Here is a 72,089-nt window from a genome sequence, read left to right on the forward strand (position 1 = left end):
TTGAGGTTGAAGGCCTTCCTGGTTGAGGGTCATTTTCAATTGACTGACAACCACTTTTAAATTATGAAACTCATTCATAACATTGCGTATGACCCAGATTATCATCTCTGTAAACTTGTTTCAGAAGTTGAAACATTTCTGTAAAAGTTTTCCCCAGTTTCATGCAAAATTTTATGTTTCGTTGATGTTCCTGAAAATCACACATTACAAAAACTGCTACTAACATTTAAACACATTACACCCAAATAAAAATAACACGAAAACTAAACAAGATATCAACAATCCAAGAACATGTGGTTATGAAGGAGGTTATGTGGAATACAATGCTGCTACATCACTAAATATTTCAGTTGGTGCATAATTAAAAATGTTCATATGTGACCTCTATATATAGACCTCTATATATATATAGTTCCATACTGCACATCAAGGAATTTGTATAAATTAAAACAAGTTTGGTAATTAAACATCAACAAAAACAAATAAATATTAACTAACTCATAATAAAAAATAATTTTAGACACAAAATTACAAATTCTAAGTAATATAAGACACTTTATTACAATAATACATTCACAAATAGTAAAATTATATATAGATATGAATAATACAATATAACTACTATCTCACTCCTATAAAACAAAACATATATACTTCTTGTTTCACTTTAACTTGGTTTTTTCAGTCTTATTATTAAATAATAACTGTATAATACATCATGATAGGATTTCTTTATCGTTTTTCTTGTTCTTTATTTCTTTTGTTCTTTAAGCAGCTAAAGCAGTTTTACCAGTTCCTAACCAATCTCTAGGATTTTTTAAAACTTCCATAAGTATACCTTCTTTGCTAGTTGGATCTGGTATATGCATGTACTCCCATCTCTTAAACAGAAAAAACAAAATAAACAAAAACTATTGGGTATCAGCATGATAAAATATTAAATTGGTATTAAACAGAATATTTTCTGAAGCTGTGTTCAAATTTTACATAAATAACAGATTGATGCCAAGTAAGTTTATTAATAAATATTATTTGTCCAAATAATGTACTTTAATAATATTAAAGTATATCAATATAAACTTCTAGAATGAGTTTTGTATCCATTCTAGATGTCTGGAAAATGGCATCATTACACGCCTATTCTAAAAAGACGTATTATTATTATTATAAGTAATGAATTTGGAAGATTTTTCGAGTCTGTTTATCAAGCTAAGATATTGGATACTAACCCTAAAGGTGACGGAATGGAATGGGATATTGAAATTCTGAAAGTCAATGTGACAATGTGATTACAGCAATTGGCAAGTTGAGACCAGTTGCAGGTGCTGGATATGATAATATTCCACCTTATATAATTAAAAGTTTATGTGAGTTTACAGCACTTGTTCTTACATATATTTATAATATGAGTACAGAGAATGGTATCTTTCTGGAAAGCTGGAAATTAGCAATAAATTCTCCTGTCCCGAAGAAAGGTGATTTGCGCATTGTTAATAATCATTTGCCAGTATTTGTACTGTGCATTACAGTCAAATTCTTGTAACTTGAATACCTATAACTCGAAAATTTCGACAACTTGAAATTTATTCTAATTCCCAGCTGTATTGTATCATACAAAATACTCCCAATTCGAACAAAACCCCTATAAGTCGAAGTAAAAAATTTGATTAATTTATTACAAAAAATAAAAAAAAACCCAAGTTTAACATTAGGCCTATAATACTGATTTTATTTTCAGTTCAGAAATATGAAACAAGCATGATTCTCTTCCATTACTATGTGATAACAAAAAAGGAAGAATCAACATACAGTAAAGAGGGAAGCGAAATCCTCCCTATTGTAAGAAGTATCGGTCAATGTGTCTTTATAACTGTTTTGGCTCATATGCACAGTTTTCATATGTTGAGTTTGTTTATGTATGTTTGTTTATGAGTTTGTTTGCTACTGTAAACAAGGGTGTTCTTATTCTGTTTCAGACAGGTTTAAAAACAGTCGCAATCAAAATTTACCTATCAATGGATCAAATTTACATGAAAAAGCCGAGTACTTGGTGAGAAAATTCAATTGTATGTATTTCAAAGCTAGTGTGTGTTGGTTTACTAAGTTTAGATAGGCATGGAATAATTTTTTTAAATGTTTGTGATGAAAGTGACAGTCTAAATGAAGAAGTTTGTAATATGTAGATAAACAGTGTGGTAAAATAAATTATGAGTATATACAACAAATTGGACATTTTTAACACTGACAAAACTGGACTGTTTTACAAATGTTTACCTGACAAAACTCTAACTTTTAAAGGTGATAAATGGCATGGTGGGAAACGAAGTAAAGACTGCGTCATGTTCTTTTAGGCGTGAACATGTCAGGGACAGAAAAGTTGAAACCTCTCTTAATTGGTAAATTGAAAAATCTGTTTTTTCGCTAGTTAAATCTTTGCCTATTCAGTACAAAGTCAATAGAAAAGCGTGGGTTACTAGTGAAATCTTCAAAAAACAGTTATTCAAATCGGATCTTATAATCAATTAAAAAATAGAGACTGTTCTATTTATCAACAACTGCCTGGCACAACCAAAATCATTTCCTCAGGAACTGTTATCGATAAAATGCATTTTCTTTCTACCAGATGTTACCTCTAAACTCCAACCAGTGGATCAGGGCATTATACAAAATTTTAAGCAAATGTTCAGAAAAAGGATTACAATGAAAATGTTACCAGAAATTAATCTTCTTCGATGAGCTGGATTTAAAAACTCACAACCCATTACTTTGTCAAAATGTCAACAAACTAGCAGTGAAAACCTTTGTTCTAGCAACAATGATGGTATTGATGATGATGATTATGATGATAATGAATGGCAGTAAGTTGCCGATGTTTTGCAAGTACCCAGCGATGTAACTTTTCAGGATTATATTTCTAAAGACGAAGATTTGGTAATAGCCAAATCTTCCCTTTGCTGACAAAGATATTGTAATCAATATGATTAACGCAAAGGCAAATAATAATGACACCATAGAGACTGATTCGGATAACGACAATGATGAACTACTATGTGTATCATCCCCAAACTTTAATGGGAGTTATGCATAATGTTGATTCTGTTTGACAATTCGTTGAGTCAAAAGATGATGTACCAGAATTGGTTTTTTCCTCAGTGGCAGATATAGAAAAATGGTTGACTATACTGCATCAGAATAAACATCAGGTAATTATCAACAATTTTTTTAATCAGTTTTAATTAAATTCATTTTTTTTGTTTTTTACAATAGAGCCAATTATTCTTCACTTTTTATTTTATTTTTTATAATTTTAGTACTGTTTTTATTTTATCTGAAGAACTTTTAAAAACACAATTCTTGAATTTAAAACGGAGTCATGGATTAATGTAAAGTATTTTCGTGTATATTTATTAGCCTACATTTTGTTTAGTGTCTTCCATGGTAATGAATACTCTTCAGGTAAGTTAAGCCTAACTTACTAATTACATACATATATATACTAACCAATAGTAATACTGTATAGTGTATTTATAATGCTGAATCATATCACGTAACAATAGCTCTGTGATATAATAAGATTGTATAAGGAAAAAATGCAATATTATCTTAAACAGAGCTGTAAATTTTACACTGAGTTTACAGTGGGTAGTAATTTCATAACATGTATGTTTCTCTAACTTGAATTTTCCATGTCAGGTTTTTTTTATTCCCTTGAATATTTGAGTTATAGGAATTCCACAGTACTTTTAAAGATTTGAGATTATCCACAGGCACTTGTAAGATAAACTCAGTGGTACCACTGATAACAGACTACATGGATTTATGAAAAAGGTCTACCATGACTAATTTGATTCAGCAGTTATAATATGTTGCCCATGAATTTAACAACAGAAAACAGATAGATACAGTTTATTTTGATTTTCTTAAGGCCTTTGATTCAGTTCTACATAGGATATTACTCAAAAAACTTGCTGGTTTCAGAACTAGTTGGTAAAAATGCTAGAATGGATATAATCTTACTTGAAAAGAAGAAAGTTTAGAATCAAGGTAATTGAGAGTTATCTGATAAATACAGTACTACCTCTGAGTACTGTCAGTATCCAATTTGGGACTGTTGTACCGTGATAGTTAAGAATAATATACTTTTGTTTGCTGATGACATTAAGACTTACAGTATCAACAATAATACTGCAGTCAAGAAAATATTATAAGGAAGATATAGATTGATTACAAAAATGGTCGACTGATAACAAAATGCCCCTAAACCTTGACAAAGCAGTCACAATGACATATCTAGGAAGAAGCTGACTATTAAACGTTGGTACTGGATTGCTAGTGAAAGTAGTTAGACACGTGACCAGTAAATGCGAGCTGGGTGTGCTTTTTGATGCCAAATTGTTGTTAGCTGGCCGTGTTGAAAATACTGTCTGTAAGGCCAGAAGAAATCTAGGACTATTTCTTTAGGTGGCAATACAATTTTGCACGGTAGATACTCTATTAAGATTATATAAAACCATTGTCAGACCCGTAGTTGGAGTACTGCTCCAGACTGTAGAATTACAATCATGACTGCACTATAAATATGGTAGAAGCAGTCCACAGATGATTGCTATTGGCACTGCTCGGTCAAGGTTTGTATGAAGGGGGGTCAATCGTATGAAGAAGATTACCGAACGTTGGATATTTTTACTTTACAAAAGAGAAGGGGTGAGTATAACATAACGCTTATACATAAAATTTTCAACAGTTATGTCGGTATTGATATTTCAAACTGGAATACGAGTCTCTAACATAAATGAAAGAAGAAGACTTCTTTGTTTATGAAAATACTGGAAGGCTGAGTCCACTTGAGAGATGTGTGTAAGATTTTAATATTATATATAGACAGAGTATATGGACAAATTTAATTAAAGACTGAATGAGTTCAAGAGGAGGCTACTTCATCAAATTTTATAAAGAGATTGAGTAGAAACTGGAAGAATAATTTATTTTTCATTATTTTAAATAAATGAATGTTAAAATTGTTGTGAAACATTGCATATTATTTTATTACAACTGTTGTTTTTAATTTTTGTAGGCAATGTTTTGGCCTTTTATCTGATAAATAAATTATTATTATTACTATTAATGTAAGAACTAACAAGAATAATATTTTTATACTCATACCAGCTTTTGACAACCATTACAAAAGCTATAAACAAGATAACAAATTTAAGGGCTTTTCCAAAACTGACTTTTGTGTTGAAAATAATTTGCTTCACTTAGCAATCTATAATAACACGCCCAACCACTGCCAAAGTGGTGGCAAACCAATTCTGTGAAAAATGGAATCTATCATTGTCTCCTTTTCAAATGGGTGGCATGATTTATTTCTAATAAATGAAAAGGTACAGCTCTTACCAAAATCTATGAATGAATGTGACATTTTATTATAATAAATTAATAAATATTTTGAAATAAAGAGAACCAGTTAATGAAAACTTGTTAACATATAGATTATGATATTCAACTTCATATAATATAAAATAGTAGAGAAATCATTTAAAAAAAAAAAAAGAAGTGACTGACTGATCGTACTTGATAGTAACTGATACTATACACTACTGGTATACTTATTGTTAGTATAATCGATATTTTAGAAGATTTGTGAAAATCTGATAGTGATAGTAGAAACAAATTTTAATGGAATGCATTAATCAACAAATGTAATCATCTCATATGTCTTTTAGTTCAATAAATATTTCTCAAAAAGCCAATAGTAAAAGCATTATGTTAGGAAAGGTTGATATGTTCAATTTAAAGAGATGTTTGTTTAATTAACATATTAGTTGTAAAATTAGCAAGTGAATATTCGGCTCTTTTGATTCCAATACCGATAAAACAGTCCTCAGATTTTTTGCTGCACATTATATTTACATTCTTATGAATACAATTGTGAATATATTGAAAAATATACACCTGGTTTTAAGGCCGCAACAGACCTTGGTAGTGTTTTTAGAACTTTTAATCTTATTAATCTTATTTTTAATCTCTTTTTAATCTTATTATGTATGATATATTTTATTTTGTATGCACGTTGTTATCTGAAGGAGAAAATTTCTGCAGTTGACTATTCAACCTATTACAGCCTATTACAACATTACACAGGTAATGCTATGGACTTTTTAACTCATCATTAACGTTATGGTTTATGACTATTCTCAAGGAATCAAATAGATCGTTAACAGTTTATATTTGAATCTGGGTTTAGCGACACCATTTATGATCAACCCATTTATGTATTAATAAATATATTTTGTAGTTAAACGTGCTTGTGCCACATCTGATGATTAATGTTTTACAAATTTGTGGTGCCTCAATTTTGACCTCAGGTACTTAAAAAAATATCTTTTTTAAAAAAGTACCCTTTTTTTGTTTTGTCAGTATTACAGGTTTTTTAAAATTGTAATTATCAAATATATGCTGATTATAGCAAGCTCTATAATACCAAAGTACTGAAACACAAATTGCATTTGTAACAGAATATTAACAAAATGGTATAAGTGGTCTCATCTTTTCACCTTTTTATAAAGTGATCTCACCTTATAAATTATTCAGTTAAAGATTAGACATAACAATAATAACAAGATAATGCAAAACAACTTACAGCATTCAATGGAAGTGACATTAATATACTTTCATATCTAGCTCCAGGAGTGTACAAACCAAACTTTGTTCCTCGATCATATATCAAATTAAATTCAACATAACGTCCTCGTCTCAATAATTGCCACTGCCGTTCATGGTATCCATAAGCATCATCTTTATGTTTCTTAACTGCAATACAGTAAAAAAGAATTTTTTAACATTTTCTTTGGAATATATAATTACTTATTAAATGTTAACAGTAAATGCTAATTTCTAGATTTAATTTTAATAGCGAGTTCATTTAATTAAAAACTTATAAAATTTTAATTTAATAATTCGTAAGCAAATAATAAACTTCACCAAAGATAAATAATCTACCTTAAAAAAAAAATGTAATTCAAAATTTACAAAGAAAGGAAACAATTCATACCAAACCTGAAAATAAGATCAGTACATTTCTCAAATTAAAAGTGCTCACAAACTTAATAGCTGGCAATTGAACTTAAGACCAGTTAAATGAACACAGTTAGTATACTGAACACCAAATAGCCAAAACATCAATATTTGTATGGAACTCTTTTAGATCCTTGAGAGTGAAAATTTGTAGTCATAAGAAGTACTTGAAAAATGAGCTAAGAAAAATGAAAGGCTACATTTCATGTTTATCTAAACAAATAAATGAGCAAACAACCAATTAAAAAAAAAAATATTAAAAGCAAAAAAAATCCTAATATTTCAATATCATCAATGATCTAACAGGCATATTCGTTAACATTAAAATAAAAAAGGATTTTGTATCTGTATTTCTTTTAACACTCTACTTAGCTGTAAGTAAATTTCTTTTATATTGGAAATATCAGTAATTGTCTTCTGTTCACTATAATTCATTAAATTATATGCATGATTAATTTCTTTAACCAATTTGCTTACTTTGTAATGTGAACATGTCCTGACAATTCTATGCAAAAAATATGGAGTATACCAGTCTTTGTTTAAATTCATATTTCCTGTTTTTTATGGCCACTGATTACAACTACAATAAATTTTCTTTGGACTACTGATTTTGTGGTAGCAATGCATGACTTATAAAGCTGTGACGTTATATTTCTTTACTGATAATAAAGCTAAATGAATCAAGTGAAATTAACAATTTCTTTTTAATTTTAAATTTTCTTTTTTGCTTATTAAAATGAATAAAAAACCTCTTTACTTTGTGTATTTAATTAAAAATTTTTATTAAAAAAAGAATTTGGGATTAAAACTCATAATTTAACCCCTTAACAGTTCTTTATTTTAGCAGAAAATCATATTATTGTCCTTTTTTTCACTAAAACTCTGTTATTTTGTCCATTTTTTAACATATTACAAATAGCTGGAAATAAAAATATGAATGAAAATTATATGAAAATAATAGTAAAATTATTAAAACTATAAAAGAAAACAAAGGAAAAATCAAAACAATGACAACAACAGCTGTTTAGAAGGATACAAAACAAGACATGTAGAATAGAAAACTGATATGCTTCTAGCGCTTCACCATTAAATTAAGAGTAAAAATGGAACTAGACTCACACACATTGCAGTAACTAGTCAAAAAACAGAATAATACAGGATAAATTATAATGACGAATTATTTCATCAGAGGCACTTTTCAGCAAAAATGTCGATGACGAGTTATTTCTTAGGGCAATTTTAAACAAGGCAGTTAATAACGAGTCTCATCAAAAACGGCTAAGGGGTTAAAATAAAATTGTATTTAATCTTGATCATTAAATAAAATTTTAAAATAAGAAAACATTCTGCAATGGTAAGCTTACTGCAATGGAATTTTTAAAATTAATTGTAGGCATAGAGTACATTACTCTTGAAAAAAAGGGATAGCATGCACTGGAAAAAGTTCATGAAGAGTTAAAATTATAATGATTTTTAGACATTACTTATTTCTATACACTATACTTATTTCTAAAAGATAAAATAATCTTGGTTTAAAGGATAAATATTTCCTTTAAAACTAGTGGTAATGTTTTAAAATTGAAAAAAAAAAATACTATGTAATATAAAAAAAATTGCAAAACAAAATAATTATGATTTATGATAATATTTCATAGTATATTTACAATACTGATTAAAAACTACTAATATTTATTACCTAAAGGTAAATAAGAAGGTATAACTGCATCAGCACATGAAGTGACAAAATTAAAACATTTTTCTTGAGATGGTGTATCAAGATCATCAAAAAATATTCCTCCAACTCCTCTTGATTCACCTGCAAAAATCAAAGTATTAATACTGTGCAAAATCTAGATTAATAATTAAATTTATTAGTGCAGTTCCAAAAATTATTTAAAAACAAAATAAATACTAAACCTTATGAAGAGTGGTTATTTTGACTGAAATAAAGATACAAATTTAATTAAGCCAATGTTACTGAAGTAAAGCAGCTAAAATATAGTGTAGGTCAAAAATATCTCATACTATTATGAATAAAGATTGAATATCTTAAATTACTTGAAAAATAATGGGAAATGTCAAGAAAGAGCTCACTCTCAAAAACAAGTACATCATCAATTTAATACAATATACATCAGAACAAATTTAGAAAAATGCAATAAATACTTCATTTAAAAGATTATTTTTTTAATGACATTTTACCAATACAAATTGGTTCACTGAAGTGAAGATTCAAAATCTTCAACCAATCATTGCTACCCTCTTCATAGATGACACAACTGTATCTACATATAAAGTAATTATTTAAGAAAACTTGAAAATTCTACATTAGCAGTTCAAAAAATTATTCACTGGATGAATTGTTAACTTTAAATATGGATAAAATTGATGACTGTGCTTCTATGATAGGTGTAAAATTCTTCATCAAATGGATAGAATTACCATTAATGATAATATTGGATAGGATTACAATTAATGATAACAATAATATTTCATTTGACTATAGTGGAAAATATCTGAGCATTTTTTTTATGAAAAATTTTTTCAGCACAATCAATCTTAATTAAAACAGGAAAAAATGTGCAAGCTCAATGAAAAGCAGTTCTAAGCCAGCATACTGTATGGAGTCTAAATCTTGATTGAATGGTGCTTGTAAAACTTTCACTACGAGGTGTTTTCTGAGCAATGCTAGATATATTAATAGTAATGTTTAAACAAAGGTGTCTCTGCAGGCCCAAAAACAATAAAGTTGTAAAATACTTCTGGAGGGTTCTGTAATTAACAATTCTATTTTTGTTATGATCCAATTATTCATGCTGTAATTGGATACAAACAACTTAACACTCAAATACAGTCTGAACAACACAATGCACTTTTTTCAGTAAGCAATATGTCTATCAGCAAAAATAAAAAAAAACTGTAAGACATTTGTGATTCCAGTAGTTATTGCATGAAGAAAACAATGCTTTGAAGCACAATTCCAAGAATATGTACATATATATATATCCCACTTTTTTACCTATTAAAAAACTAAATTCAACCACACATGTGATTGATTATATTTATATTTTTTTGAAAGTGTAGATTTTGGATGATCAAAGGATGGAAAACTGTCTTTCTTGCCTGTTATTGCTCATAAGAGTAAACTAAATGAATAATAGAAAATTTCACTTTAACTACAGTTCAATAGTTTTCAATTTAAATCTTTTCCCGGTTTTGAGAATGTTTTTCTTATTTTGTTTTACTCCAGTGGAATCCCACCAAGAATTCAAAAACACACCTCCTATCAGGATAATCCACAGATAAATCCTTTTTTTCTGTTAAGTAATTTAGTCGATATTCAAGCTCAATGCACTAACAGACGGATGTAATAGATATAAAAATAAGTTTAAACCTAAATAAAACTTAATAAAGAAAATTTTTATTTTGATGATTTAATTTATCCTAAATTATCATTCCGTTTATAGAAACTATAAGAAATTCAAACAGGCATTATACCATGGTCTTCCTTAGCCATAATATCACAGTTATTCTCAGCCATCAGTTAACTGATAATAATTATTTCTTTAGCTTTCTGTGAAATAGTAAACCTTTTAATTGACATCATCTAAGTTGTAGATGTATTTTGAAAAGTTTGGTAAAAGTGTATTATTAATAACATAACATGTGGAAGAAAATGAGAAGTTAACTATTTTGGGTAAGATCTCCCCTTCCTCAGATAATTGATCTCTTAAACTCCTCCAGAAGGACAGCCAAATAATGAATGTATGATGAGCTGTATGCCATTCTGAAGTATCCTTCACATTTACTTGCATATAACAGACTAATACCCATCAATATTAGTCACCTTTATAAATATTTTTTCTAATCAATGAAAAATATCAAGCCCAATTGAGATTCTAAATGAGAAAATTCTGGATAAAATACAATAATGCTAATACTTTGTCAAAGAAGTGGTCACAGTACTGCAAATTTTTATCATCTACATTATAGTTTCTTGTTTATGCATAAAAAAATAATAAAATATTTTAAAAGTTAACTATAATTATCACATTATTTTTATAAACATTACCTCTGTGCTTTATAACAAAATAATCATCACACCATGCTTTAAATTTTTGGTAATAACTCTTATCATGTTTATCACAAGCAGTTTTTAATGTTTGATGAAAATGTTTCGCATCATCCTCATTTAAATAATATGGAGTTAAATCTGTACCTCCTCCAAACCACCACTGTAAAACATTTGTAATAATCATAAATATATTTTTCTTATTCAACTTCTCAAAAGCATTATTACCTAAAATTTTTTAAAACTAATTATCTGATCACTAAAATGGTTTCATTTTAAATAATTTTTTTTTTGAATTCTAAATGCTGCTATAATATAAATATATACATGGAAGAGCTGCAATAATCTGAATGTTAACTATCAACATAATAACTCTGAACTTGATAATACTTAACTAAAATATAATAAAAATATTTTCTGGCCTAGATAATTAGATTACTTCACTCCATACTAACTTTATCTTGTGATTCAAAAAAAATTTCATCTTTTCTGTTAGCAGACAGTTTCTAAAACTATATAAAAAATTATAAAAATACAAGTAAGAACATGCAATCTACAGCATGAGATATGTATCACATATTTTATTATATACATTTTTACTCCCACTCTTCAGATATAGTTTACTAAAATTAAAAATGCAATCATTTACATCAACTGGAAAAAATTGAGGCACATTAAAAAAATTATTGATTCCTACTAGGTTGAATTATGTGGTGATAATATTATTATATTTTTTGATAAATAATATATACTACAAAATTCATGCCATTTCAGTATATTTATATTTATGCAATCAATTAAAAATAGAAATGTTAAATATTAAAAATGTTGTAAATTAAGAATACTGAAAATGCAATATCTATATTTTAACTAAATGAATCATGTAAATAATAAATAAATATCTTAAGTACTTTAGGCAATGGAAATTTTATGTTGTTTTGAGAAAAAACTGAACACTGCCATACTCAACTAAACTGGAAATATAATTATAAATCATTATAAATATAATTATTTGCCACAATTTCACAAATTTAAAAAAATTGCAAATATATTTGTTAAAAAAATTAATTTCAGGTACTTTTACATCTAGATGTGAGTGTTAATAACTTATCAACAATTTTTTATCTCCTAGGTGGTTTATTATTAATTATTAAGAATAATTTATCAATATTTATATACGTCAGTAAAATAAAATAGATAGCACAGTAATAAAATAAAAAGTAAATCAGTAAATCATGTGATTTGACAACACTATTCAAACTGGTTTGGCAAGTGTGGAGGAGACACAGTTACTCTGATCCTTCAACTTACTGTAAAGCATTAAGTTGCAAGTTAGTTGTAGACTGGATAGCAATGGGCTTTTTAAGGAATTTTTTTAAAACACTTATAATTTTATGACCACATTATAACTTTTAAAAACTGTTTAGTACTTATTACCTGTTCCATTAATCCAAGTAATCATACATTGGATACACAATTTTTAAAGTGCTGACTATACATTAAAGAAGAAGGTGGTGTTGTAAAAATATAAAAAAATACAGAAGAGTAGAGTGGAAGAGAGAAAGGCCATAGATTCCAAGCTAGTCTGCATGTTTCTTTTTAGTCATCTGAAGTCAGTATTCATAAAATTTTACATAAATATAATATATACCCACCTTTATATAATAAATTTATTCCATGGAGAATGCTTTGCAAAATGGAGAATCGTTTGGCAAATGCTTTTATGCTTATTAATTAAAACCAACAACTGGTAAAATAACTTATTGTTGTTTGACTGAAGTTTATTTCATTTTACGTGGTTTGTTTAACAAACAAATCTATGTTATTGGTTTTTCACAAACCCCACATACTTCATGAAAGATTACTTTCCTAGTTCCATAATTACTGTATAATGTGCAATCTCTCTCTTAGGAATTACTTACTTTTACAGAATGTGTAACAGTCACAAATAAAGAATGACTAGAATGTGTAACAGTAATATATAAAAGACCTTTTTACTATCTGAACTTGCTTGTCACCCCATCAGCAGAAAAACATTTTTTCAACAAGATAAAGCTACAAGCTACACCACATGAGCTTCCCCTCCCCTATGTTATCATATAGCATGGGAACATCATGTAGCCAGCCATGTCACCTGACCTTACAGCATGTGATTTTTTCCTTTTAGGAGTATTTGAAAGCTAAGAATTCAGTTCAACAGCACCCCATACCACAACTAAGGAGTATAACATCTAATTGCACTGAAAGATAAATGAAATTCCTATTTAGATAGTGCAAAACAAGCAATGACCTATGCAACAGATTTATTAGGAGCTTATAATCAAATGATGGTTATCTAAAACCATTATTTTTTTAAGAAATAGGATGTAGAGATATTTTAAGTGTCATGATAATTAAAATTTGTACTTACGTTTAAAAATTAAATAGACAAAAAACTTTATGGTTAATTATGTTTTTTTTTTGTATTTTTTTAAATCCCTAATTTAATGATATAACAGTGTTCTTATCTAAACTCATAAAAAAATGATTTTGAGATCAATGTCTCAATGGTATTTACAAATTCTATAAATTACTGCTAAAAGTGTTCAATAAATACTATGGACCATATTAATTTTAATTACATTTACACTTTTCTATGGTTAGAATTGAAGGTAATACTGAACACCATTTAGCGCATATATTCTAAACTAAATACTTATACTTTTGCTTTGTATGCTGGGCTAGAAAAGAATTAAATACTTTTATAAAGGGAAGCCAACAGATTGTAGACACCTAGACATATATAGAATTTTAAAGCTTTTGTGCTTTAGTGCTGTTTATGGCAATATTTTTTATTAACATCTAATCAACACAATTCTATAATATAGAACAAAATGTCTTCATAATGTATATATATATATATATAATACATCAACTGAGTTTCATTATGCTCTTCTATGGTACAGCATATTTTGCATCGTTATGTATTTATGGTATTATGTATTTTAAAATACACAGTGTATCTTGTGCCACTAGTCTGATTAAGATTTTACCAGGCTAATGGTGGAGCAGCACCTTTTTTTATAACAATCTCCTAACATGATCTGTGTAATGTGTAAGTGTGTACTGGTCTGAATCAAATATTTATTTCATGCAATGCAAATCAATAGTATTTACATTGTTATTAATTTAGTTTTGTATAATATTATTGTGTTCTGTATTAAATATTTTATTTTGGTTTTTATACTTTTTCTAGGAACAGTTTTTTTGCATAAATAATATTATGTTTTTTGTAGTCCTATAACTGTCAGTTGTTTCTGATGCACAGCTTCCACGTACAACTTAATTAAAAATATTTATCATTTTATCTAAATATAATATTTTTCATTTATCTACTTCAATGATTCTAACTGAAGTGCAAGTGCATGCCATATTTAATTTGCCTGGGTGTGGCGGTACTAGTGGCGATGGTCAACACTAACCAAAATAATGTAATTTCACAACTTAAATAGAATGAAATTCACTTGTACAGTCGACAGACTGATGTAACAGCAAGGCTTAATGCACCAGGTACCAAGTCGACCACGCAACCAAGTTCGAGACCCAGCCAAACCAAGCTACTTTTTTACATTTAAAATATTATTCATTTATTTAATTCTACAGCTCACCTGTGATGTCACAACTAACAGTTGAATATAACAGGACTTTTTGGAGAGGGGGTTTTGATTTTGGAAAAATATTTTTTGGAAATATTGTTATTTCCAATTGTTAAAAAATGTGCCTAAGAAAAATATGACGTTAATTAGACAAAATCTTGAGATACTGAGGGTAACCTTGTTCTACAGCCTCACCTCCTTGACCTTTTTAGTTGAAAATTTAATGGCATCAATGCCCTGTATATAGAAGTAAGTAATCTGACCAAGTTTGGTCAAAATCGGTACTGGAGATATAAGGTGATTTAGAGGCCAACACTGAACACACACATGTACATACAAACATTAAAATTTGATTGGATTTTGTTTTTTGAGTTTCCTTAGGTGTCAAAAAGTCAAGATCCTGTGAAAACCGCATACGCCCAAATTGGACTGATTATAGTACTTTTCCTTCTAGAGCTATAGCTCTGTTATAGCACTATCTAGATGACAAAGTAGAAAAATTACAATAGTTCTTTTATAATTTGAAATTATAAATTATATAGTATTTGTACTTTGTTTTTCATATACAATAAATGAATTGTTATTTACAAATATTGACAATATTTAGTACATAAAACAGAACAAAGAATAGTTTATTTATTATTTTCAACATAAATTAGAATGAATAAATTCATAATTGGATGTTTCCTGTTAACAATTAATTAGAATGTATTCCAATATTCTGTACAATTCTAAGTACAATTTCTGTTATATTTATTTGTTACAGACTTAACTGTAGCAGTGTTCTAATGGAGAAAAAGAAAGGTGTTTTACGCAAATAAAATTTTATACTTAGGATCTAAAAGTAAGATTTTTAAATTTCTTCAAATCTGTCAGACAATAACATAGTATAAACTGATGCTGTTGTTTTTTCACTGGTTATAAGCTAGTTAATATTTTTAGTAAGTTCTTTTTTCAACTTAGACAGCAACAGTTAATAAATTCCATTTATCTAATTTTGTAACCTATAAAAGGAAAGTGAAAGTATGCTATTAAGAAACTGATAAAAACTGAAAACAATGGTAGACTATCTAAATGACAAAATGAACTATTAACAAAAATTAAAAACAATACAGTAACATAATGTCACATAAAGCTTAGTGTTCTCTATGGTAATTAATCTGTTGATATTAACAATGAATAAAAATTAAAGGAGCATTACTTTAAATTTACCTGAACAGTAGTTGGTGAATCTTTAACTTCAAAATAACGATAATTAAAATGAATAGTTGGCACCATAGGATTTCGTGGATGAATAACAGCACTTACACCAGCAGCAAAAAATGGAAGCATCTCTCCCTCTTTAAAATGTTTACCCCTGAAAAGAACAAAAAAATTGTTCATACTGATACAAGGTCATTGGTATAAATGATATTAAACAGTACAATCAGGGATAGCAGAATGTCAGCGGGTACACTAGAAAAGAATTCCTGAAAACTTTTATTACCCAAGAGACAATCAATATTATCATCATTGTTTCTTCAAACTATGAAAATCTTCAACTATGTTCTACAAAAAGTACAAGACAGATTTTCATAATGTAGTACACAAAACATTTCAATCTTTAAATATATAATAAATAGTGTTCCAGATACAATTAAGAGCCTTTTTACCAAGTAATGAATTCATTACATTAAAAGTCTAAATAAAAAGGGCATTCTAGAGGGACTCCCCACACTAACAATGTCACATAACCTAAACAGATAAGATAATCTATCTTGTAAAATAAATTATATAATGGTCTTTTTTGAAATGTCTCCAGTAACTTGTATGTACAAGCATACTTATGATTGTCGTTAATATTAATTACTTATGACTGGGTTCTTATTCAAACAGATTTTCTTCTGTTATTGGGGTTATTAAAATGCTATCCTTTGTATCAAATGCAATTGCTCTGATCAATTTTTTTTTACAGTATAACTTTGCTTTATACACATTTAGTTGTTATACAGGTCTGGTAGACGTGCAATGTCATTATTTCAACTAGCTGGGAAGTTAACTCAAAAGAGAATGCAGTATGTTACTTTCAGCAATGCAAAATCTTATATTGGCAAAAAAATGTGATCTAGCTATCAAATAGTTATGTTGTCAAGTTCACAGTCTGATTGTTGGCAACACAATAGAACACCCTGCAGAACGGAAATCGGTCTACATAAGGGAATGTAGCTAGAGCATTATAAGTTATTGTTCTTGCATTATATATTTATCGCTGGAAGCATAATGTAGGCTGGATTTATCCTATCCAGTGGATGTTTAGGGGTGCTTGCACAGAAATGTATGAATTTCTTGAATGATGTGCTGGACCAGTCTGTAGAAACATTTAGAGGCGACCAAAGCCAGCATTCTCCCTGGCACAATCATTATATCTGATAGATGGAGGCCATATGGGGAATACAAAGTATTTCTGAAACGCAGTGTAATTCAGTGAATTTTGTTGATCTATTACGAATGATCATACTCAAGGGCTGAATTTTTCTGGGCTGCTGCAAAACATAGGAACAATTGTGGATTCAGGATAAACAGGATAATGATAGATTCCTATTTATGTGAATTTATATGGAGAGTCCATCACAGGATTGTAAATCTGCATTAACAATTGTTACTAGATGTAATGGTATATATCCCATCTAACCAACAGGCAGGTGATATCTTTGATTATGGCATTCGTAATAGTTTTAAAAGTTGTGAGGAGATTCCAAACAAAAGATTCTACATAGGATAAAACGATAAAAATATAAATAATTTAAAAATAAATACATTAATTACCAAGAGCATATAAAGAACAACATGCAAAAATGAAAAAGTTTTTATTTTGACCATACCATTAACCAAAACTAAGCCGATTTTGTGTGCCAGTTTAAACCTCAGATACAATGCAGCAAAAAAAAAGTAACTGTCCAACCATTTGGCTGGAATAATTAACAATAACTGTGAGAAAACATTGAACAGGAAGTGTTACAAAATAAAATAAAGAAGAGTCTACATCCATATTATCAAATAAATACAATAAATGCATAAAATAAGGAGTGCAAATAAATAAAGATAATAAAAATAGAATCAGTACAAAATAGAACATTAATTGGAAGGTGTAAACTGAAATAATTAGAGTATATATTATATGTACTAAATATGAATATATATTAGTTTTCTCAATGAATTATTTTCCCCTGCTGAACAATGTACGTAATAATAATTTATATTGTTTATCCTGGATTTTCTTATTGAAGTGAGCCATTAAAACATTTGAGATAAAAATGTCACTAGTCTTAGAGATACTTTTTCTGAGAATAATGATGTTCACCATACTTTCTGCAGTGAACAAAGAGAATATATAATTTGTAGGACTAGATGTTACCTTAATTTAAATGGAATTGGTATATCAGCATGCTTATGCACGATAGTATTCATGGCTTAGTGAAAAAGGAAATGGGAAACTGAAACAGAAGCGAACAATGGTAGAGAAGTTGGCTAACAATCATTGAAATGTTGGAATATAGATGTTCTTAAACATCTATATTCCAACATTTTTTCTTTTTTGTTATTAACAATCCAAATCCTTTAAAAATCCTATACAGCTAACTTAATGATTTATGTAACAAGATTTTCTAATACTTGCATAGGTATTTAGAGAGATTTTGTATCATATTACAAACTGCTCTATGAATTCCTCCTGGTTTCATTTTTGTTATTTACAGATATATGGAAAATATTTCACAAAAAATATTGTATTGAAAACTAACCTTGATTTCATTTGTGTCACAGCAGCACTTGGTAAAGTACCAGAAACTACTGAGATATTGACACCAGCTTTTTCAAATATTCTACCATCTTGCATAACACATGTGATACCACCGCCTCCTTCTTTTCTTAACCATCTATCAACAATAAATTTTGTCTCTTTATCTTCCTCAGCTTCTAAGGCACGACAGAATTCAGCCTAAAATTAGAAATTAAAAAATATCTTATACATAAAACATTCATAGATCTATTTATCTAATTTACTTTATTAATTTAAAAAAAAAATATTTATTAGTATTCCTTTTAAAATTGCATTATCTACTTTAAATTAATGAAATGAATGATCGATTATGTATTAAGTAAGCTGAAAACCAAACACAAACAAGTCCAAAAAAGATATTAATGATTACTCAATCATTAATCAATATTCATAAAAACACATTTAACGTTGGGCAATAAATAACAGCTATTAATAAAAAATGTATTTAAAATCTGAAAGATACTTTCATCAAGCTATAGGTTGGAAATGCATTGAAGCGAGTTCACAATAATGTTTTTGTACTCAACTTTAGAGAACATCTTAGGCATTTTCTAACATAATCTTTATTATTTCTTTTTTCAACTACGTTTCTGTTTCTATTTGTAAATCAAACTCACAATTTTATAGGAAGATAAAAATAAAATGAGAATAGACAAATGGATTTCTCTGATTACCTTCATCAGTACTAAATAAAGACCTAAATATCAACATAGAGAAAAAAGTTATTTACAATTTTAATAATGTTAATGTTTTTAATTTTAATAATTTTAAATAATGTTAAGACAAGCTGAAAAACAGAAAAAAGTGAAATGAAGATGCATCCTATCCTCATTTTTTTTAAATTATACATGCAAGCAATAATAAAAAAACTACAAAAAAATTTGAGAACATATCCTGGGATAAAAAGTAAAATTTTTTCGATCCGTGGATGATATTTTATTTGAAATTAGGAATAAGTGGGAAATAGTGAATGGTTTGGATTTATAGCTGGTGAAGAAATTAAATTTGAAAGAAAACAAGAATAAAAAAAAGTAATGAAATAAAATAGAAAGAAAGTAAATGAAAAATTAAATATTACAGTAGGAAAAACTGGAAAATTTATTTCTTTATTAAAATTACAAACAATGGTTAGAGAAAAGAAGATATCAAAATAGATAATAAATAATTGGAGAGCTACATAAACAGATTCATAATTTAAAAAATTCTTAAAATTTTTATATTAAGTATACTGTTTCGCAACGGTAAAATAAACATGGACAACTGAGAAGCCTCAAAAACAAGGTAAGACAGAAGCTTTTGAGAAGTGTTACAGATTAATAAGAAATGGAGAAAAAAGGGAAGTTATAGAATTTGTAAGGAGGAAATCTTATAAAAATAACAAAGACTATATAAATCCTTACTAATTAATATTGTAGTTGGATTTTTATAATTTTGAATTGGAATGTAAGGTGTAAGAGGCAATAGAATTGCTCTCTCTTTAAATATAATAATGTTTATTATCTATAAACTCACTATGATAAATACAATAAAGGTGCCATTTGCAGCCTGAATATTACTTGCATTTCATTGTTTTGATATTTTGATGATCAAGTTATCAGTTAGAAAATAAGGCCATAGAAACCCACTTTATTCCTAACTTTTTAGTAAACCTAACACGAACACGGTTCATGGCAGCATCTGGTATGTTTCTGCACTGCAGATACAGAATAATTTCTTTATAAGTTCGGAAATTTTTGAGAATATTTTAATACTAATACAGATTTCTTTTTTCATTTATTTTCAGAAGTTAGGATCACTGTATTTTTATACTGGCTGTTGATGTAACTGTAGTTTATTGATCTGATAAAACTTTAGATCAAATTTCAGAAGCTGCTTTCTCCTAAAAACTACTTTGCATGTTGTAGTCAACTTTCACATAATCATACTGATTCAATTTGAGACCCAAAATAGTCCTCATATTGGTTTTCAGGTAGTTGTGAGTATCATGGATTTAATAGTTTCCATGATTTAACAATAGTTTTTGAAGCACCTTTGGACTTCTTTGGAGTATAAAATTAAATGTGAAGATTTGTACACTTAACTGTCTGTTAAGTGTACAAATCTTACTTTACTGACCTCATACTTTCATTCTTTGCTGACCTCCATGGCGTGAGTGGTAATGTCTCAGCCTTTCACCCAGAGGTCCTGGGTTCGAATCCCGATCAGGCATGGCATTTTCACACACACTACAAATCATACATCTCTTCCTCTGAAGCAATACTTAACTAACTGTGAACCCAGAGGTTAAAAAAAAAAAAACAGTTCATACTTATTGTATTTAACAATCCATATTTATTGTATCTAGAAACAATGTCTAAATACATATCTAATGCAAACAACCAACAAAAAACTGTTTTTTTAGCATGAGAACAATTTCAATCTTGTGTAATTACTATCAAATGCAAATGAGATATGTCTGCTGAGTAACTATAACTGTCTGCCGAGATATTTTGACTTTCCAATAATGGTTTCAAATAACAATGATTGATGTGTGGTACTGGTATATTTTCATGTGTACACCATCTCTTGTGGAATAAAAAAAATTACTCATTTAAGGTATGATACATTCAAGATTTCATGTTAGTTTAGCAGGGAAGTAAAGAAATGATACTGGATACTGTTGCCAAATGGCTTCGACGGCTTGTAATTTATAACCTTATGGTAGCCCTAAAAAGGGCTATTCTTTATGTTAGCTCTGAGAAGAGCTGTTGGGTCTGGAAGCTGATCTCCGGTGAAGTCGGGGAGTTTTGGCTAGTCCATTGAAATCAGACCAGGCTTCCCCTCAGTAGCAGTTGGGTCTCTCCACTACAGCATGACAGTGGTGGCCCCCAGAGCCCAGCAGTGTTGGGTCGAGCTCAGCTGTCTTTTGCCGGCACAGCCGAGGCGTTTCTCCTTGAGCAATCCCATGCTGGACCGGCTCCTGCTGCTGAGTCCACCGGCCAGAGCGATTGAAGCCCAGAAAGCTGGAGCAGGAAGGTAGCATCAGCGTTCAGCGGCTCCCTCGGTGGCCTGGCCAGGCCTGTTGCTCCAGCAGGGATGTTGGCTGGGAGGTCCTACATTGAGGTGGTCAGGGAACTTCTTCTTGGTCTTCTCCAGGTGATGGTTGACGATGAATTAAAAATTCCTCTCATGCATGCTCTTTTATTGGAGCAGCATCGCTAAGGTGGGAGAACTGCGCAACAGGAGTGACGCTTATACCAGCGCATATGTATACTGTGGTCCTGCTGACATCTGAGCTGCTACCATTGTCGTCCACCAATATTAAGTTAGGCATAAATGTAGTAACAATACATAATAGTAAAAGAGTAATTAAAAAATACAATAAAAAAAAATCTCACCTGTATTCTCATAATCATTAACTCCATCTTTGTTTTCATATCATTACGATTAGCATTTAATTCCTTAACATCAGTAATTGGTTCAGCCATAAAGGTTTTTATATTAATTGGTGCAGGTGCCATAGATACTTTATTTTGGTTTATGCTATAAATAAGTACTCCTGAGCCAACTAATGCAGTACCTAAACACCTATAAAACAAAGAACCAACTTATCAGATAAAATATACTAAATAAAATATTTATATATTCTTTTCTGCATACTGTGTGGGCATATGTTTATGTCAAGAAAAAACAAAAAGTTACATGTTTCACATACAAGATTCAGAATATTAACTTATAATCTTTAATGTTTTGTTTAAAGATAATGTTATCAGAAATGTTTCCCAATTTTTTCTATAAATACTATTATTCTATTTTGTTATTTTGACAGACTAATAGCATTTTTTCAGTATAAGGTTTTTTTACCTGAGGGTATTACTACTACCTAATTGTAGATGTGTTATTGATAGAATGCTTAATAAAAGTACAAACAGTTTTTCTGTTATTTATTTTCATTTTCTTTTATAACATACTTCCAAATATCTTTCTTTGCTATAATCCCACTATAGAATTTGGAAACTATAGTTTCCTAAAATTGTGATTATCTAATCTTGGTTGTGAAATAATTTCAGCTTAAATTTTAAAAGGATTTACAATACCATGGTTAGTTAAAAAGTATAATGAAATTAAACAAAAATCATTATTTCTATTTATATCTATAAGTATAAAATGCCGTACACTTATTTTCAACATGATTCCTGCCACTTCTATCCAATAAATCAATCTTTTAACATCCTCCTGGAACAAACTTTCCAGTATGGCACACAGACAATTTTTCACTGCATCCACGATATCTTCCATTAAAACAAAAACGATTCCCTTTAAACTCTTCTTACAGTGGGCGAAAGTGATGAAAACTGCTTGGAGCTAGATCAGGACGGTGTGATTTAGCAGCTCAAAACAGAAATTTTGAAGGCCAAGGAATGTTTTGTTGAGTATGAGGTCAAGTGTTATTCTGAGGAAAAACACAATTTTTGAAAGTTTATGTGTCTTTTGGACTTGATTTTTTACTTTCAGTGATTGTGGTAGCTCACAATCATTTTCACTATTTACCGTTTCACCTTTAGATATGATGTGAATACAAACAAACCTTCCATGTCCCAGAATATCTTCATCATATACTCTCTTGTAGACATGTTGTTTTTTTAATTTTTTGTTGTAGGAGATGTAAAATGTTTCCAGATTAAATTTTGTTGCTTAGTCTTCAGGTTCAGAGTAATAAACCCAAGACTTTGTGATTTGTTACAGAAATTAGTATCTTTTATCTTCATAATGCTTCAAAGCTTCTGGATATTTTAAATAATTCTCTTTGTTCATATCTGTTACTTGAGATGGAACTTTTGAGCACAACTTGTTTAAAGAATTGTAGATGATTGAAAATGCAGAGAGCCATGACTTATATTTAATTCATCTCTTTACAGATCTTGCTATAATTAACACAATTCTCTCCATATTGCTGCTTCATTCTACTAATAATCTCTGCTGATTTAAAAGTCTGTTAATGCCCATCAGGGCTAGGAACAGGGTATGGTGACCAGTATTGTCATAAGGTGGGTGTCTTCCCCTACAGGTGTAGGGATGCTGATTTGATACTTTCTGGATTGAAAGAATGTAAGCACTCAATTTAAACTGAATTTTAAAACCAATTTAAATAATGATATATAAAATGTGTATCATTTATGGCTGAAAATATTGATATACTGACAACATACAGAAAATATTATTTGAATATTACAAATTTATATCAAAAATATTGATATACATTGTATATAAATATTTTTAGCCATATAAGACATGTAGTTCAAATTTGGCAACTAAGTAATTAGTGCATATTTTATTACTTGTGGTAATTTTTTTTTCTGAAAATGTCAAAACAAAGGATTTGCATTAAAAATGGAATAAAGTGGTGAATTTCTTATAAAACAATTTTGGTGAGGATGTTATGTCAACACCAAGTATTATCTTCATCACCAAGAAGGTGATGAAGATAAAAAAATTTATTGATATTCTAATACATCAACAACTGATGAAAATGTTGACAAAATAAAGAGCATTGTGATCAACTGTTGAATTACTATTAGAGGAGTTATTAGACAAGTGGGAATTTCTTATGGCTCATGTGAAATAATTTTGATTGACATTTTGGGTATGAAATGAGGAGCATCAAAATTTGTTCCAAAAGTATTGAATATTCTAGAGAAGCCAATATCATACAGCAATTGCAATCTGACATCATTGGTGAGTCAGAATAATTCAAACCTCATTTGACAAAATGCAGCTGCTGGTTATGATATTGAAATAAAGAATAAATATCCCAATGTAATCTTCCTGAAGAATCAAGAGCAAAAATAGCACACTGATCAAATAAGATCTCATTACTATATATACTTTTTTTTTCATATACTTTTGTGTCATCCATTATGAATTCTTACCACACGGTTATACAGACAACTAACAGTATTAGCAGTTTTTCACAATCTGCATGCAATCCAAGGAAAACAACCACAAATATGGTCATACTTCATTAATAATTCATGATTATTTAGCCAAAAATAGCACTATTCTGAGCCTACAAGTTTACCAGGTGGAAGCTGCAACTTTTTCTTGTTGTAACTGGTTAAGAGAAATAAAAAAAAACAATGATTTGCGATGTTAGATGAAATAGGGAAAAGATTGCTAAATGAACTTAAGATTATATTATAAAATGCTTTTCACAAATGTTTTGAGAAAACAATTTGCTGGTACAGTGTCACATCTCTGGAGGCCTACTTTGAGAGAACAATATCAGAAAAGAGGAATAAGTAAATTTTGTTTTAATACAAATTAAAATTCTCTTTTATTTTTTGATCACACTTCCTATTAATTACAATGTAAGTGTGTGTTGAAGCCTGCCATGTTGAAGGAATCTAAGAAGCAACTCTACGGCACAAAATTCCCACTACATATATTGACATGAACATGATATTACAAGATATTATAATGTACATTTATATAAATACATTGTTAATATATATTTTCAATTATGGTGACCATCTAACCAATAAACATTTTAAGCTAAAGGTCATAACTACGTGAACATTTAGGTTAGTTATAAAACAAAATTCTGCTTTTACTTTTACTACCAAGTCCACTGGCAGAAATATGCTGAAACCTCCCTATAACCTATATTAACATGTCTACATACACATCACACAATAAAATGCATACATAATTTACCATTTTTGTAAATCAGTTGAATGATGTCATGATCAGATATTTCATAATAAGCTGTACTATTTGTGATACTTAAAAACAACTAGTAACAAACAAAAAATAATAACTAAAATTGGTGATATATTAAAATCAATTAACAGGTACTTAAAAGGGGAGCAAACAAAATTACATTTCATTAAACATAATTTTGTTTAGAGATATATCCTTATGTGCAATGTTATTAAATGGGGTGATAGGTGAAAAAATACCAAATTACCCACCACCTGTTCTAATTTTAATCAAATCAGCTCTATAATTCTATATCAATAAATCTGGGCATAGAACCAATCTACAAATTCCAAAAAATAAAATTCACTTGTTACTGCTAAAGACTAAAGTTTAATTACTAACACAACATATTAGGAAACATTGGAAAACTGTTAACATTCATGTTAACAAAAAACGTTCCCTACAAATACAATTGCAGTATCATAAAATATTCTAACAAGTTGGCCTAACATAACGGAATTATTATAAAACATAACTTTAGTTTGAATTTAATTTAGAAGTGTCATGAAACAGTCACACTTTTGGAATCAAATTCAATGTAAGTACCAAAGTGGCAAATAAACACAGTAAATTAAAAACCTTATACTTTAAATCCAACAAGCTCAAAAACAAAATTTTGTTTTAATACTTTATTCAAAACTTACAGTAAGTTACATTTTGTTCTGCACTAACCTGTACACATTATTTCCTTTCGATTTCTGATAAAAATTAAACAAGCTTAGAGCCTGTACATATTTGTAACAAGATTTTAAAAACATTATACAAATGTATAACTTTAGTTAAAATACTGGTAAGAAAATCAAGTACGAGAGCCACTTATTGGCATGAAAACGAATAAACAGCAATTATGACGATTACGCTAAATCGTACATTTTAACACGTTACGTCCTATAACCTCAAACTCTGAGAAATGAGATGTCACGTACACAACATACACCTAAAATGATTCATTTTACAGTCTTACATAAGTACAGTTTTTTAAACCACAGAAAAAATATAGCCAGTGCTTAAAATCACTGCCTCACACGACTTTTGTTGAAATAACTGATTTCATTCTTTTAAATTGAAAATTATTTAGGTTGCGAAATATTATATACACTTTTAACAATCGATTATCTTTTACCTTTGATTATTAATTAAGAGAATATTTGCCGAAATGAAAGAAATGTACGTTAGTATTTCGAAAATTACGATTCAAAACATCGCTGTTTATTTAGGTTAGTGTCAACATTACCACAATGTTAGGTTATTTCAACAATATTTTTTTGTTAATTATAACAAATGATACATTTCAATAAATCTGTGTAAAATTAAATGATTGAATTAGGATTAACAAGTTATAAACAAAATAAGTAACTTTTATTAAACACGTTTTTTGTTGTTAGATTACTACAATTCCATCATGGCCTACATCAACGAATCGAGTTTACTATCAGCTGTTTAAGCACAGGGAACCGGTATGTATTGATTTAGTATTTCTCCGTCGTAAGAAAAGTAGGTCTCTTTAAAATGAAACCTTATCCTTACGTGACCGATAAAATTATAAATCATTAACTTCGATATAATTTTACATTAAAAGTTTCCTGTATATGAAGTTAAGTTTTTAAAATCGAAGTAGAACTCTGACAGTCGCAGTTCGTATCATCCAGATCCCTGTGCTTTCCCATAGTTCTCTGCTGCAGTATTTGCGGGCAATAGCAGCAGACGTCCGATTTGAGTTGTGCGATTTGGAATGTGGTGACGAGGCACCGTGCCAGTAATGATTATTCTGTAATTAAATGGATAATTGTGATTAAGAAATGAAGAAATTTACCTTTAAAGGTGTATTGGATGGTTTCCGGTCTTCTGTGAGCCAGCAGCCAAGACCCGACCAAGAAATTGTCGAAACGTTACGACCGGAACACTTCCAAGTTTCTAAGGTAGGCTGTGTTACCTGAATTGTGTAGTAGTGATAATGATCTGCTTACCTGCATAACATTCTTTATCAAAATACCCGTAATATTATTATTATAATTTTTTTTACATAACCAACAATTTTTATTATTCTGTCATCATCTTAATGCAGTAAAATTATGTTTGTTATTATTGAATACATTACGGCATATGGACTTTTAAATTTGATAACAGTAAAATTACGCGCTGTGTTTTTTTTTACTGTACAGCTAGTACCCGTGATAGTATTAGTTTGATAGGCGTCACCGTGTTACAGGAGTATGATTTAAACACTCATGTGGCAACATGATAAATAAATAAATAAATAAATAAATATATATATATATATATATATATATATATATATATATATATATTTTATATTGATTTTGTTTTACCGCATTGTATGTATATTACAATTTTGTTTATAAATTACAACTAAATAGCATATTGTTATAACTTATATTATTTTAACTTCTTAGGTTAACGTTACCGGTGAAGTCATTTGACTTTCTATCGCCGCTTTTTTAAATTAATATATATTTTTTTTTATGTATTTCAAATAAAAAATGGTTAATAATTTTAATCATTATTCATTTATTATTTCGAAAAAGTATTTTTTTTTAATTACAATTTAATAAAAGCGAAAAATACTGGGGAAAATCTGCTTATAAAAACCATATTATATAAGTAATACCGTATATAATTTTTTAATTAATTTTCTTCATTCTGTTATAAAATTATAAATTTTACAGCTGTAGGGATAATTATTGCATGAAAGCCGATTTAATTATTCATAATTATGTTTCCACACATACTGTCACAGGGAGCGGACACACATAGTCCGTAAACTATAAAATGTATCTATCGCTACATTTTATTTATTTAATTTCACGAATTATTTTATTATTGCTAATGTTTTACGCGTTTGAGAAGTCAGATTTAAATTCATTTATGTTGGTGTTTTGTTAAAATAATTTACTTTTTTTTTTAATCGACTTTAATAAAAAATTATTTTTTTCTATTATTTATTTTGTTGTTGATAATTCATTTAAAATTAAATTTTAAAAAGGAACGGATTTAAATTGTTACAGTTAAAATTTAGATTCTAAAGGTTTCTATTTGTTTTAGGCGACTTAACATTCAAGGATAGCCCATCAGTTCTAATTCCAGTTTAAATTACATCGGTAATTTTTAACGCTAAATCACTCGATGGAAGAAATTAAAAATTATATCTGAAATCTTGAAAGACGAATAAAAACAACACAAAAATAAAAAGTTTTTATTTTTTACATTTTTTAAGTTGAAATAAAATTTAATGTAATCTGTATCATATCGTCGATAAGGAAAAACTTAACTATGTGAATTACGCGTTTTCATATGAGATTATCTGAATAAAAAACAATAAGTAGACTTATTTTATGTTTTTTTTTACATTTTATAGATTTTTAATTTTTGGATAATTAATGCACCATATAAACGTAAAGCTTATCTATGGGAAATATGAGACGAGAATTTTTTAGCGAATGAAAAACGCCGTACCAGGTCTGGGATTCGAACCCGGGACCTCGGTATGAAAAGCCGGGACGTTACGTTCCGCCAGAGTCGGATATTATACTTATTTAATATTTTATTTTTAAAATTTTAATAAATTGTTATTTATTTTTTACGATAGAAAACTTTTTGGCAAGTAAAATTACGATAATATCATATTAATTTTATAATTATTTGAAATTAAACTTGTTAATTTCCTTTATGTATAACGCAGATGTTACTTGTAAAAACCTGTCATATAGCAGTTTACATTCGGCAATGTAAGTTATATGTATATATTTTTATTAATTTCAAGAAATAATACGGGTTTGCAGAATTTTAGTGCAAATTCAAAAACGTCAAGACGAGTTAGAATATAAAACTGGTCTTCAAATATTGTTTACTTCTGTTATGTATGCATGATATTATGTTGCCCACTATTTTAATGAATTAAAAATTCTGACGTTGATTCTTTGTTTACGAATGTTCAATCTAAGCCTAAAAAAAAATTAGAAAAAAATACTGTTTTAGGTTCCACTTGGTTATACGAGTAAGTCCTTTATTTTTCTTCAGTTTATATATTTTTTTAATGAATTTTCTAAAGATGCAAACGATTTTCAGATCAGTTTATTCGAAAGAAAATTAAAACGATCCCTTTTTTATTTTTTACTTGATGATATTACCACATAAGTTTTAAAGCTTGTGGCGTGGGATATGAAATGGAATTTTGTGGCGTATGAAAAAAAATCTATGTCTGACCGGGGAATTCGAACCCGGAATACCTTCGGATAAAAGGTCGAGACACTACCGCTCCGCCATGGAGTATAATTAAAAATGTTACCGTGTTGTTAATTTTTTTAGTATCGATTGGTAAACCTGAATTTCTGCATAAAAATCGTTGAACATGTTCGATATATACGTTAATGTTTATCGATGTACAATATTTATCAAATAATGACTTCAAAATTATAGTCTATTGTGAACGGATTTTACTTAACTATTTATCTTTACGAAGTTGGATCGTTACGGCTTTTTTGATAATTTCTTTTCTATATAAACTTATGTAATTCATTAATATTTTTATTTTGTAATCCTAATCTGATGCAGATTACGGCATGGCTTTCCTTAATTCTTTCAGGCAAATACTGGAAATAATCCTTATTTTATCCACTCAGTGCCGTACCTATTGTTCATCATTTAATTAGTTCAGCGTATAATTATATAGCGATCTGGATACATAACGTATTTAATTAGCAACGGTTATTTGCTGCAAAACGGATGATGAATAAAACGTGTTTTTCATTTTTTTAACGTGTTGTCTTTTATTTTAACGAGTTTATTTTACTTTCCCGGCGAATATAGCTAGAATAACCGCTACACTAAAGGGAAAAGTACGGTGGTGATCGTATCAGAAACGGGTTATAGGGTTGGTTCTTTGCAGATCTTACGTTTTAGGGTACTAGTTAGTCTAAACCAGTGGTCTCCAAAGTGGGGTACGCATACCCCAGTAGGGACCGTAAAATGATACTTGGGGGTACGCTAAAGAAGTATTATAAATATTAATTTGATTTTTGACCCCACACACTCGCACACACACGCACACACACACACGCGCGCGCACTTCTGCTATGTGCGTACGTATGTAGTATGTGTGTAGCACTACTTTTGCCTTATATCTCAGGATTGATCAAATCGATTTTCATCAGATTTGGCTCAAACATTTCTACGTTTTGGGCATTGATGATATTCATTTTTTTTTTCCAAAAATTCGTTAATAGAATGCGGTATTTCGCGAAAAAACCGACTTCGATTTTCTTCAGAGGCATTTAGAGGAAGTTTTTTAAAGAAAATTTTATTAAAGCAAACCTACAACGCATATATAAGTCATTTAAATTTTTAAAAAAAAAAAAGCGCAGTGCAGGGGAGGAGGCGATTGATAGATTATACAAACTGGTGTGTAATATTTATGAAAAAGGGGAATTTCCGTCAGACTTCAAAAAAAGTGTTATAGTAATGATACCAAAGAAATCAGGGGCAGATAAATGTGAAGAATACAGAACAATTAGTTTAACTAGTCATGCATCAAAAATCTTAACTAGAATTCTATACAGAAGAATTGAGAGGAGAGTGGAGGAAGTGTTAGGAGAAGACCAATTTGGTTTCAGGGAAAGTATAGGGACAAGGGAAGCAATTTTAGGCCTCAGATTAATAGTAGAAGGAAGATTAAAGAAAAACAAACCGACATACTTGGCGTTTATAGACCTAGAAAAGGCATTCGATAACGTAGACTGGAATAAAATGTTCAGCATTTTAAAAAAATTAGGGTTCAAATACAGAGATAGAAGAACAATTGCTAACATGTACAGGAACCAAACAGCAACAGTAGCAATTGAAGAACATAAGAAAGAAGCCATAATAAGAAAGGGAGTCCGACAAGGATGTTCCCTATCTCCGTTACTTTTTAATCTTTACATGGAACTAGCAGTTAATGAAGTTAAAGAACAATTTAGATTCGGAGTAACAGTACAAGGTGAAAAGATAAAGATGCTACGATTTGCTGATGATATAGTAATTCTAGCCGAGAATAAAAAGGATTTAGAAGAAACAATGAACGGCATAGATGAAGTCCTACGCAAGAACTATCGAATGAAAATAAACAAGAACAAAACAAAAGTAATGAAATGTAGTAGAAATAACAAAGATGGACCGCTGAATGTGAAAATAGGAGGAGAAAAGATTATGGAGGTAGAAGAATTTTGTTATTTGGGAAGTAGAATTACTAAAGATGGACGAAGCAGGAGCGATATAAAATGCCGAATAGCACAAGCTAAACGAGCCTTCAGTAAGAAATATAAGTTGTTTACATCAAAAATTAATTTAAATGTCAGGAAAAGATTTTTGAAAGTGTATGTTTGGAGTGTCGCTTTATATGGAAGTGAAACTTGGACAATCGGAGTATCTGAGAAGAAAAGGTTAGAAGCTTTTGAAATGTGGTGCTATAGGAGAATGTTAAAAATCAGATGGGTGGATAAAGTGGCAAATGAGGAGGTATTGCGGCAAATAGATGAAGAAAGAAGCATTTGGAAAAATATACTTAAAAGAAGAGACAGACTTATAGGCCACATACTAAGGCATCCTAAAATAGTCGCTTTAATTTTGGAAGGACAGGTAGAAGGGAAAAATTGTGTAGGCAGGCCACGTTTGGAATATGTAAAACAAATCGTTAGGGATGTAGGATGTAGAGGGTATACTGAAATGAAACGACTAGCACTAGATAGGGAATCTTGGAGAGCTGCATCAAACCAGTCAAATGACTGAAGACAAAAAAAAAAATTTTTTTTTTCAAAAATCAACTAATTCCCCCCTCTTGAGATTGAAATATACGCTTTTTGTTATTTTGCTTATCTCCTTTGGTATAAATATTTTTCATAATTTTTTTTTGAGTTTATGTTTCATAAATAATCAAGAAATGTCTATATTTTTTTAATTTGTGTATATATATATTTATGAATATTTTTAGAAAACCTGTTCTTAAAATCTATTCCCCACTCTAACAAATGTGTATTCTGTTTTTGGTTTTTTGGCTCTAATTCGTTTGATTTTTATTATTAGTAACCGGGAAAGTCTTAAAATACTCTGCTAGCTTTTTTTTTTTTAATAAAAAAATTGCTCTATTTTAGGTTGATCCAAAAGTTTTTTGTGGCATATTCTACAAAGAATATGTGTATATACGCGTGCGCGTGTGTGTATGCATATTCAATAATGTAACAGCTATTGTAGATAAATTTTAATACATTTTTTTTTGTCAAATAGGTTCTTACTAAGAACTTAAAATTATACAATATTAATATTATTGGAGTTTTTACAAATAATATTTTTAAAATGGCTGTCGGTAATATCAAGCGCTTTAAACGGGAAAAACTGTTATTCTGCTAAAGCTAAAAGCTGAAGAAACGCAGTATTTGTTGCTGATGTTTGCTGACATTAAGCGTTTACCTTAACATCAACAAAAATCGCTCACGATTTTTTACTTATATATATATTTTTTTGTTAATTTTTAATTTAATGTTTTGCAATTATGCGGGATTTTTTTTAATCTGAATAAAGTGTGTATTACGTTCTAGATATATTGCGATTTTTTTTTTATTTTGTTAATACTTAAGTTTTGAAAAACGTGTCAAATGTCCGTAAATTTTTCCCGGTAAGATTTGTAATCTTTTTCAATTAAATTAATTTTATGCCGATATGCATTCAAAGATATTAAGAATGATAAAGTGAGAAAACTTTTGCGCTTAAAAAAAAGATTATTAACAAAAATCATTAAAATCTGGTTGTTCAGTTGTAAGAGCTTTGAATCAATATTAGGTAGTATCTCGTTTAAAAAACGTATACCTAAAATCTAGTATTAAAAATAACCGTAAACGTATTACAATATTATCGATATTTTATACTTATCATTTTTGAGAAATCTAATTTTAAAATTTATGAGTTCTAAGAAATAATAATTTTATACTATTTTTATAATCGCTTTGAGTTGATAATTAAAATGTTAAAAATATATTATATATAGAAAATATAAATTAAATCGCTTAAAAATTATGCAAATGGTCACACAAGTTCAAGAAGACCTAAAAGAAGTGAAGACAACTGAAGAAATTATAACATAAATTTTAAAGAGATATTAAAGTTATTATTAAAATTTATTTTAATATTTATTATTATTATTTTTTTTTCCCCCGAATAATTCACCTTGGAACACGTTAGATAATTTTTTTATTTGTGGTTGTTTCTTTTTTCTGATTTTCTATTTGCCCAGTACCTATTCATTCTTTCTGATATCTTTCCTTAGTTCTTCAGAAAGTTCAGCGCTGTTGTTCAAGGGTTTTGGCGGTTCTTGGAAGTTTTTTCCATCTTTTAATCTTCTCTTTAAAATTTCTCTTATAATCTCTTCAGTTCTTTTACTTCTTCTTAGTATTGTGTGAACCGTTTGGCTTTAGTTTTTTTACTCTGGAAGAAATCAAAAATTTGTGTAGCGGATCTATTGTTATTCGTTCCAAATAAACGGGAGTAAAATGCGATTCGTCTTTTCCTTATCGTGTCTGACAGTTGTTAAATTTTAGTATAAAGCGAAAGCTAAACGGTTAATCTTTAGTCCTTTAGTTCCCAGTCTTATTCCGCTATTTTTGTAGCATTGTCTATCTTTTCAAGAGCACAGTTAAAAAGTGGCGGAGAAAGTCCATCTCCTTGTCTTTGGCTGGTTTTGATGGGAAAAGGATCTGTTAAATCTCCAAGAAATTTATTTTTATAAAAGGAAAAAAATGTTTGAAATTTTTAAAATAGATCGTGATTATATTTAATCATCGCGTAAGTAATTGTTTTTGTATTTGTCCCAGACTATATTATTTATTGTTTCATTAAGAGATAAATCGGTTTAATTTAATTAATAAATAGTCATTAGTTTAAATTAGGACAGGTTGAGGAAATACTGTTTTTTTTTTTTAAAGTTTTATTACTGGTAAATGAAAGGAAGTTGCCTACAATTGAGTATAATAATAAAGGAAGTCAAGAGATAATTTTAATCTGAATAACATAAATAAATATTTAATGTAAAAATTAAATTTTACATTTATATATATATATATGTATATATATATATATATATATATATATATATATATATATATATATATGTATAATAAAATAATTTTTATTAATATTATTGTATCGATCAATAAAAGGGTTTTTATTATATAATTTTCTGTAGTATGTTGTTTTTATTTTATATTATCCGGTTTACCTAACATTGCCGTTCATTTATTAACTTGTACTAATTTCAAGAACTGTGTAAAAACAATGATCGATGATCATGTTTCTTCTTTTATTACGATCGAAGTTGGATTGTATCAGCTAGATGCGGTAAACAAAACACTTTTTTTGTATTAATAAATGCCAAGTTTTCTACTTATTTTAATTTGTTTAGATATGGAGCTTTCGTTCTAAAAAGTTTACTAAAATTAAAAGAATTGAATGCACATAATTCCAATCATTTTTAACTTCTGATGATAAATTTAAAAAAAAAAATTGTAACTTTTTATGTATTGTATTTGTTTTCAAGTATAGTCAATATTTATTATTTATTATCTTTGATTTATTTATTTTAAAATTTCTATAATTCAAGTTTAAAAATTAACTGAAAAATAGATGCTAGTTATGAAAAAATTGAGGATAAGTTTAATTTTAATCGAATATTCTCATTTCATTTTTCCATTTTGTTTTTTGATTAAACAATTTTTTACTTCATATCTATTTTGTTCTATCTTATTTTAAACCTGTTATTAATTTATATAACAATATGACTATCGTGTGTGCAAATTTGTTAAATAAATAATTGTTAAATTTGCAAATTTGTTTTTTACGTATTTGCATATACCTAAAAAAAAAAAAATCACCTCGATTAAAGCAGAGAGCAGAACTGTTTTTTGTACGACTCAGTATTTCGGATTACAAGAGAGGGCTTCATTATTCTTCCGTCGGTATTTTTTTATAAGTTCCTTAACAATTTTTAAAAAATCTTTCTTTTTTTGTTCGTCCGGATCGGACGAACAAAAGAAAATATAATAAATTGTGGTTCATCATAATAGTGGTCCACTAACGATCACGTTTGAATAATAGTTTGGAACTTTTTTGTTTTCCCAATATTTTTTCCACTTTTTCACTCTGTTGTTTTTATTCCTCGGTCCACTTTCTTCCTATACTCTTCTTATCCTTCTTAATTTCTGGAATTAACTTAGGTTCTTTGATTAATTTTCTAAATTCGTCTCTATTTAAACAGTTTTCTTTGAAGATTTTTATAGTTTTAAGATTGTTTTCTACTTCTTTAAACCGGCTAGTTTGTAATAGTTTTACTGTTATAAAAGTTAAATATGTGTTTTGTTAATTTGTTTGCAATCATTTTGTATAAATGCCCATAAAATTGTAATCTTCTTCTGCGGATGTTGTCTTACTTTTTCTGGATTTTTTAAAATTTCTGTTTCACTTTATAGTTTATAAATTCCGTCCTGGTAATCGGGTCCATATGTGTTTCTTAAAATTATTTTTTTCTATGTTAAAAAGGTCTTTATCTGAAAATTCAGATAAGAACACTCAGCGTCATATAACGCTTCCGGAAGAATAACTGTTTTGTAATGTCGAAGTTTAGCATTATGCGAAAGGGATTTTTCGTTATATAAATTTCGTGTTAAAGTTGAATGCTAACGCCATATTCTGCGTTCGTTCTATTAGCGCTTCCTTTTATAGAGCGTTTGGGGTTATTACTTCTCCGAGATATTTCAATTTTGATACTATTTGAATTTCCTGATTTTCGAGAATTTTTAATGTTTGTAATGCATTTCTTTTTGTCGTCAGAGAACCGTTTTTAAGCCTATTTTATTAACACATTCGCTTAATTTCTGAACTTTAATTCGAGCTTCGTCCATGTCTTTTTCAAATATCGCGATATCATCTGCGAAGGTTAATAAGTTTAATAAATGTGTTTAAAAATTCATTATTATATCCTGTTTTAACATTTTCTGCAATATTTAGTTTTTCGAGTTCTTTCTTCTATTCTCTAATTATTTCTTCTACAGTGGAGTTAAAGAAGATCGGAGAAAATCCGTTCCGTTGTCGTACACCTATTTTTATTTCAAATGGTTCAGAAGGATCTCCAAGAAATTTATCTTAGGAATTTTATTTAATTTTTCTTAGGATTTTTAAGTGTTTCTGTAATAATGTTACTTGTTTTTGTGTCCGTTTTAAATTATTCTAATATTATAAATAAAGACTAGCGATGTATGGAATCGTAGGCTTTTTGAAAATCTATAAATATCGTAATTAATCTTGGATTTTAATTTTCTGGTGCTGTAAAATTTGTTTTAAATTAAATATTTGTTCCGCACTACTCCTTCGTGTTCGCCTGTCTCTTTATCTATTATCGGCTGTACTCTGTTTAGCAAGGCTTTGAACAGACTTTTATACGGTACTGGTAGAAGTTAGATTCCTCTGTAATTAGTATCTGTTTTATTTCCTTTTTCATGGAGCGGATATATCAACGCGTTTTTCCATTCTGTCGGGATTTTCTCTTTTTCCCAGATTTCTTTTAGAATTGTTTCAAATTTGGAGCCTAATTCATCGCTCGCATTGTTTAGCGTTTTGCTTCTGTACAATCCTCTCGCAAGTTATGTTATTCTTTAAAGATTTAATCTCTTTAATTTCTTTTAATCTGGAGGTTGCGAATTTTTAGTCTTTTCATTATTTTTAATAAAATTAAATGTTTCTTTGGGATCCAGGCAATTTAATAATTTTGCGAAATAATTACCTAGTCTTCTTAAATTTTCATCCTTGTTCGTTATTAATTTTCCTTCTTCTTTTTTAAAGTTTGTGCAGATCGGATTAAAAGTGGAAATTTTAAAATTAAAGAATCTGTAAAATTCTCTAATTTATTTAAAATATAATTATAAGTTTTTCTTTTATAAAAACGATATTAATCTGCCGATCGATCTTTAAATAATACTACTGTAATTATTAAAAATTAAAAATCCTGAATTTTTAGCATCCTTTTCAACGCTCACATAAATATGCGCTCGAATAATTTTCATTTACGCTTTCCGAATTCTGATTTATTTCATAATCTGTATCTTTATTGTTTTTTTTTTTAACCTCCGGGTTTACCGTTAGGTATTGCTTCAGAGGATGAGATGAATGATTTGTAGCGTGTGTGAAAATGCCATACCTGACCGGGATTCGAACCCGGGACCTCCGGATGAAAGGCCGAAACGCTACCGCTCGCGTTTTTACCTTATATATTTACCTTAACATTATTTCACGTATTTTATATTTTAAATAATTTCAATCGCATTTATTTTCTATTTTATAATTAATCGTGTATTTTGTGATTCTTGCGCCGATCAAGATTTTACTGTCCTTTCCAACGTCCATCTAGGTAAATGCTGGTGCATTTCCTTCTATTTTATTCGCTTCGTAGCAGTATTGTATAATTAACTATTTCATTTAGTTTTTACTCTCATTGTATTTCTTTTTCTTGAGCTTTTATTTAACAGATATGTTAAAATAAGGCGAATTATAACATAATTAAATCGTTGTTTAAAATTGAGAATATACGAGGGTCGTTTAATAATCAAAAAGAGAACAATGAAAAAAGCGGAAAAACTATTCGATAGAATAAACACGGTACGGATGAAAACCGTTTGGCGTTCGAGTCGATACCCCTGACTTGGATAACATCACCTTTTGGAAAAGTTGATGTTTTCATTACTACGATCTCTTTCCTTTACATCAAAATGTCGGCCCCGCTTGAAACATGTACCGTGTTGCGATAAGATTCTGAATTTTTGAAGGTGTAAATCCGGCCGAAGTCTACTCGCAAATGTTTTAACAACATGGTAACAAGCGTGAACATTTTTATAAGCGGATCGAACAAATAATTTAAATCGGGCAGAACGAGTGTCACCGATTTTCATCGTAGCGGATGACCGATGAAAGTTTCGACTGACGCTTTGCAAAATCTCATTAATGATCTTATTCTAAAGGAAAAGGCGCATAGAGATTTGGGGAAGTAGGTGAAATTTAGGGTGCGTGTATTAGCGACGACTATTCCATTACCTGTGTGATAAGCTGAATTAGTGCAAAACGTTTTCGAGGAGGGCCTTTCGAGACGGTCGATACAAAATTACCAGTATAAAAATTATCAGTAGTTTAAGGGATATAATACTTCTACCGCTTACTGTAGAACGCTACCCTCGGGAAGTGACTGGCCATCGGTCAAATATATCTCCAAACGCTATAATATGGTGGACAGGTACTTTCTGGCATTCACCGACTTAGGCGTGGCAGTAAATTGCTGTCTTTGACGGATAAATTTTAATTTATTGACAAGTCATATATTTAAATATGTAGCCGGGGTGCGCCTACCCGTTTTAGTAATATATGACAAGCGAGCGGTGAGACACGCAAACGAGTGGTGTAGGACACCACGCTTATTCCGCTCGCGCAGTTGGGTAAGCTCTAGGAGCTAATTAGGATATCGGTCGCTAAACCGTTTTGAAGCGCAGTAGCCGTTTGCGGCACGGACATTCGGTCTTATGCTTTAGGGCGACCGAACGGGCTGGTAGTGGGAGAAATGCCAGAAACCTACGGATTCAAAATTACAAAGTCACCCGAGTTTACTTTTGTACGGAACTTAAAAGACGGTTTTTAGCGGAAGGTAATGTTTTTTTTTTAGATCGCGTAATAATTTTTAATGAAACTTTGTTACGTAATTTCGAGCCGGAATCTAAAAGTCAGAATACGGAATGGAAACAACCGAGTTCAACCCCCGGGAAAAACACCCCGGGCTGTGTCGGGGTGCACGGCCGTTGGTTTGACGTGAAACGTTCCAGACCTTGAATGAAGTTATTCCGAGCTATAGACCGACCGACTTATACGGGAGAGCCACCGTCGTATTCTTTTTGAGCAAAACTGAGTCTCCGATGGAAAATTTTAGTTTCTTCATTTGCCCGACTCTACAGATAAATTGGTCGGTCTGTATGTCAGCGAGTCGCTTTTTGTGCATCGGATTGAAATAAAAACGAGACATTGACTGCGTACTAAATTTAATTTCAACATGAAACAGACACTAGACGGTACATATTTACTTCGACTAATATTCGACGACAATTTTATTTAACATCGGTCTGTGATATGAGAAGTAAGAGACAAAGGCGTAATAAGCAGCGGTAGAGGCGCTCGCACCGTCGGCGCCGTTCATTGAGCGCGCCATGCCAGCTTTCCGACGCTCACGAAACCGTCTCGTTCGCTCGGCACCGGACATTAGGGTACGTGGCCCGTAACCTCCCCTTTTAAACGATATGCGTAATTTATATTTCTGGCTGGCTTTTGCGCGGGCTGAGTCTGACGTATTGAATTTTTATATATTTTCACATTTCTAATTTTTAACGCGTAAATATTGTCCAAAATACACTTATTATTACTTAAATCGATCTATTTCGACAAATTCTTAACACAAAAACACTAATCACCGCGCTATCACGTCTGAGTGGTGAGCTACACTGAATGGAAATGAGCGAGAGCGCCAGTTTTGGCCGATCGGCTCTGTGCCCCCTCCCTGCCAACCCACCCACTAGTGACGCAAACTTCAGCGAGTTTGGCGACTCTGGCTCCAGAGTTATAGCCAAATAAAAATTTAATTAATGAAATATTTGGATCTTACAAGGGGAAGGCACATTGGTTCGAATTCGACTTCATCTCCTTTTTTTTAATTTAAATATATTGATTTATCAATAATTATTAACCTCTGATTGTAAAAAATGTTTTACAATAAATAATAATTCAATAATAACAATATGAAAAAAAAATGGAAACATATTAGAAGTTATTAATGAAATAAAATTTTATGTACTTTAATTTTTTTTAAATATGTAAATGTAACTTAATAAGCGTACAAGGAAGTCATGTGTTGTCCACATCAGATTTTTTATTGTAATAAATAAACGTTAAAATTATTATGTATCGGATTAAAAATAAAATAAGTTTTTAATTATATACGTAAAGAAAAAGTAATTATTGTAAATCTTTTAAGTAGCTAAATTCAACTGATTTAGTTTTTTCTTTTAATTTAGCATGTAATTCTTAGAATTACGATACGTTTTGGAATTATGTAATGACTTTTAGGCCCAATCGATTCTACGTTAGGTTACAATAGTCTTTTGTTTTACAGTAATTAAATTATACCTCGTGGTGGACAGTTTAAAAGGTTGGACCTTTGTAATTTCTTTTTTTTAATTTTCTCTGTACTGTATGTGAAAAATTTTTCCTTTACAAAAGAATACTAAAAAATCAGCGTTTAAAGTATTTTCTTTGAAGTTAAATAAGATTAAATTCCTTTAATTTAATTTTAAAACAGTTAGGCGTAAGGGGTAACTTGCGATTCAACGAGTATTAATTAAAAAATTGTAAATTAGGCAGTGAATTTAAAATTGTAAATTTTCTCTTTACTACGAATCTTAATATAAGTACGGTCGTTTTAGAAATAATGACAAATTTTGGTTAATCACAAAAAATTTTCTTTGAGTTTAAAATGAACTGTTACGAGGATTTAAAAAAAATGGAACTTTGGTAAAAGGAAGTTAATTATTTAGTATAGACGCCTGATTTGATCACCGGTATATATTGTGTGTTTCAAAATGAATATCGGGGTTTTAAAGTTGTGTAATATTTATTAAGTTTTATTTACATAGATAAATTATGCAGGAAATGAAAGAGCAACTCAAACAGTTTTTCCTGTAAGTTTTTAATAGGAGCACTATTTATCACACGGCACACATCCAGCCGATAGGAGAGTTCATCCCATGCTTTAATCAGCAAATCTGGAGTAATTGATGCGACAACTACTTCAGTCCTGTGTCTCGAGTCGGTTAGGTCACTCGGTAACGACGGTACATACACTTAATCCTTTATAAACACCCAAAGAAAAAAATCGCACGGGGTCTGATCGGGCAAACATGGAGGTAACGGTAAATAAGCCCTGTCGTCTGGTCCCCGGGGACCGATCGGGCATTCGGGGAGAATTTCATTCAACCAATCACGTACAGCGTTATACCACTGAGGAGGCAAAATATATATCTTGTTGCTAAATAAAGTTCTGTGGTTCATGTTGCTATTGACGAAAGATCCATAGTTGTAGCCTAAAAGACATTTCATTCCAGACTCACTGCTTCCGCGAAAAAGAACGGCTCACTCGGACGACACTATCGGTTGTCCTGTACTCTTTCCTTTACAAATACAGCCAGTGGTTTCAAATTGTTTATATCATCTACGAAATAAATTTTATTAAGGATGTCATATATATTTTTATTAGTTGACGGGGTGCGCCTACCCATTTTAGCAAATATATGACAACTGAGCGGTTGGGAACGTAAGCCGATGGTGTATGGCACCGCGCTTAGTCCGCTCACGTTGTTAGGTAAGCTCTAGGAGCTATTTAGGACACTGGTCGCTAAACTGTTCGAGGCTCAGTTGCCGTTTGTGGCACAGACATTCGGTCTTATGCTTCAGGGCGATCGAATAGGGCGGTGGTAGGAGAAACGCCAAGCAAACCAAATATCATCTACGAATGGGGAATGGATTGGCACTCGAGAATTACAGCAGAAAGCACGTTGAACGGTAATTACAGATTCAGACTTTGCAAACTCCAAAATGCAAAAGTCTTTCTGTTGGGGAGTCGCTATTTTTGTTACTAGCTCTTTCAAGCGGAAGGTACGGGAAACAGTTTATGAGCTTGCACGCAGATAAAATTAAGTCGCTCTTTAATTTCAAGTATTATTAATTAATGTACGTGAACTTAAAAAATATTACACAGCTTTAAAATACCGATATTCATTTTGAAACGCGCTTTATAATTTTTTTATTGTTAAATAAAAAATATATATTTCACAAAAATAACAATATCTATTGCTATTAAACTAAACTAAAAAAAAACTCTTTTCGTGTAACACAATATTTCGGTTCAGTAAAGGGTCTTATTACACTTCCATTGCTATTTTTTAATAAATTATCAAACGTTTTAAAAAATATGCTCATAGATTTTTTTAAATAAAATTTTATTACTTATTTATTTTTTAAATTAAAAAATATAAAATCGCTAAATTTTCACATATCGTTCATAAATATTTGATCAAATAATTTTCATTAACGCTTTCTGGATTGTGAATTATTTCACATCACTCTTTACATTTAGTATTGTATTTTCATGTTAACATTAACATTATCAAATTCAGCTTAACATTATTATTTCATGTGTTTATATTTTAAATAATTAATATGGATTTTAATCGTACCTACTGTTTATTTTATAATCAGTTGTTTGCTTTGTGATGCTGCACTGATAAAAGATTTCCCTTGACGAATCAGGTAAAATGATGAAGCAGTTGCTTTTTTAATTCGTGGACTCGCGTATCTATAGATTCCTGTCGTGATCTGTATAATGTATTTATTATGTACCGATCGGAATAAGAAATTTATTTATTTATATTATTGCGATTTTGACGGAAAGAATAAAGTATGATATCGGAACAACTTTTTATTTGATTACTTGAAAAGAAAATCTTATTAACAGATATTTCATGTCATTTAAAAGTATTTTTTTTTAATAATAAATCTTGTGATAAAAGAATTCATAATTTATTCACGGTAATATTATAAATTAACGTTTTTTTCCATCTCGTTCACATTATTACTGTATTCTGGTGATAAAATAATTAAAAAGGTAGATCACCTAATCGTGTAACTTAAAGCACGGTCGGAGTTACATTCGTACGATTTTATTTTATCGGATTTTTATAAAAATTGTAATGTTTCACTGTCGTTGTTATTGATTATAAACAGTGTTAAAAACGCTGTTATGTTTTTAACGTAAGAATTTTTAACCGTTACGTTTTTAACATTCTTCTTCTATAAAAATGTTAAAAACATTCAAGAAAGAAACAAGACTGTTTGCTTCTTTTGTTGCATGTTCAATTGAGGTAAAATGGGTTACACAATGCAGAAGAGAATATTATCTTCCAATACGTTAGGTATGTCAGTTTTGCCCAGACCCAGAACACCTTCTCAAAAAAGTACGGTGTGGATGCACCAAACAAGTTCTCCATCAAGCGACCACTTCCAACTGAAAGGGAATGTGGCAGATGTAGCCAAAAGTGGTCTACCGAAAACGCCGACACCAAAAATGTTGATCGATGTGCAAGCTGCATAATTTTTTAGTCCCAAAATGTGTGTGACGCCTATCTAGCAGGTCTGGTTTCTGCGTTGGTAGTGCCCACACGGCGTTGCGCAATTGTTTAAAGATGCATCCGTACATAATTCGTGTTGTTCTACTTCAGACACGTAAAATGGAAATCGTATAGCTTTCTGTCAGCGGTTCATGTCATCTGTAACGCCAGATCGGGAAGAAGTCGATGACTGGTTTCGGTTTAACGAGGCACGATTCCACCTTGATGGATACGTGAATGCACAGAATTCACGCATTTGGTGTACGGAAAATCCACATCAGCTGTACGGACAAAAAGTGAGTATTTGGTGTGCAATATCGCGTAGGCGAATCTTCACGGCGTATTGAACAGTAAGCGTCACATACAGATGGTGGAAAACTTTATCTCCAGACCGGCTAGAGTACACGTTTTTTCAGCATGAAAATGCTACGGTTCATATAGCCAACAACATTATGACTTTCTTGGATCAGTTTTTTCTTGGACAAGTGTTTTCGAAAGGGTTTTGAAAGGGTTTCTTGGTTTCCTGATTTATTTTTCTTTATTCCTGACTTTTTTTTTGAGGATATCTTAAGGAAACTCATCTTCATACCATTCCCCGAATTTCAGAGCGAAATTGAACGATGTGTCGCTGCAATTCCTCAACATCAATTACAACATGTTTTTAAGAGCATTGCAACATCGTATTCAGTTATGTGAATCTCATAATGGAGACCACTTACAACTACTGTTGTATTGTAACATACTAATTTTCCGATAAGGTTGCGTCACTTTTTGAACATCTTTATTTTTCGATCACGGATGCAAATTAATTGCAAATTAAGATTTTAAACATTTATAAGAAAAAAAAAAATTTATACATTTTTGTCAGCTTATAAAAATAAGAAAATTATTTCATCAAAAAAGAAATTTCACATTTAATAAAATTTAAAATAATCTTACGTTTAATTACAACTAAAAATAATATTAAATTTTTCTTACCTTATGAATTTCATGTTAGTAAATTATTCCGTATAGCATCAGTGTGTTTTGATGTTTCCTGATGTATATTAATATACTCGTATATAAATAATAATAATAATATTATTTAAGATTTTCTCCATAATTAGGCTGCTAAAAACTCCATTTTTAATCACAAAAACGTACAATAGAGCGTTATTAGTAATCAGGCGTTAGTATGTACTTACCAAATCGAATAAATAAATAAATAATATTATTCGTGAAATAAAAATAATTATAATTTTAATTTTAGGGAAAAAAGTAAATACACAACTTGTAGATTTTGCTACGTGTAAAGAGATGTTTTAATAACATAAATAAGAAAGAAAAATAAAATCATGAAATAAAAGTAATATCCCGGTAGTAAATTGTAAGAAGAAAAACATTCTATTACGTCATTCTGAACGACGTTATATTTAAAATTAATTTCGCCGTAGTAAAATTTTTTGATTGCGTTTAGCTTTCTCAAACGACTTATCTTAGTGATATTTTATAACATTTTTTATTCAAAGTAATTTTACGTATTGTAAATTACTTTTTATATTGTCGGTTATAACGATTAGTTTCTGAAATAATTTTCGTCATCCTTAAGTACTTGAGACATTTCTTTAAATATCATCACGCATTAATGAATATATATAACGTTTTTTGTTCGGATTTTGGCCCCGATTAAAGATCTCGTGAAATACGAGGTCTTGTGAAAAAGTAATCGAACGTTTTTAATTACACGCAAACGCCGGAGATATTTAGTGACGTTTGATCGGCAGTATTGTGTTCCGTAAAACCTACTCTATAACAACACGTTCTTGGATTGTTGATATCTCGATTAGTTTTCGTGTTATTGTTATTTGAGTGCAACGTGTTAGTAGCGATTCTTGTAATGTGCGTTTTTCTGGAGCAACGACACAACGTAACATTTTGCGTGAAACTGCGGAAAACTTTCACAGAAACTTTTCAAGTTTTGAAACAAGCTTACGGAGATGATACTCTGGGTCGTACACAATGCTGTGAATGGTTTTCACGATTTAAAAGTGGTCGTCAGTCAATTGACGATGACCCTCGAGCAGGAAGGCCTTCGAATTAAACTGATGACTCCCGGGTTCTGAAAATCAACGATCTGATGCCTGCAAATCGCCAATCAGAGAATTTTCATATAGGATTAGCATCCCGATTGGATCATGCCATGATATTTTTAATGAAAAATTGAACATTCATCGAGTTGCAGCAAAGTTTGTTCCTCGTCTGATGACCGAACTGCAGAAAGAACATTGAGTGGACGGTTGCCGGCGACTCCTTGAACAACCCGATGGCGATGAACATTTATCCAAAGGATCGTAACGAGAGACGAAAGCTGGGTTTACGACTACGACATTGAGATATAAGTTCCATCGTCAAAAAATCGCTCATTACAAAAATCGCTTGCTACTAACTTAAGCATTTTGTACTCAAACAATATAATAAAACGAAAACTAAACGAGATATCAACAATCCAAGAATATGTGGTTACAAAGGAGGTTATGCGGAACACATTACTGCCAACAACACATCACTAAATATCTACGTTCGCGCGTAATTAAAAAGATTCTGTTATTTTTTGAACAGATCTCGTGTGTGTGTGTGTGTGTATGCACATTGTTTTTTTTAATAAAAAAAATTCCGGGCGATGATAACGCACAGGCGTTTTTCACCCCCCCCCCAAAAAAAAAACCATTCTTTTTTTGAGCTCATTGCCTAAATATCTTTCTAGTAAATAAATAAATTATTATTTCTGGTTAATAGTAAATAAATTTGGGCTGTTTTAATGAATTTTTATTTTACTAACTTTCAGATGAAATTCATAAACTGATTGTATCATATTTTTTCCATAGTGTTTGGCTTATAAGTGAAGGAAATATTGGTTCTAAATTATTAATAAAAACAATGAAATAAATATTTTTTCTCTTATTAAATAAATTAAAAAAATTACAACAGATTCTTCTTCTTCTTAACAATATTATTATTGTTTTTTACCTATCTAGTAAAAAAAAATTACAAAATTTTAAGATACATACAAACTTGTATGTAATGTATATAAGATTAGTTATTTGCTAAACTTCCTAATATTTATACAACAACAAAAATATAACACTTGTTTACCATGCCATTTTTTAACTAAATGATTTAATCATATAAAAAAAAAACGAAAGAAACTTTGCAATCTAAATATTACTGTAACGTTATGTGTTACATAATAACTAACTGGTCAGGGCTCGCTTCTCTTGTTCGACCGTCTCTAAACCGGATTCAGGGGGCTCCGCCTCTGGACTCGGGGGGCCGACTCCATGGCCGCAGAGCTCGATTTGCTCGCCATTCCGTCTAGCCGGGACTCCCCTCAGGGATCGTTACCCTCAGGGTTGTGAGAATAGTACTGATGAATAACAATTAAAGTATTTAAGTTTTTTAGAACCAGAAAAAGAAACTAAATGCCAAAAGACGGAATAGTAATAAGTATGGGAACTAAAAAACACAGACCTTTGACGAGGAAATTCACAATTTACGTATTTTTGTTTACATGGTGACAGATTAATTTAATTTTTAATTATTGATTTTTTCTTCTTTAATGAATATCTTCTTTAATCGATAAATTCACCCCCAAGGGGGCTAGGAACTCTTCTGTGGTTTAAAACCTTCCCCGGGATAACACAAATGTATCCTGTAAATTTGAAAGTATTTTCTCGGTTCGTTCACGCGTCCAGAACATACAAGCAGTCAGACAGACACACAAACAAAGTTTCGGCTTTATATATAAGAAGGTAGTATATATGTAAGACGACAGTAAAAATAATGTGTGCGTTAAAGAATATTGATTGAATGTATATATTATGATTGTGATGTTCACGTTCGGAAATTTCCTTCGGCTGTTTATGATGTTGCTAATATAATTTAACTTTGTGTAATATTATGCTCATTTTTATGTTAATATTATCTGTTATAAAACAGTTATATATCTATTTTTCCTTAGTTTTAAGTAACAATCATATTTCGTAATTTACGCAAAGCATACGCGAATATCGCACGATTGAAGTCGCATGAAAAAAAAAGTCAACTACTGGATATTTTTACTCCCATTTCCCAGGGGGCTATTTCCGACTTGTATAGTCAGCGTTTAAATTCTCTGCGGTTGTCATTTGATATAATAATAAACATTGATCATTTAATAATCAATTTACATTTGTTATTATATTTTCATATAATCAATATTTTTATATTTTCAGATTTTATTATAATTATGTGATATTATTGTAACTTATTTTTTTTACTGGTAGTATGTTATATGAGTATTCATCTTGATCTAACTTAAAAGTATTTCATTGAAGCGTAGAACGAGTTTCAAAATAGCATTAAAAAAGCAGTTACACTGTTTTGTATGTTCGGCTACACTATTATGTATACTCTCGAATATTCAGCTTCATTTTGTTGAAGTTTATCATAAAAAAATCGATGATAAACGTAATAACTGTACTCTTTATAACTAATTTTTAAAATTTTACCACCGTTTGAAATTGAAAAATAATTTCATATGCTCTATTAATTATCCAATAAGTAACTTTTATTCCCACTGTCCACGCTCAATTGAGAGTTTTTTGATATATGGCTTTCCAATATTATATTGGTCTTTCTCTAGATAATAGCTATTTCAGTCAGGAATGGTTATTTTAAAAAAATTAAATATTGTAAAAAAAAATTTATGGAATTCGTTTTGATGAGCCGAGTAAGAATATATATACTGTTATGTAAAGAGGAAGAGGGTAGCAAGATCTGCAGGTGTTCAGGGTGTCGGTCCCCTGACAAATTGGGAACGGCGAACGAAGCGAAGTCTGTGGCCAGGGGTAGGCCCCTTGGCCACAGAGTTAGCCACGAGTGGCCACGAAGCCAACTCAGGACTCCACGGGGAGGCCCCGAGGAGTCCCTGAGATGGCTCCGGGTTTCGCCTGGGCTGACCTGAGCCCCTAGGGTCCAGGATCTGGCTAGACGGGCCGGCTAGTGTATTATAAAATTAAAAGTAATCATTGTTATGCTTGGGGTGAAGTTATTTTTTAAAAGGAAAAATTTTGTTGATTGCAATATTCTATTACTGTAGTGATAAGATTGTAGATTGGTATCGATCAGTACGCTCAGGTATTGAGTCCAGGTGTGATTTAGTCATACACACATGCGCGCGCACAATCACACACACACACACACACACACACACACAGTGTAAGAAAATAAGGGACTTTTTTATAAGACACAAAATCAAACTTCCTACATTACCTGCTGTATTTTTAAAGTTATTTAAAAAAAAATTTTTTGAATCCATTTTCTTTAATAAAAACAGAAACCAGTGTGTTTTTCTTATCTCAACCGGAATTACTAGTAAACCAGCCGTCATTAAGCGGTTAACATTTTTTTATCTACATTTTTAATGTAACCAGAAGGATAATAGAATTTATAAATACGGTGCGTTTAACAGACGCGTTTATTTTCCAAAATTCTGATTCATATTCCGACTGATATAGAAAAATCGTATTGAGAGAAATTTTTCGTTGGTTTCTATATACATATTTCATCTGTCTCGTGATTGTTTTATCGTTTATCACAGTTACATTCTATTTGCTACATATTACAAATAAAAATATCCATTTTGTATTACGTAATATTTTTATCGAATTTTGTGTTATTAAATGTATCTGTATTATTTGAGAAAATATTTGTACTGACTTGAAATAGAATTTTAATCTTTATATATGAAATAAATAACTTTAGTAAATAAAACAAATTTATAAAATAAAATACTATTTTTTTCATGTTTAATAAAAGGTAATAAATAAAACGCGTAATTTTTATTAAAAAAATTAATCCCGTGTTTTTATAATAGAAAATAGTTACTTATAAATAGTAATATTATTCTGTTAATATGTCTTTAGAAAGAGTGACGAGTTGCGATCGGAGTTTGTATAGATTTCAATAGTCCGATCGCTTTGTTAACTCTCCAGTCGTATAATATTTCGTGGTTAAATATTTTACGAAGAATATATATATATATATATATATATATATATTTAGGTGGTATTTTAGTTTTTATTTTCCTGGCATCATCATTCTAGAGTTACGTTGCAAGAAGGAAATTATGGTAATCAATCGTAAAATAAGGTACGGGTGTTCTGCATTTCTTGACGTTTCATGACTCGGGGTCCCACAAAAAACAAAATTAAGTAGGGAGTAACGTTCGTACGTACGTGTGTTGGCGTGTTTCAAGTCTAATAACTTTTTGATTTTGATGAAATTTGACACAGAGATTCGTATTTGTGAGTCAATTTGTTGGTAAACGTTTGGGGTCAGCATCTCCAGGCGGTGGGGTAGATAATTTCTTTGGGGCCAATTTTCTTAAAATTTTGTAAACATAACCCCGCTTTATACTAAGCTCAGTACTTGCATGCATGCTTATCTTAACATCTAAAAACAAAAACTTTGCCCCCAAATTAATAGAAAAAAATTCCTTCTTCAAAAATGGAAATTTTTATATATTGCATATTTTTTTAAAGGATTTTTTTACGTCTTCTAAGCATAATAGTAGTGCAAATGGCCCAAAAAATACTTTGGGAGCTATATCGGGGTTGGGGGAATCGATCAAAAGTTTACAAAGGTAATTTTTTAAACTTTTTTTATTTATTTAAATTTTTAATAATAATGTTCCAATAAAATTTCATCATATTTCAGGTTAACCCCCCCACCCCACCAAAAAAAAAAATCTTCCATTTAATATAGTTAACGTAGAGAAATGAAAAACATTTCTTGGGAGGTGATTTTCAGAATAGGAGAGCAGAAAAAGGAAATATATCGATATTTTTTTGAATTTTTTTTTTAACTTCTTTATGTATCATTATTTTCCATTATACATAAGAATAAACAGCCAATGCCTGGAAAATATAACAATTTTGTTATCAGCTTTTTTTTTTTATAAGTTATTAAACGTCATAAATAAACTATCTCCGTTTACACATTAATTTGTTTATAGAATCTATCTGCATATTTTCTAAAAATGTTTAGTTAAATTTCAAGAAATAAGAAACGGTAAAATTGATTTATAGCTACGATTTAATTACCATTATATATTTGATTCCAACGTGTTCTATATATGACGGTTCTTATTTTATTTTTTATTGAAATTTTAATATTTAGTCGATTACTACAATTTTAGTCAATAGAGATGATTAACATAAATTATATTGAAACCGTTGTCTAAAAGTTTGTTTAAAAAGATACGATGTAACAATTCTTTAAAATTCAAGTATTATGTTAGTATTTGGTTCAGTGTTTGAAGTAAAACTATGATCTGTATTCAAAATATATAAACCTAACAGATTTTGAAAGAAATTTTCTTTTTATTTTAGTAGAATAATGCTCTAACCGAAAGGATTAAAACAAGGGTGTTAATGATACGTAGCATAGTAAAAGTATGCAAATAATCTAAAATAATAAATATATACATTTTGCTTAGATTGTGTTTTTATTTTTAATACATGATGGAATTTATCTTAGGTGGTGTCGTCTAATAAGTCTTAAAACTCGGAACCTGTTTTTAATTAATCCCGGTAACTTTTTAACAGATAATTAATTTAAAACTCGGACCTAGGTAACACCAAGCAAAATTATCTTTATTTACTGAATTTTTGATAAAAATTTAAAAAACTGACAACAGTTGTAGGACTCTCCCGTCACGCGGCTTTTTTATGATGCAGGTCTTACACACAGAATTTAATTTTAAATACTTTTCATTTTATTCATATAATATTTTTTCTTTATTTAATTCAATAATTCTAACAAAACCCAGCGCGAATACCAAATTTCATTCGCTCGTATGTGGCGGTACTAGTGGCCACTTTAAATAAATTTTTACAGTTAAAATATTATTCATTTATTTAATTCTACCGGTCACCTGTGACGTTAGAACATTAGACGACTACAGCCAGGCCTTATGTAGCTGGAGACGTAGTAAAATGTAGGTGTAAATGTACCGGTAAACATTTAGTCTGGAACAAACTCAGGTCGACCAATCCTGAGACGTGTGGTTAATTGAAACCCAACCAACAATGAACACCGGTATCCACATAATCTTAACATTAACTCCATATAAAAGCAACTGCCTTTACTAGGACACGAACCTAAAATCTTTCGACTTCGAAAATCAGAGATACCGGTGATCGTGGAGACCGGTGTGTTTTGGTGGTTGGGTTTCAATTGACGTCACAATTGGTCGACCTGAGAGTGTACAAGACTACACTTCATTTGCATACGTACTTATCATATCCTTATTCATCCTCTGAAGTAATACCTTACGATGGTCCCGAAGGCTAAACATAAAAGAAAAGAGACGACTACAGCAGCTGTACGTCAGTGCTACACTAGTGTTTCTTGTGGTGAGAGGGGGTACTAATGACACAAATGACACTATACTCACTTAGCTACTAGTTTATTTAGTGGATTTTTTGGGCGTTGAGGTGCAAAAAACCTTTTTTGAAAATATTATTACTTTTTAATTGTTAACAAATATCCCTAATAAAAATAAAACGTTAATTAGGCGAAATTTCGAGATAATGGGGTGACCTTGCTGTACAGCCTCACTCCCTTGACCTTTTAAGTTGAAAATTTAATGGCATAAATGCCCTATATATAAAAGTAATCTGACCAAGTTTGGTCGAAATCGGTCGAGTAGTTCTGGAAATATAAGGTGATTTAGGGTGTGGCAAAAATCACCGAACACACACATGTCAAATTGGACCGATTACCATGCTTTCCCTACTATACCTATAGCTCTGCTTTAGCGCTAGACGGGAAAGTAAAAATATCCTGTATCTTTATTAATTGACGTTGTTGAATGTACATTGTCGAGTTGTTAAGACGAAATAATTTTGAAATACATTTTAAAGAGAATAGAAGAATTCTTATATCATTTTGAAAAAAAACTCTGAGAAGATAATTTAAAAAATTCATCGTAAAAATTCATTAAAATAAAAAAAAGCTGACAGCACAGTTTTAGGATTTTCTAGTCACGCGGCTTTTTTCTGATGCACGGTTTACACACACAACTCTGATATACATTAAAAATACTGATATAAATATTGATAAAATACTGATATATATTTAAAAATATATCATTTTATTTAAATAAAATATCTTTTGTTTATTCAATTCAATGATTCTAACTAAAGCGCGCGCGCATACCGTATTTTATTCGCGCAGTATGGTAATACTAGCGGCTACTTTAAATATTATTCATTTATTTAATTCTACCGCTCACCTTCTTCTTCTTCCTGTTTAGCCTTCGGAAATTACCGTTCAGGTATTACTTCAGAGGATGAATGAGAATGATATGTTTGAGTGTAAATGAAGTGTAGTCTTGTACGGTCTCAATTCGACCGTTCCTGAGATGTGTGGTTAATTGAAACCCAACCACCAAAGAACACCGGTATCCACGATCTAGTATTCAAATCCGTGTAAAAGTAACTGCCTTTACTAGGACTTGAACGCTGGAACTCTCGACTTCCAAATCAGCTGATTTGGGAATACGCGTTCACCACTAGACCAACCCGGTGAATTATCTACCGCTCACCTGTGACGTCATAACATAACAGACGACTACAGCAGTAGTCCGGTCGCTAAGTGGGATGTGGGGTGTATAAGGGAAGGATGGTTGGGTTAAGACTCCACTTTGATGGGGAAAAAATTTGTGGGTCCAACGAGATGCTAACAGAAAAAATTGCAACTAAAAAGACCCACTGTACTGTCTTCTACAAAGTTTAAAAATTATTACTGTTTTGGTGTGGGGGTGCAATTTAGAAAAAACATTTTTACACAAAAGATGTTTTATTTATAATTGTTTACAAAAATATTTTTAAAAAATGTACCGAAAATCACCCCTTGTACTGCCTTCTATAATTCTAAAATTAAAACTATTTTTAGGGGTAGAGGTGAAATTTAGCAAAAACGTTTTTTTAGAAAATTTCTTTACTTTTTATTAACATTCACAAAGTTATAAAAAAAACCTTAATTATACAAAATCTGGAGACGATTTCGTTTTCCCCCCTGTATCCCCCACCACTGGACATTTTGAATTGAAAATTTAATAGCATCAATGTTCCTACTATAGAAATATTATAGCCAAGCTTGGTGAAAATCGGTCGAGTACTTCTGGTGATATAAGGCGATTTACGCTCTAACATACGTACGTACATACGTTCGCATATTTGGTCGCGGAAATTTCGATGCCATTTTATCGTTTTTTCTGGGGTTCTTAGGGGTCAATTCGTCAAGATTCGTTGAAAACGGGGTATGCCCAATTTTAACCGATCACAATACTTTCCATTTTATATAAAAAAAATAAAAATTATAATCACTTTAATGGTCGTTATTTCTAAAAGTGATATTTCCGAATTACCGATAAAATTATTTTTTTCCTGGCGGGCGAATTCATATGATTCCATTCCATACTCTGCGTTAGTTTCATTTCTCATAGAATAAATAATAATTTTTTTTTTTACACTCATTTGACTTTTTAATTATTGAACTACTCTCGAAATTTAATTATTGTTATTTTATATTAAAGAGAAACAGAGAAAATCTAGTTGTTATGTTAGTTTCAAACTGTTGCATGAAAATTTGAGTAGTCTAAAATATATTTTTTAATTTTTCTCTGTAGTATATCTTATTGTACGATGAATTTAAGAGAAAAAAAATTAAAAACACATTGATAAACTTCGATTGCTTTTCAATGGACAGCATGTTAAACCCGCTAATTAATTATCGGTGATATTTTATCCCCCAATTATCCGTTCATCTTTATTAGGCAATAATACCCTTATTATAGAGGATTTTTTGTGTAATCAATGTGTATTTATGTTCACATTTATTCATCCCTAATGAATGTTATTAATAAAGCTATAAAATATTGTATTACATTAAAGCAATTTATTTGTTCTAAATTCTAAAACTTAAAACAATATCAGATTTTTAAATGATAAAATATTTATTTTTGATGTAAAATGGTCTTTTTTCGTCAGAGAAAGGAGATCTTAATTCTAACAAAGAAAGGAGATCATAATAGCCTAGTGTACACGGTTTTAATGTATCGTTGACTTCCAAATAGTTCGATACGTTTAAATACAAATACTTTTATTGTTCTCAAGGCTTTTCGAGTAGGGGATTGATAAGGCAATAGTTTTTAAATTAATTTATAAAATGCTGTTTCCCAGCCAAAAAAAAAAACCACGAATAAATTTGTCTACTGATCTCTAAACATTCCGTAGCTTACATTTTCAAATATCCTTCGTGTCTCAAGTCTTTCATTTTCCTGAAGTCAATTTATCATCTTTTGAAGTCACCTAAATTTTGTTTTCTATTCTCTTTACGTTATGTTCTGTAGATCTTTCGGCTTACTTGGAAGTAATAATCTGGAGTTAAAATTAATGCATAAATTCAAAAGTTTAAAACATTATAGTTAGAATCTAAAAACAGTCACGACTGTCCGGTCCTACTAGTATACTCTACTAGTCTGCGGTTCTACTAGTTTTACTAGTAGGAATGGACAGTCATGACTGTATTTAAATCTTAACTATGATTTTTTAAACTTTTAACTTTATGCATTAATTTTAACTCCAGATTATTACTTCCAAGTAAGCCGAAAGATCAAGAGAACATAAGAACGTGCTGGTAAGGTGGATTATATTAATTGTTAATTATTTTATGTTTTCGCTAGGATTGTCGTAATTGATTTGAGTATTATTTTCTGCCGTTCCTAGCATTGTCACTCTAACATTTGCAGTTGAAGCGTTTCGGACTACCTCTCAAAACTGTTGAGAATTGAGGTATCCGAAACGCGTCAACTATGACTGTTAGGAAGGGCAGAAAATAACACTCAAATCACTCATTAAAACCTTTACAATATGAAAAATAATGCCTGTTATCCAGAAATGTATAAATTCGAAAAAAAAACATTCTTTCAGGAATCATTATTACATTAAGAAATTGTCTGGCAATTCTCCAGTGTTGTACATTTTGTTAATAGTTATCTTTTTGTTGGTTCTAATTCTATTTCTGAAATATTCTAATATTTCAGAAAATATTTCATCACTGTTATTTTATCTTTTAAGTTCGGTTTAGTTTTTGTTTTCTATTAAGATATATAACTGTTAATTAATATTTATTCAGTAGATAACATTTATAAGTAAATATTTCAATATTAAAATAACTTACTAAGCAGAGATTATCAATAAATACACTAATTTTATTAGTTAAATTTTCTTGTTGAAAAATCATCTAAAAGGAATAATAAATAATCAAATTAAACGTGTTTTGCAATTTAATTGTAACTGAAACTTAAAATCTTAGCCTTATTAAAAGAAAATTCTGATAGCTCATGAAATGTATCATCCAAAAGACTGTTTTTTCTTGATAAAATTTCTTTAATCTAATTGATCTAATGTAGAATTATTTCTAAGATAATTATGTTATTAGTTTTGGAAATAACGTTGTATCAAAACTAATCAAAATTAATTAATATACAGAGTGTTTCTAAAATGGTAGGCTGGCTATAATTATTCGGATTCTACTTGTAAAACTAAAGTATCCTTAGGAAAAATAGCAATTTCTCCTTTATTCTCCCCCTGTCCACCATTTTGTTATTTATATATAAAAATGTATATCTGAAGTTCGGATAGATAAATCACATTAATATTTGGTAAACGTCTTGGTAATAAAGTTTTAAAATGAGAAAAAATCAGGACCTAAAATATCTTTGCAAATTACAAAATGGCGACCATGTTTATTTTTCAATCCGTATATTTCCATAAATATTAGTTTTATCAAAATTTATGTTTTACTAAAATATACTAAGCCTTTTATTTTGAACAAAATGGTATTTTATTTTTGAAAATCGGTTAACAAATAGCCGAATTATTGCAGAAAATTGATGTAATTATGTGTCTGTTTTCATGTCCTCCACTTTATGTTCAATTCGATGAAATATTAATTTTTTATAATTTATTGTTAATTCTAGTATTGTAAATAAGTATCAAATTAAGTAATAATTTTCTCACAATAGTAGACCTAATACAAAATTACAACATCAGTTTTCTTCCATATCTCGACTATTTGTTAACCGATTTAAAAAAAGAAATTGTCATTTTGTTCAAAATAAAAGGCTTAATATTTTAGCAAATAGCATAAATTAAAGATATGACGGATTGAAAAATAAACATGGCCGCCATTTTGCAATTTATTAAGGTATTTAAGTCCTGATTTTTGCTAATTTAAAAATTTTACTACCGAGACACTTAGCAAATATGCTAAACTTTTTTTTACATGCAACCATCGTCGTATTGAATAAATTTGAACTTTCTCTAAACTTTAAGGTGGAAATCTTTTTTATCTTCTACTTAGCACCGGTGAAATCTACCTCCGCTTTCCGGCGTGCCGAAAAGGATTTTTTTTAAATTCTTTTCTCATTCCTTTCTCTTTCCCTTTCCCTTTATGATCATTAGTTGAAGAAAATTCCATTTATGATATGCCCAACATAGGTTTTTTCCTTTGTTTTATCATTTCATGAAATTCTAACGATTTCCTGTTGCTTTCAATGCTTTCTCATCTCTTATTTTATAAATATTTTCTTCTATTATTTTCACTGCAATCATATTCCATAACTAACCAAATACTTTCTGATATTCCGTGGTTCAGATTCATGCGATTCCATTTGACAAATATCTTCTTCAACATTCAATATCGGTAACTAAGGTATCCTACTTAAAAAATATTTTCCAAAGCCCTTTTTCTCTATTCTGTTTCTTCTTCCGTGCAGTTTTTGTTCCAAGTTACCAAACTTTCCAAATTTTTAAATGATTATATATCTGTCGTGTAATTATTTTTTACAATGATGTAGTAAAATAGCTTTCTTCCTTCTAAACGTTCAGGGTTTTAACGTATTTGTTAAGAATTATGTGATTTACAAAGTAGCTTGTATTAACAATGATAAAAATGGGTAAGAAATGAAAACGAATTTTAATAAAATCTTAATTTTTAGGTAAAGTGACTCCCTGAATATAATTATAATAAAGAATTAATAAATATTCATTAATTTAGAGTTTAAGGAGTAATACTGTTATTTTAAAAATAACTTTATACGTTTTTATTCTTTAATTTTTATTTGGTTATTGAAAAATATCACTGTAATGTGATTTATATGTAACTTTTTGCAGAACAGTCTTATATTTATTATCCCTTATAAATTCTGTCAGTGTTGTTTCAAATTAACCGTGACGAAATCGCTCGTTTATTTCATTTGTGTGTAATTTATGGTAACTCACGTATTCTGTCTACGTAATGTAATTATAATGGCAGGTGTGAGCAGCGTTGATTATGTTTGATTTTTTCCAATACCGTTCCTATTTGATTGATTCTCTCTCTCTCTATATATATGTGTATATATATATATGTGTGTGTGTGAATGTGCAAATTTATGTGGTTAATAAATGATTACCTTTTATGATCACCGTTTGAAATTATTTTCAAAGTCCCCTAATTTTCGGCGAGTAGTTTTTTTTTAAAATCAGAATAGTTTATGTGGCAAATAAGGTATAGATTCTAAATAATATTTATCATTAAAATTTAATGACGTGTATTGTTTTTATAAGAAAGTATAGTGTTGAATATTTATGAAATAAAAAATAAATACGGAGTTTATACCTGATAAATGTTAGTTCAAATTATATGTCGTTTTTGAAGATTAAATAAATACGGAAATCTCGCTTCATTCTGGCATTAAAAATCAATTTCTTAATAAATAAAAATACGTATAAAGAAATGTATAAAAATTTAAAGTAACTATACGGTGTCCCTCAAAGAAAGCGACATATTTCAGAGGTGTATTCCTTTCATCAAAATAATGAAAAAAATTCACGTAAACATAGATATGGAAACGCTTCGTTACCGAATTTTGGCTAGCAAATATTTCGCCTGGAATTCAGTTCCGGTGAAATGAGGTCGTACTGAAATTTTTAGGACATTAATTGAAGGGGGAATTAATGATTTCCAGTGGTGTTTACCCTGAAAAATTGAATAAAATAGGTTCAAGAACTATATTTCTAGTAGTTTTCATCCGAAGTTAAACAGAAAATTTTGTTGTCTGAAAACCGGTTTTTTTATGTTTGCAATACAGTAACTTTGTTAAATGACTAATGAATGCGTAAAATTTATTAATAAAACTTGTAGAGGATTAGTTACTTAGATAGGATTTAAACTTAGTTTTCCGGGCAGATGGATTGGTTGAGGCGAGTTAATTAATTGGCCTCGTAGGTTCCCCCATTTAAATCCCTTGAACTATTGCCTTTGGGGTCATGTAAAGGACCTTGTTTATTCAAAAAACGTAAATTCGAAAGAAGAATTATTGAACCGAATTTTAAACGCTTCTGAAAATATTAAGAAGGACCGTAATACTGTTATAAAATTTTCGATTGATATTATTCATCGCACCAGATTTTGAATAAACTATCAAGAAGATAATTTTGAACAGTATCTGTAAGGTATGAAAATTAAATTTAAAAAAAATAAAACAAAATTAAATACAATACATTTTTTTAGTGCAAGTCATTTAAGTTATTTTTATTCTGTTTCTTCTTCAGTAAAATTTGACTTTTTAAAAAGGTTTTTTGATTTTTATTAGACTTATTTACATCACTATTTTTAGAAATAAATTCTCTACAAGTTTTGTTAATTACGCATTTATTAGCCGTTTAATATAGTTATTGTATCTAAAAGCTAAAAAATCTGATGTGGACACCATATGACTTCCTTTTACGCCTATTAAATTACATATACACATTTTTTTTTTGAATGAAAAGTACATAAAATTTTATTTCATTAATAGCTTCTGAAATTTTTTAATATATTTTTTTTATTGTTATTATTGAATTATTAATTACTGCAAAAGTCTTTTTATAATTAGAGAATTATTTTGGATTTTAGGCTTTTTTGGATACTTTTGGTCCAGTCGATTGCAATCAAAAGGGGAGATTCACAACTAGATGTTACAACAATCCTAAATAAAAATTTCAACATCCTACGGCTAATCGTTTTTGAGTTTTACGAGATACAGACGTCACGCCGAAACTAGTCAAAATGGATTCAAGGATCGTCAAAATGGATATTTCCTTTGAAATCTGAAAACCGAGATTTTTCGTGATCACAATACTTTAATTCATACAAAGAAGTAAAAACGGTTTTTAGATGACAAACTTTTCAGTTTTACTTCGGATATCATGAAACTACTGAAGATACCGTTCTGGAAATTATTTTATTCAATTTTCCAGGTCAAAAGCCGTAGGAAACCATTAATTTTACCCCTAAATTAACATCCTAAAAATTTCAGTACGACCTCATTTCACCGGGGGAGCTGAATTCTTAGCAAAATATTTCGCTAGCCGTAACTCGCTAACGAAGCGTTTCCAGATCTATGTTTATCTGAAATCTTTTCATTATTTTGATGAGAGGAATACACCTGTGAATTATGTCGGTTTCTTTATGGGACATTCTGTGTAAGTAATGCGAAGAAGAAATACATATTAAAACGGCTTCATGTTTAATGGTTTGTTTGTGGTTCCTGAAAAATATGATTGAAAAGAATCTTTTAACATTTTTTCTGTTATATGTTAGCGTGGCATATAAATGTCTGAACGGATAAGATAAATCCATTTGTTTAATTTTTTAATATTTTTTTTGCGTTAATTGCAGTTTTACATAGTAACGTCTTTCATTCGTTATGCTAAGTACGTTATGGTGATTCTCTCACCTGGTTTTCTAATCGGAAATAGAAAAAATACTATTTTCCCCCATTTCTGATATTATAACGGATATAGAGTACTGGTATGTTTGAATTAGATTCTGGGTGAGAGATTCAGTATCCTTAGTTTCCGTAGCTGGCAAAATGAGTAACGGCTTAATCAAAGTTACGATCCATGCGTAATATCTTCAAGGCCTAATAGTTATATATGAGGGATATCTCTAAAGTAAAGACCGCTGGGAAATTTCTCTCCTTAAGGTTGGCGAACCTGTGTCATTCATGGACAAGCTAGCGATGTACACATTGCATTGTTGTTTGTAAGTTGTCGCGTTATAGTATCTTCGATTACGTGTAAGTTATTACGTTATAAAATGAGTAGGAAAATCGATGTTGCCGCCGACTGTGTGAAATACAAGGAGTCATACGCTTTTTAAACCATCAAAACGTTAAGCCGGCTGAAATTCATAGGCAGTTGGTTGCTATGTACGGTGATACTGTAATGAACGAAAGAAACTTCTGAAAATGGTGTGAAAGGTTTAGAATTAACAGAATTAATGTGCACGATGAAGAACGTTCGGGGAGACCCTCGATAATCACCGAGGACTTGTTGAAACGCGTCGATGATGAAATCAGAAAAGATCGTCGCTCAACATTTTCCGACCTGGTCGTTCTTTTAACTGATGTTTCAAGAGCTGTTATCGGTCGCATTGTTCAAGACCGTTTAAGCTTCAGAAAGGTTTGTGCACGTTTAAACGGAACGTCACAAAAAAATCCAAATGGGATCTGTTTTGGATTTTTTGATGAGCTACACAGAAAAAGGTGATGAGTTTCTTAATTCAGTTGTTACCGGCGATGAAACATGGATTTCTTATCTCACGCCAGAGAGAAAACGGCAGTCAAGTGATTTGCTTCATCCTCAATCACCAACCAGAGCGACAAAGGTCAAGCCACGGTTACTTGGACGCAAACTGATGGGCACAGTTTTTTGGGATCGGTTTGGTTTATTGAATGATTTCATGCCACGTGAAAAAACTATAAATGTAGGAGCCTATTACGAAGCTCTACATAAGTTACGGCGCGCCATTCAAAATCGGTGACGTTCGCGGCTGACGGACGGCGTCGTTCTGCTGCACGATAATACACGTCCACATGTTGCGGGTCCGACACGTGATTTACTGAGAACATTTGGATGGGAAATTTACGATCACCCACCATATAGTTCGGATTTAGCTCCTTCTGATTACCATTTGTTTGAGAAATTGAAAAGATTTTTAAGTGGTAAGCGATTCGCGGGTGACGATGAAATTAAAAATGCTGTTAATCAGTGGCTAAATGGACTGGCGGCAGAAGCGTACGATGAGGGTATATTGGAGCTGGTGTATCGCTACGATAAATGTCTTAATTCACGTGGCGATTATATAGAGAAGTAGTATAAGGTTTGTAGTTCAAGAGGAATACAAAATATTGATAAAGTGAGAAAAAATTTTTTTACAATGTAACGGTGTTTACTTTAGAGATAACCTCTCGTAAAATGCTTTTGCGTTTCCTACTTTCTTCATTGTTGTACTGTAGTATTGAACAAGAAAATACGAAGTAAAACTTTCACAGTATTTTATATATCCGCTACGATTATCATAATTGATTTGACTGTTAATTTCTGCCCTTCGTAGTACTGTCAGTCTAATATTCGTAGTTGACACGTTTCAAAGTACCTCCATTTTCAAAATTATTTTTTAAAACTGAGTCTTCCTGAGTTAGGATCGTTGAATAAATAGCGATGTTAAACTACTCCCATTCCCCTACCCTAACTTCATGGTCTCTTTTGCTTTGTCCTCCCGCTTTAACGGTTATACAATTTCTTGAAACTAATCCTTCTGATTATTTATTTCAACGATTATAAATTTTTAAGCATTACATCGGATCGAGTGTTTATTTGTTCAGTAATAAATGATTTGTACTTTTAATTTTAGCATGAATACTTCCATGTTTTGTAGAATATTTAAAAATTTTCCTTTTTCTGTATAATGTAGTATTTTCATAGATTTTATCATTTCAGTGAGAATATATCTTTTTTCTATCAAATGTCTTACATAATTTGAATCTTTTTTTCGTATTTTATGATCTTATATGTTCATTAAATGTTGTTTTTAATTTTCGTCCCGTTTGTTCTATATACGACGCTTTACAATCACATTCTATTTGGTATACTCCAGTTTTGTCTTCTATTTGTAATCTTCTTCTTTTTTTCTATTTCTAAATTTATTCCTGATGGTATTAGTTTTATAAATGCTGTATTTGTTATATTTCTTTAAAAAGAATCCCTTAGATTATATATTTCTTTTCCCGTGAAGAATTTCTTTGAACAATTAAATCAAAACACTCCGTGTTTATAAAGTCATGCAATTCACGTATAAAAAAAAATATATTTTTATATTTATTGTAAGAATAACTGGCACATGATTACAGATAGAAAAAAGTAAGCAATTTTTATTTATTTCACTTTTGTCACAGCAATATCCACCTTGAGCGCTGATAAATGGAATGGAATGCAAAGTTGGCAGGAGTGTATTACTCCCTACTTTATCGCAGAACCTGGACAGAGTCCCTTGCTGCTGGATCATTCTAATCGGGCTTGTTTTTAAAAGGGTTATTTTTTTAATCTCGGATCTAATTTTTCAAGTTTTGTCTATTATTATTTTAGTGAATTTAAGACGGATTTAATTGCATTCCAATCCGTTGTTAAACCAGCGTTATCGAACCCATTTCATGGGCCGACCGCGGAAGGCTAGGCTTATAAAGCCTGTCCTCCCGACGTAATTCCCCTTCAGACCGTCCACTGAAGTCCTTTCGGTGCTAACTCTTTAATAGGCTAGCGCAGGAATACGCCACAACGGGGCACTAGCTATAAGGAGGGAGCAATGCGTCCCCTTTTCCGGAGGAGTCGCAATTGCTGGGATATTTTGTCTTACTGTAAGTTTTTTTAAATTTAGACCGCGTTTTTGTTTTATGCGCGACTTACCGTGTTTGACGTCTTCAAACTATATAACTCGCGAAAACTTTTCACTCGCGACCCCGGAAACGCGTCTGACGCACTATTCCGTTTATGGCTCATGCGATATGGAGGCCCCTAAGCCTGGTTTGTCGATTTTCGGCTACCGCACCGCACCATCACGGTGGTTCGTCCAGTACGGCGTGAGGCCGCTTCCTTACAACTGTCGGAGTTGGGTCCTCTCGGCAGATATCCCGAAGATGACTGTGTTCGGACACAGCCGCTCTCCCGAACAGTCTGCGCGCCTGCGCCACCCCCACCTCGGACACGGATTGAAATCTCGCATCAGATCGGAGAGTGGCGTTCCTGACGAACCACGGAGCTCCAAAGATCGTCCGCAACGCGATGTTTTGGACCGCTGATAAACGCTTCAACTCTTTCTTCATGTACAGTACAACTTTCCTTAAGAGTTGCTGCACTGATGACAGATATGCTGTGTTCATATCATCTTTCAGTTCATCGGTGAATTGAACTTCAGTTGTCATTTTTGTCATCTTTCAGTTCACTAGATTTCACTGGGCCGGTCTAGCTCCGCAGAGGGCTGTCCCTCATCCCCGAGTTCCCCGATCCTTCTCCTGAAGAACCCTCGCCACGAACCTTGTAATGTTATCAAAATTCTTGGGTCTCCGCAACATGGTAGCGATGATGTTCTCCACGCTGAGCGGTCCAGTAATCGCCGAGAAAGCTAGGCGGTATTCATCCCACTGCGGGCATCAGAACACCACGTGTTCTGGAATATCCGGGTCGCCGCAGTAAGGGCAGTAGGGGTTAATCATCCGCCCTTCTCTTTGGTGGTTGGGTTCCAATTAACCACATATCTCAGGAACGGTCGACCTGAAACCGTGCAAGACTGCACTTCATTTACGTACATTCATACATATCATCCTCATTCGTTCTCTGAAGTAATACATTACGGTGGTTCCGGAGGGTAAAAAAAGAACTGTCTCGAAAACATCTGCCTCTGTTTTGAGTTGCGTGTCTGTATGAATGCACTTCATGAAGAAAAGTTAAAGTTTTTATCACTTAACCGATGCAAAAATGTATTTGCCATTTTGAAAAGGCCTGAATTTTTTTAATGCGGCGTATTTATTCATGATATTTTGTGGATCTATACTTTTCAATCGAATAGCCGGTTTAAAATTTTGTTCTCTTTTATGTTTTAAGATAATTTAAAAATTAAGTATCAGTATTAAAGATTATTTATTTAATATTATTATGTTTATTTTTCGTAATAGTTGCACGTGTGACCATATATTACTCACAGTTAGGAATGTATTGTTGTCTTGAATTTACTGATAAACAATTAAGAAAAAGTGATACGATGACCTATGTCCAGTGTATTATCAATAAATATAATATATATTTAAAATAAAGAATTGAAAAATAAGTGACTATGTTAATATTATTTTTGTAATAGCTTATTATGACACTGATAATAATTATTGTATAATTTTTTTAATAGATATATTTACCCTTCAGAAGAAGTATCTGAAATTTTAATTTCTTTTTAATTTCGAGTTTATTTATATTGTAATTTTATTATTATTATTATTATTTATTATTCATTGTTATTGTATAAAGTAATAATGTATATTTCTTTTTTACTGTATCTTTTGCATTATTTAATTTTTTTTCAGTATGACGAAACTTGATAACACTTTTACTTTCACGTTTAGATAGATGCGTGAAAAGAATTGTAGAAGGAAAAGTATTGTAGTCGGTTCAATTTGGGCATATGAGGTTTTTACCGGATCTTGACGTTTTGACACCTATGAAACCCAAAAAACCAGATGGAAATTTTTCGGATTTTAATGTTCGTATGTAGGCGCGTGTGTGTGTGTGTGTATATATATATATATATATATACGTGTGTGTGTTCGGTGTTGACCTCTAAATAACTTTATTTCTCCAGAACTACTGAACCGATTTTGATCAAACTTTGTCAGATTACTTGTATATGTGGGACATTGATGCCATTACATTTTCAAGTTAAAAGGTCAAGGGGGTGATGCTGTAGAGCAAGGTCATTCTCAGTATCTCGAGATTTCGCCTAATTAAGGTCATATTTTTCTTAGGCACATTTATTAACGATTGTTAAATTTTGCAAAATTGCATCTTTCATCCCATAAAATGCTGTTGTAGTCGTCTGCTATGTTGTGTCGTCACAGGTAAATGGTAGAATTAAATAAATGATTTTTTTTTTTAAGTGTAAAAAAGTAAATCGTTCTGACCGGGTCTCAAACTCGATCGCTCGGTACCTGGTGCGTTAAGCCCGGTGGCTACACCAGTTTGCTGCTCGTTCAGGGGAAATTTGTTCTATGTAAGTTGTGAAGTTACATTAGTTTAGCCGCGTTCCGGGAAAGTCCTACAACTGCGTTGCCAGCCTTTTTTGTGAATCTATTAAAGATTTTTTAATGATTCTTTCAAATCTACTTGAAAATATTTCTCGTTGAATATCTAAACACAGGATATATGAAGTTCATATTTTTGTAGTCATCAGTTATTTGGCTGATTTGATGCTATTCTTCATTTCTTTTTGTTCTTTATTAAATATTTTCTACATACTACATCTTCAATTATCTACTTCTTATTTTCAGTTTTCCTCATGTTCTTTTATCGCTAATTTAAATAAAACAAGGCGTCTAAAACATGCCCTACCGATCTAGTTCGTCTTTTTTAGAAGATTTTATCCTCAAATTTCTTTTTTATTCATCTTAAATTTCCAATTTTATTATCCCGTTTAATTTTCCAACATTGTTCTACATCATTAAATTTCAAAGGCTTCTTTTCTTTTACTTTTTGTTTTTCTTATCGCCCATATTTCACTACCGTAAAGCGCAACATTTCATAAAATGATTTTATAATTCTTAAATCCAGGCTATATTTGATACTATTAGAATTCTTGTTTGTGCCGGTCTGCTTCCTATAACCGCATAACTTTGTCCGTTGGTTTTAATTTTCCATATTTAATTAACAAAGTTCTCCGACTTGTGACATATATTGCATCCTCCTATCGTATTAATGAACTTTTTATTATCCTAACTTTCTGTCGCATTTCATTATCTTTGTATTTGCTCTTATTTATTTTTAAATTGAAGTTCTCCTCTAATAATAATTCGTTTTAACTTATTTTTAATTTGTACGTAAAGAATAATGTCATCGGTAAATCGTAATAATATTGTAAAATTATTTATTACGGTATTGTAATTCTTTATCATTGGAGTTATCTACAACATTGTTTTTTAATGGTATATTTTTTTAAACGATTAGGAAATCCTTTTAACATATTGCTAAGTAAAATATTTTATCTATGTTATGCTATTTTGTTTTCCTTTGATAAATTCTGTATATTTCATATTCACAAAAATATTTTATTAAATGAATTAATACAAAAGGTACCTAATATATCATTTGACCGCTTAAAAATTAAAGTTTTTCTTAATAATTTCAAGATTAATGGCATTAATAATAGTGCCACCGGTAGATTCGTCGGTAAAAGAACCGTATATTTTAACTATTTTGAGATAAGTGCTTTTAAGGTGTTCTTTTAATCGATGTTTTTATTTAAGTAATTTGAAAGTGAATCGTGAATTTTTTTTAATTAAAAGAAGGTAGTAAATATTGTTATTAATTGTACGAATATATTATGTTACCAAAAATGTTCTCTGAAATTGTATTTTATACTATTTGACTTTTTATCGGGCAGAGGAACGGCACATATTAAAAACTCGTTGTAAAAATGTAGCAGTTTATGAAGTCTTATGTAAATCTTATGTTATGTTTATTATGTCTTAAAACGTTTGCGATTATTTGAAGAATCGGGTTAAAGGGCGGTCTTGTTCCTTCTATCATATTATTTTCATCTGTAAATTTTTTAGAAATCTGTAATAGTGTAAAATATACAAAATGAGATAAATAATAGATATAAAAAAAGTATTTAGGTTAGTCATCGATATCTCGAGAGCGGTAATAGGCTTTGCTTGATTTTAATGAATTAATAGCGGAATAAAATTTAATTCAATGAGATGTCCCGGGCAAAGTTCCCTTTAATATTTTACAGAGCTGCGCGCGTAAAAATCAGTTGCAGCCAAAAAAAAATTATTCAAGAATCAATTTCAATGACTTCGGTCATAGCAGTATGACCGAAATCGTTAAAACGGATGGTAAAAATTATGAAATTGACAATTTTGTCCGTGTTTTTTTTTTTTTTTTACTAATAATAGAAATAATTTTTAATTCAATTAGGGAAGGATTAATTAACACTAAAGAATAGTCATGAAACACTACAAACGAGAATTTCTAACAGGGCCCCAATAAAATGTTTTTTAACCATTTATTTGTCAATTTATAATTATTGTTTTTTTTTTTCATTTATTTTTTTCTTTCTACACCAAAGAAACTAAATAATTTTTGTTTGATGTCCACTGTTAATGAATGTTTTAAAATCAAAATGATGATAAAGTTTTAAACATTAATAAAATTCTTGAAGAACGGTTTTTGAACTGTTTTTATACCAGTTTATTTCAATAACCATGATAAGCTTACATTCGTATCGGGTAATAAACAAGTAATATGTAAATATTTCTTTGATATAACTTTCCGTTAACGAAAATTTTCCATCCAATTTTCTCGAAATACTGCATGAAAATATTCGAATATCACAATAACAGGTTATATATATTTATTAAGCTATAACATAATCATATTGTAAGCAGCGATTATGACAAACGAATAGCTTCAAAACATCAATTAGACCTTGTAAAAATTCGTATGTTAAAAACTTTTATAGCTTCCATTCAAGTTGTTAGGAAAAGATTTAATATGATACTATCAAAATACCTTCCTATGAAATAAAAGAAATTGACAAAAAATCTGTACATTTAGTAAAAATAAAGGTTTGCCTATTTAAAAAAAATAATAATAAAAGTAGAAATAAAAACATATGGATTGAATCGAACTAAAAACTTGTTACTTTTTTTTAAAATCGTTTAATAAAAATAGAACATTAACAGAAAATATTTTAAAATTGTATCATATATTTTATTAAATCTCTATAATGAATAAATCAATAATAAATAATAATAATAAAATTGAAAGAACAGTATAGGTAGAGGGGGTGTAGGATAGAGGCTATGTAAAGGGAATATAATAGAGATAGAATTCTCCGTATCACGGCTCAGCTTAATAAGCGTAAAATAAAACCCACTCGATCTTATTATTGTTTCATACTATACAATACAAGATAACATAATAACATTAATTATTAATTTACCGTTAACAAACACAAAAGTATTCATTAACACCTATAATCTTCTTTTTTTATTCGCAAAACCTTAAAAGGTTATTGTAATTATCAATGAATATTCTCTGCTAAAAAAAATTCATTCACAAAATACGTTAGTACAAAAAGTAGTAAAGGAATTTTCAAATCTACTTTTAGTTTTAAAAATGAATATATTTTAATCAATTTCTATTTGTAATTTTTCATTATTTTTTTTCTACTTAAAAAATCATTACCGACTGATTTACCAGAAAATATAAAAATAAATATATTCTCTCAAATTTAATTTGTATTAAAATCTTTTTTTAAAGAGTTTAACAAAAGTAGAACGATTAAAATTGATTTTCAGATCAATTATTCTTATATATATATAGTCATATAGTCCGGCAGAAATGACTCCCCAGTTTGAAATGGAAATAAAGTAGACATTACACAAGATTATAAAAAAATTAAATATATTCTGAAAGTAAATCTTTTCCATTTATTTTCACATACATTTTATTAATTTTTAAAAAGTATTTCGTTCATACGCCATTAACGATGCACGCCTTTTAACTTCTTCCTGAAATTCCGCATTACTTTTCTTGTTTTCCAACGGTATTGCAGTGATATGTTGATGAATAGCAGCTTTTAAATAATCTAGTGTTATTTGCTTCTATTTAAAGATTTCAGTCTTTAGATGTCCCCAAAGAAAACAAATCATATGCTGCAAGATCGGGTGACCGTGCAGAACATAAAATGTCTCCCCGTTGTGAAATAAGAGGTCCGGGAAACATTTCTTTGAAGAAGTTCATCGATCGTCTTGCTGTGTGAACATCGGTCCATCTTGTTGAAACTATACATTTTCGGCTTGATCTCCGAGTTCGTTAAGTCTTTGTAATAAGACGCCAACATTTTTACGTAACTTTCGGAAGTTACTATAACCGAATGCCTTTCTTCTTCAAAAAAACTACGGCCCTATTATTCAAAATTCAGCAACCGCGTATCAAACCGTAACGCGTTCAGAGTTCAGACGGCGCTCATGAAGTTGTAATGGATTATTTTCTGTCCGGTTCGTCTGTTGACAACCCGATTAAAAAAAATGGGCTTCGTCACTCGATAGCACGATCGAATTCACCGAAAACTTTTCCAAAATAGCTTGGCAAGAAGCAATACTGCTAATCCAGTTACGTTCGTTTAGCTTTTGCATCACCATAAATTTGTAAGGATGAAACTTTGATTCGGTGTGTAAAATACTTACAGACCGATCAGCAATTTGTTACGTAGCAGCGTGTTTAAAAGCCAAGCGACGTGGTGATTGTGTAACTGCTTCAATATTTTCGAGTATTCGAACGTTTTGTGGCCTAGCTGGCGGTTTCTTCTTCAAAGAAGAACCGGTAGCTCTAAAATTTGACACCAATAACTGAATTGTTTTTTTATCGGGTACCGCGGCATGTCGACTTAGCTGGAAATGTGAACGAAATAATTGTAGCGTGTCGATAACAGAATCACCATTGTAAAAATACGTTTAATATCGAAAACGCGATGTTCACCACCCAACGCCATGGTTGTAACTGAAATGGCAAGACATTCGTTACAAAATGGCGTACCGACACCACGCCGTGTTCAATTAGCGCTCCTCTAGTAGCGGTGGGAAATCGGCAAGATATTTCTGTAAAACTGTTAAAGCCTGAATTACACGGGAAGCAGAATGATTGAATGTTTGTAGTTATGTTCGTCTAAAAATCACGAACTCCCGAACCGATCTAAATGATTCTCTACTACAGTATTTATTGAAAATTAAGCGAGATATTCTACCCTACTAAAGGGCATTTGTATGTGTGTCTGCCTGTCTGTGTGTATATCCGTCCCCGTTAGCTTAGCGCGTAAAACACCAGTGAGTGATGTCATTCCGTACAACAATAAGTAATAATGTGCTCGGATAACAGGCACCGGTATGTACCGATCGCTAGCGGAAAATCCCGATTCGTTAGAACATGTCTCATGGTGGTCAGATATACGTATACTTGTTATATTAGATATTTATTACTTGTACCTGTTATTATTTATATTTATAATATTTCTGTATTTCTTTAATCGATATATATGTGAAATATATATTAATAATATTTTTATTTATTTATATGATTATGTTTTTCTTCATAAAATAATGAACCATAATCAAAAAGTAATTACTTAAATTAACTAACCGTGATACGGATGGAAAAAACTGTTTCTTCTGACCATCCTTTATCATCGTTTTCTGATTTAATTTAATTTTCGTATTCATTATTCATCGAATATTCATTTTAATTAAAAAAAAGGAGCTGCTAACACTTTTTTATTATTAATTCTGATTCTTTAATTCACCTTATAAATTCATATTTTCTGTTATTATTTAATATTGTATTTTTATTCGTTTTAAATATATTTTTATAGTTCTATTTAGAGCCCATTACAGAGTACTCTGACTGAATTATGTGTAGTTTTTCTTTTAAGGAAATTTTCATTCTAATATCGTTAAATATCATCATCTTTTCTCTAAAAAGTAATAATTTTTTTATTTTTTACTAAGCAATAGCTTGAAAAATGACCACTACCCGAAAATCTATGATACAAATTGTACACAATAGGCAATAAGAACCAGTATAGTGTATTTTAGTTCTTGGGAAAAAGAAGTAATCAAGTTTGGACACCTAATAATCTCCATTCCAAGACGCCGCCCGCCAGGTCCTGCCATAGACACGCCGGGAGAAGCTAGTTAGATGTAAATTTATCCAAATAACTTCGTAATCGGGTAAGCAGTAAGGCTTAAACTAAGATTATGTTATATCGTTTATATATTTAAAGTAGTTTTTTATAAGTTGCCATCTAAATCATATTCCGTAAAAAAAGTATATATATATATATATATATATATATATACATACAGAATGTCCCAGATGGTGTTGACAAAACTAAATGTATTTTTATTTTATTTTTTAATCCACAGATCCTTTTTTTGGGCGTTTCAATATTAATTAGGTTAAAATGTTATAAAATTTTGATCGAGTTGTTGTTCTACTATTAATACGACAGTTGTAATTAATTTATAAAATATTGTGTAATAAACTAAATTAAAAAAAAAATTATCTACGATTATATCTATATATATTATATTACTTATATATTATATATATATTACTTATATATCTATACGCAAATTATTATTTGTATTTTAAAAATATCTATCATTATTCATTATTAAATACAACACAGATTGTTATAATCGATTCTGTTGTTATTATAGTTTAATAATTACAATAATGATGATA

The 72,089-nt window shown here is 30.3% G+C and overlaps 1 protein-coding gene across 2 annotated transcripts; it reads right to left on the reverse strand.

The window, feature by feature from the left end:
- Window positions 1–528: 528 nt before the first annotated feature.
- Coprox (oxygen-dependent coproporphyrinogen-III oxidase) lies at window positions 529–26,748 on the reverse strand. Of its 2 annotated transcripts, none has more exons than XM_075370974.1 (8): window positions 26,463–26,748; window positions 21,979–22,168; window positions 18,564–18,760; window positions 15,997–16,141; window positions 11,150–11,312; window positions 8,774–8,893; window positions 6,644–6,813; window positions 529–881 (listed from the first exon to the last, which is right to left on the reverse strand). In XM_075370974.1, exons 2-8 carry the CDS (start codon window positions 22,099–22,101, stop codon window positions 768–770), a joined length of 1,032 nt encoding a protein of 343 aa, XP_075227089.1. In that variant the 5' UTR covers window positions 22,102–22,168; window positions 26,463–26,748; the 3' UTR covers window positions 529–767. The 2 variants fall into 2 exon arrangements, with proteins under 2 accessions (XP_075227089.1, XP_075227088.1); XM_075370973.1 differs by lacking the exon at window positions 26,463–26,748 and adding an exon at window positions 26,012–26,429.
- Between the last annotated feature and the right edge of the window lie 45,341 nt (window positions 26,749–72,089).

Source organism: Lycorma delicatula, chromosome 7 (genome assembly GCF_047948215.1).
Source record: "Lycorma delicatula isolate Av1 chromosome 7, ASM4794821v1, whole genome shotgun sequence".
NCBI classification, from domain to species: domain Eukaryota; kingdom Metazoa; phylum Arthropoda; class Insecta; order Hemiptera; family Fulgoridae; genus Lycorma; species Lycorma delicatula.

Coding starts and splice junctions, on each gene's coding strand:
- Coprox (XM_075370973.1), bottom strand. CDS start 26,097: ATGTTTTTAAAATCTTGTTACAAATATGTACAGGCTCTAAGCTTGTTT. Junction 16,142..18,563: donor GTGACACAAATGAAATCAAG/GTTAGTTTTCAA, acceptor TGTTCTTTTCAG/GGGTAAACATTTTAAAGAGG. Junction 882..6,643: donor TGTCACTTCCATTGAATGCT/GTAAGTTGTTTT, acceptor TTTCTGTTTAAG/AGATGGGAGTACATGCATAT.